Here is a 72,089-nt window from a genome sequence, read left to right as displayed (position 1 = left end):
TGGTATTCTTTCTGAGGAACTTACCCTGTAAATTCCTACAGATGATTTGAAGAATACGATCGAAGCTACGATAAATAGTTTTTTCTATGCTATGGAAGCTAATATCGATGGTATATAAGCATAATTGAAAGGAAACATGGAATATTTGAAGAAATAAAGGGAAGGTTTGAAGGAAGGTTGGATAAAGTTTCTACAAGAAAGGCTTCCTAATGACGAAAAGGTAGTATAGGAAACTCATGATGAGAACAAAAGAAATGTTAATCATGATATCATAGAATCTAACGTTGTATTGAAGACCCACCATATTCAAAAGTTACATATGAGGAAGTTTGATGGCAAGGATCCGATAACTTGGATACTATAGATGGAGCAATATTTTGATCTACATGATGTGCAGCCATCAAAAAAGGTACATATTGCATATTTATATCTAGAAGTGAATTAGTTTGTTTTGTTCTCATAAACCACTAGTCACTTGGTCAATTTTCACAAGAGGAAATGATAGCACATTATGAGGATACAAAGAGCAACACCTTCTCTAGCCAATTGATAAATCTCAAACAAAAGGGTTTAATGGCATAGCACATTGAGGACTTCCAAAATTGAATATAAGGATAAACAATATTCCAGAGAAGCATATGATTGAAGTCTTCATATGGACTTTAAAGGATAACATACAACATGAGGTTCTCCTTTGGGAACCTGATTCATTAGAGAAGGCATTCAGGTTGGCAAGAAAAATTGAAAGCAAAATTATGGAAACAAGAAAGCCGGCCACTCATAACTATAAATATGGAAGTGTTGTTACCCCTAGCCTCCCACAACCTACAAGGTTGACACCAAAAAAAATGGAATATAAAAGAGCAAAAGGTCTTTGTTACAGTTGTGATAGAAAATACACTAAAGGTCATAAGTGTGCTGAGAAGAAATTATTTTACATAGATTCTGAAGAGGAGGAAGAAAAGGATCAATAAACGTCAAAAGAAGAGGATATACACCAGGAAACAACACAGAGAAAGAATAAATGAATCTAACCATATCTTGTAATGCATTGACATGAATTACCACTCCTCAAACTCTCAAGATAGAAGGACATCAATAAGAAAAAGGTTCGAGCAGTGAAAGATCACATTGAGCATCAACAACAAATTCTCAAACTTTTAAAGGATAACCTCACTTTGGCACAGAATCGAATGAAAAAACAGGCATATTAACATCGTAGTGAAAGAAGTTTTGATGTAGGCAACTAGGTATTTGTATGGCTACAACCATAGAAACAAAGGTCCTCAAGCAAGCTAACAAGGATAATAAATTCTCACCAAAGTACCATGGTCCTTACAAGGTGTTGAAAAAGATTGGTACTATGGCATACAAATTGGAGCTTCCTGTATCTTCCCGAGTGTACCTAGTTTTCCATGTTTCATGCTTAAAGAAGGTTAGAGGTGACAAGCTCCCAGTTCAAATAATATTGCCGGAACTTGACGACGAAGGAAAAATCATATTGGAACCTGAAGTATTCACAAAAACAAGAACCCGACAGCTACGAAATCGATCAATTTTAGAATATCTCATCAAGTGGAAAAACTTACCTGTTGAAGATTTCACATGGGAGGATGAGAATTTTATACGAAAACATCTAAAACTACACAAGCGTTGAGGACAACACTTTTTGAAGGAGAGGGGCATGTTAGGTCTCTATACTACTAGTGTAGACCCTTATTTTTATTAGTGCAACCCCCTTATTGTATTGTTGTGCCCATGTAGTCCCCATATTGTTATTATTGTGCCCCATATAATCCCACCATTGTTATTGTTGTGCCCTTACATTATTATTGTTATGTCGTCTCTGATTATATTGTGACCCCTTAGACTCCTATATATAGAAAGGAGGTTTTGCCATTTCTATCATCCAAGAATTGTTCATTTATGTAATGTAAAGGAGGTTTCCCCCTCAAAGAGGCTAATTTTGAAGTCCTTGATTTATCTCTTCTTCTATTTTGTGAGTTGGTTGCATAACAGAGGTTAAGTGTCATAGTTCATTATTGCAATGTAGCATTGTAGTCCTAAATCAAAACCATATATCTTCAAGTATTAATCACGACTTACCTCTTCCATATGAATAAGATTTGTAAATTTTTTTAATGTATGTTAATCTTAGTTCAAAGATTCCTATTTTATTTTGATAAGGGAAGACTCCTTCGAGTTTCTTTGGACTTGGAATGGAACAACTCTAAAAATTTTGGATCGAGAATGAATATGTGGGAATTAAATAACTAAAATGAAAGGAGCAGAGGAAGACGAAGAGTATTATTTCCTTAAAAAAACATGTTTGCAAACAAAGTTTGGTTTTATAATGTATGATCTATTTATTCTTCCAACATGTTTTGGAGACCATGTAGAAGTTAACTGGAAGAGTGTGTGCATGTTTTGTGATAAGTTGTGGTTTTTGCGATAAAAGAAAATAATGTTTTCTAATGAGAGATCATGTGGACAAGGAAAAATTGTGTTGAAAAGGAAGATCAAGGTATGGATCGCATGAGATAAAGAATGAGAGAGAGAGAGAAGTGGTATGGTTAAGAAAATATCAAAGATCAAGTCAATAGTGCTGAAGGTATGGATCACATGAGATAAAGAATGAGAGAGAGAGAGAAGTGGTATGGTTAAGAAAATATCAAAGATCAAGTCAATAGGGCTAAATTTTAATGAAGGAGACAATTTGTGATTTGTGAAGACCCTAAGGGTTTTGGTCCAAGACATGTGTTCCCCTAGGAAGTTATAATACTTGAAATTCAGGTTGACATGTTGCACGGGACCACACATTGTTGTAAGGACTTAAGAGTTTTCTCAAGCATATATGTAGTGCAATGGTGCATGGAATCTTCAAGTTGTGGAATGGACAACTTGGAGAGGTACCAAGTGGCATACGTATCCTAGCTTAGGGGGGAATGTGAGATCTCAGGTGAGATAGTTAACGATTAGGACTAGGTCAATCTCTCGGAGTCAATTTTTAGGGGGGGGGGGGGGGGGGGGAATTTTTAGGGTGGATCAGGTAAACTTGACTTAGTCAATTTATCGGTGGTTTTCCAACTCGAGGTATATGACACCTATTGTTTTTTCCATGGTATTTATCTTTCATGTGGGCTATTTATAGGCCAAAAGACTCCATGATTATTCATTTTATTGGCTAGTGTAATCAAGCAACAATTTCTTTAGACACCACAACTTCTCTCAATGCTTTGTGATCCTAAAATATTTTGTTAAAAAATTATATCGAAATTTGGTATTTTTCTACTTTTATTTAGTTTTTCTTCATAACAATTTGAGATCCATTTAAATAATAAATAATATGCACCTTGTAGCAATATATTAAATATTATATAGATTGAAATATAACATTTGGATCTAAATGTTGATATCTAGATATATATCCAACAATATATGTTGTTTGTACAACAATGTCAATTTTGTGCACTTGGATATGATAGAGACTCCGACTCATCCACAACTCACACATAGGAAAAACAAGACTTCTAGAATAATACTTTGGAACTCACACAAATCTAGAACATTTATCCATTATTTCTAAGTCAGAGTTGGTGCATCAATGCACATTACCAAGGTATAAAATCATTTCTCATTATCTACCAAGAAGAAAGATCACCACTCTTGTTTCAGAGATCAATGACCTTTTCAGATTGTCTCCTTTGGCTTAATTGGCCCAAATTCTAGAGCTTCTGAAGGAACAAACTTAGGTGCTCATGGAGGGATTCAATCATATTATGAAGAAAAGAATTGAAGCCATGCCTTCTTCAAGCAGTTCTTTTGCAGACACCTCCCAACCTCTCGCTTCCACGAGATACTTCATCTACGAATCCCTTGTACTCTGACAAGAGAGAGATTTTTCAACATTCGAGAAGCTAATGATTTATCGAGAGCTCTCATGTGTTGGCATGGTTAGAAAGGGTGGATCTAATGTGAAGATTTATAGTGTCTTCTAGGAAGTATATCATTGCTTACCTCTCTACAACACTTAATAATGAATGTGCACTTGGTTGTGGAAACATTGTGGGCATGTTGATAAATTATCTCTCTTGAAAGGGTTGAGTTCTTGAAAAGTTGACATATCATAATTTGGTCAAACTTATTGTATTGCATATAATCTCTATAAAGATAATATAGAACATTTTTTTAGATTTAAAGTGGCCAAAATTTCAAGACTATATTAGGTGCAAGGTTAACTAGTAAGATAGACTCCAATTAAACTTTCAAAAGATATGTTAACTTAAAATTACATAAATTTTGATTGAAAGGTTTGATTTAGGTAATCAATGTTGGGTATGTGTTATATTCTTTGCACGACTAGCTCCATGCACAATACATTGCATTAGGGGGGTTAAAGGGGAGCAATAGCCCCCCTGCACGGGGTTTGGGGCAGTGCCCCAAAATGTTTTTGGGCAATTTTACCCATGGCTTTACACATGGTTTTATGCATGGTGGTTTTTCCCATGCTTTTGTAGATCCAATCAAAGGAGCTATAGTTATGTTTTGATCCAAGGTTAGTGGAATGGGGGTTTACAAATACTTCAACATGTATATAATGTATTGTAACATTCAAAGGAATAGATGAAAAATCAATATTGTTTTCCTGATTTTGGGTGTGTGTATATTTTATGTTCTCACCATTGTATATTTTCTGCTATTTTTAAGAATTAATTTGCATGTATTATATGTTTACGGTTAAAACCTACAATAAAAAGCTATGTGGAAGAGGGAAAGATAAAAGAATATGTTGGAAAAACATAGTGACTAATTCAAAATCTATTTCTAATATTTTGAGGTTAGAAGTTGAGTGTGTTTGTTAGATCTCAATCAAGAATAAATGACAATATCTACTTTAAGTGGTGATGAAGATAAATATGAAATCAATTTTGTTGAATGGTTGAGGATGGTGAATGAAATTGGTATGATTCTTTTTTGAGCATGTTTTTGTTTTTAGGATAAAGCTTCTAAGTAGAGGAAGATTTTTTATGAAGATAGCAAAAAATGAATATAACAAATTTTATTACTTCCCATGAAGTTTGAACTTAAGATTTGACAAACACTAAACCCCATAAAAGCTTACCACTCTACACTTCACGGCTAATAAATATATATATATATATATATGATCTAATTAATAGAAATTTTATGTTATTAATATTTAAAATAATTTTTTATTTTATTTATACATTAAACAAAATTAAATGATTTATTTTATTTATACAGTTAAATGTTTAAAATTTTCTAAAATCAATAAATATTTTAATATATATAATTAACATTAAAATGAATTTTGAATTTTTTTTATAATAACAAAAAGCTGGTAAAGTGTCATTTTTTTCATTACTACAATGTAGAATAGAGTGTTAAATCTAAACCATGTATCTTATGTGTTATTTTTAGTTTAAAGTTATGTATTTTATTTTGTTAGGGGAAGATTCATTCCCGGTCTCTTTGGATTTGGAATGGAACAACTTTAAATATTTTTGATTCACAATGAATATGTGGAAATTAAATAACTAAAATGAAAGGAGAGGTAGAGTATTATTTCTTTAAAAAAACATGTCCGTAGACAATGTTCGGTTTTGTAATGTATGATCAATTTATGCATCCAAATATGTTTTTGGAGATTATGGAGAAGTTATCTGGTAGAGCTTGTGCATGTTTGGAGATTATGGAGAAGTTATCTAGAAGAACTTGTGCATGTATTGTGAAAGGTTGTGGTTGTTGTAATAAAAGAAAATTATTCTTGTTAATTAAAGATTGTGTGGATCAAGAAAAAATGTCTTGAAAGGGAAAATAAAACTATACATGTGTGAAATTTTTTAAGAGTTTTGGTCAAGGCATGTATTTTTTTAGGAATTCGTAAAATCTGATGTTCAGGTACATATGTTGCACGAGAGTACACATTGTTGTAAGGCTTTAAGAGTTTACTTAGGCATATATGCAGTGTAGTGGTGTATGAAGTCTTCAAGTTGTGGGATGGACCACTTGGAGAGGTACCAAGTGACAGGTGTACTGGTATCCTAGCTTAGGGGGAATGTGAGATCTTAGGTGAGATGGTTAATGATTGGGACCCAGTCAATCTCCTGGAGTCAAGTTTAAGGGGGGGATTTTTTGGTTAGATCAGGGAAACTTGACTGTGTTAAGTTATCGATGGTTTTCCAGCTCGAGGTAGATGACACCCATGGTTTTGCCCATGGTATTTATCTTTGATGTAGGCTAATTATAGGCCAACAAATTCCATGATTATTTGTTTTGTTGGCTAGTGGGATCAAGCAACAATGTCTTTAGACACCATGACTCAGTGCTCTATGATACTAACATATTTTTGTTTCAAAATTTATATCAAAATTTTGTAATTTTCTACCTTTATTTAGTTTTTTTCCATAAAAAATTGAGATACATTTAAATAGCAAATAATATGCATCTTGTATCAATATATTAAATATTGTTTAGATTGAAATATCAACAGTTGGATCTAAATGTTGTATACCCAAATATATATCCAACAATGGATATGGCAACTTATAAAATATCTAATGCATTTTTGCAAAGGTGCATTGTCAATTTGATTTTTTTGAAATATGGTTTTTACAAAAATTCTAGTTTTTAGAACAATGTCAATTTTGTGCACTTGGATATGGTATTTGATCATAACAAAAAAATTGCAAAATTGCCTTGCAATGGACATGAATCCTTCTTTCTTATTCAATCTCAATTGTTTATTCAATTGGCACTAAGAATATGTGGGAGTGTGATCTTTGTGGCAAATTTTGACCACAAATTCCCATGCCATCTAGTTACTATATGAATATCAAAGTCAATGCATTGATATATCCCTTACAAAATTGATTTCCAAGATTAAAAAATAATTCTAGCACAAAATATAGTGCAATAAATCCCTATTCTAGTTCTCAAAGAGGCCTATACGAAGGATTCAATTATAAATCTTCATATTTGAAAATTTATATTTCCTGATAAGTAACAAGTGCATGTTGGACATTGGATAAACCAATGCTCCTGGTGCGTTTCGCGACATGGACTAACCGCCTCTCGTGGATACTTCTCTCCGACGATGCAATCATTGGCTAACACCTACAGGTTTTGGTCTAATGACAAGCGTGATTTCCAACAAGTGGCATCAGAGCATAGTTCATGAGATCGATACACACCCAACTCGCATTGGGGGAGAGATTGTTGGACATTGGATAAACCAATGCTCCCTATGTGTTTCGACATGGACTAACCACCTCTCGTGGATCCTTATCTCTTGCAATTCGATCGTTGACTAACACCTACGGGTTTTGGTATATAGACAATCGTGATTCCCAGCAGTGTATGTAGGTTCATTCTCCCTTTGTTAAGGCTTTTGATGAAGCAAGTGAAGAATGGGATATTTTTTTCACTAGTTCTAAGCATAATAGAATTGGTTTTTCTAAACATAATAATTCACTAGTTTAGCTTTATAACAAAACAAAACAAAAAAATTGCTAGGGCAAAAGTGATGCTGCTGGAATTCTATATTGTGGCAGCTAGGGTTCAAACCTAGTCAACTGCTTCCTTACCTCTCACAGTGTTTTGCAAAATTTTGATTTCTTGGATTCCATAGCGCTCAGATTCTATATATCTCCTACTTATACGTATTTTGCCTCCCTCCAAACCTTAATCTTGTGTTCCTTGGCAGCTAGAATCATGTACTCACTCTGAGTTATGGGGAAGAGCATGCCTTCACCATGGAAACATGCTTTTACTCGTCCCCCACTCCACAATCTACATAGGAGGCTTATATCATTCAACAATCTCTACAAAGGTTTCTCCTCTAGATCTTAGTAATGATGCCAAATTGCAAAAGTATATAAATTTTTTAGAGCTCAAGATTGATCCTCCTAAAAATCAAGGATTTTTAGCAGTAAATCAAGTGAAGATGGATAGTGGGTTGAAGGTTTCTGGCACCTTAGTGAAAGTTGATAATCAAAATGCTTCTTGAGAGAATTCTTTTGGAAAAAAGACTTCTGGGGCTGATCATGCAATACTGGACAAGGGCAGGAATTGTGCTTCCAAGTTTATAACCTCTGTGTGTGTTTCTCCAGAAAAAAAGTTCAGAAAAGCTCCCTCTTGGGTTGATCAGGTAGATGTGGAAGAGTATTCATTAGGTCAAAAGAATGAAACTGCCCGTAGAGATCAATAAAATAATGGTGACATGTTATATTCATCAGGAAAATTTGGTTGGATCTAAGTGGAAAAAATGATGAAAAACTCTCTAATGCTAACGAGAAGCCATTCAAAGTTAAAATGACATTAAGTAGAAAATGGGATGCAAATACATCTAGATTTTAATGTCCTTTTGGAAAAATTTCAGTTGGAATGGGAACAAATATTTTGTCTTGTGCAGTTCTCTTGTAAGGATCTAGGTTGAGCTTGCGTGTTGAATCCCAAATCTTCCGGGAATTTTGGAAGCTCTTGTTCTTAGAAGAATTGTTACATCGAATCCCATCTTTATTAATTTAATCTTCAATACTCATTTCTTGTAATAAATACAAAAACAATGAATTTTCCTTTTTGTAGTGAAACGTATGTCAATGGTGTTCAAATTGAGAATATCACTACTCTAATATTTCTCTATATTCATTTTTATGTTTACCAACATAGATCCATTTTAAATATGAATCTAACATGAGATGAGAGGGATCCAATTTCTTCATGTGCAATATTTTTTATGAACCGACATTATTTAAATGTTTTGTATAGTTATTTAAGTTTTTTATTTTAGATTTTTTTTTTTAATTTTTTTGGCCGAAATGAGCAAAATTTCAACCTTAATGACGGACGGACAGCATTACACATCATACTAGACTGTAAATGAGCCTCTCGACTCAACAAGTGAAGAATGGGACAATTTTTTTCACTAGTTCTAAGCATAATATAATTGGCTTTTCTAAACATAATAGTTCACTAGTTTAGCTTTATAACAACATTTTTTTTTAATTGCTAGGGTCAAAGTGATGTTGTTGGAATTCTATGTTGCCACAACTAGGGTTTGGACCTAATCAACTGCTTCCTTCCCTCTCACAGTGTTTTACAAATGGTGGATTTCCTAGATTCCATAGAACTCAAATTCTCAATCTCTCCTACGTCTATGTATTTTTCCTTGCTCCAAACCTTAGTCTTGTGTTCCTTGACGACTAGAATCATGTACTCACTCTGAGTTATGGGGAAGAGCATGCCTTTCACCATGGAAACATGCTTTTACTTGTCCCCCACTCTACAATCTACGTAGGAGGTTTATATCATTCTACAACCTCTAAGGAGGTTTCTCCTCTGTATCTTAGCAATGACGCCAAATTGCAAAAGGATATAAAAATTTTAGAGTTCAAGATTTATCCTCCTAAAAATCAAGGAATTTTAGTAGTAAATCAAGTGAAGATGGATAACAGTGTGGAGGTTTTTGACACATTAGTGAAAGTTGGTAATCCAAATGCTTCTTCAGAGAATTCTTTTGCAAAAAAGACTTTTGGAGCTACTAATTCAATATTGGACAAGGGCAAGAATTGTGCTTCAAAGTTTATAACCTTTGAATGTGTTTCTCCATAAAACAAGTTTGAAAAAGCTCCTTCGTGGGTTGATCAGGTAGATGTGGAAGAGTCTTCATTGGGTCAAAGTTTATAACCTTTGAGTGTGTTTCTCCATAAAACAAGTTTGAAAAAGCTCCTTCGTGGGCTGATCAGGTAGATGTGGAAGAGTCTTCATTGGGTCAAAAGAATGAAACTGCTAGTAGAGATCAATAAAAGAATGGTGACATGTTAAATTCATCAGGAAACTTGGGTTGGATCCAAGTGGAAAAAAATGAAAAACTCTTCAATGCTAACGAGAAGCCATTCAAAGTTAAAATGACATTAAGCTGAAAATGGGATGCAAACACATCTAGATTTTAAGGGCCTTTTGGAAAATTTTCATTGGGAATGGGAACAAATATTTTGTCTTGTGGAGTTCTCTTGTAAGGATTTAGGTTGAGCTTGCGTGCTCAATCCAAAATCTTTAAAGAATTTTGGAAGCTCTTGTTCTTAGAAGAATTGTAATGTTGGATCTTATTTTTATTAATATAATCTTCAATACCTATTTCTTGTAATAAATACAAAAAATTTAAATACGGATCTAACATGAGCTGAGAGAGATCCAATTTCTTCCTGTGAAAATTTTTTTATGAGCCGATATTATTTAAATGTTTTGTATAGTTATTTATTTTAGATTTTTAAAATTTTTATTTTGGCAAACATGAGCAAAATTTCAACTTTAATAACAGATAAACAATGTTACACATCATACTTGGCGCTGTAGAATAAATTTCTCGGCTCCATAAAAAATTCATTTCCAATAAATCTACTAAACCAAAATTCATTTCCAATAAATCTACTAAACCAAAAATAGTTATGCAAAATAAATAAATTGTCTAAATTAATTTCTATCAAAATCGCTCTTTGGAATATGACTGAACACTTAAATACTTCACTGTGGAATTTACGATTTCAAATATTTTTAATAAATCATTTGTGACGTTTCAAAATTTTCATCTCTGTCAAATAATTTAAAATGCAAAAAAAACACGTTATGTGAAGCTCAAATTCCAAGCCCCGTGTGGGGTCCACACGGTTAATGTTCTTAACGAATTTTTCTCTTTGCGTATGGGGTCCACACGATTGATGATGGCAAACAATAAATCCCATGCTATTGGGTATTGAATGCCTTCTAAGAGATAATATTTAATGCACTCTAAGAGATTGACGGGACAGCCCTGGTCGTTCTCCTGGATACATACATGGAAAATTCCTCCGCCTCCGCTTCCGCCTTGATGGCCACCGCCACCACCATTCCATAAGAACGCATGCGGAGGCATGCGTAACATAGGCCCATCCATTCTTCTTATATTGATGGCCATGAAATGTCTTCATACGAAACACAAGATGCGAGCTCCATTGATTATAAATATTGTATACGAAATGATGTATCAGGTGGAATCAGTATTGTACGCATTAATACCATTTATTTATATTCAAATTCAAATTCGAAATTTGAGCTTTGAACTTGTAAACCCGCCCCGCCCCGCCCAAATTCAAAATTTGAACTTATAAACCAGTAGCGACGACAAGCGTGGGTCAGAGGCATTCAGGCCTTTCTGGAACCTTCAATGAACCTTCAAGGCACCCCCCGGTTTCCTTTTCTATAAGGGGGAGGAGGAGGGGCAAAAGGCTCTGTAGCTTTATCTTTTACAGAAATGGGCGTTGCACAGGTTGTGATTCTCCTTCTGGTTGTGTTTTTGGGATGTTCCTTTTGCCACTGCATTCGGTCTCACTGTCCTCAAGATCCTCTCAACGTCAAAGCCTCTCAAGATGACTTCAATTGAGTCGATTTACAGCGGGTTTGCAATCTTTGTATTGCTTTTCTGTTTCAGTATTGGTTCTCTGTTATTGGGCAGGATCAAGAATGGTGAATAAGGTTTGAGCAGTCAGACTTTATGCAGAGGAATTGGCTGGGGCTGGTTTTATATTTTTCAATCGCTACCATTGTATTATTTTAGGTGGTTATTGTATTTTTAGTAGGCACATGTATATGGGATTTGAGCTTTGAATTTCTTTGCACATACCAAATTATTTTTATAGCCATGAGATTTGAACTCTTCTCGCACATAACGTATTATTTTTATAGCTATAGAGATTTGATCATATTTGAACTTTAAACTTTTAGCCTTGAATCTTGAATCTCCTCTTACATATCATATCATTTTTATAGCCATAATCAATTAAACTACCCAAAGACTATCGTGAAACTGCTATTGATTCAAGTACTGTAAATAATTTTAATGGCAGATTTGTGGGCTTGAAGCAAGCGGGAAGATTGCATGGATTCTTGCTCTGGAACAGCTGAGGTAGGGATTTGATTGCCTGGAGTCTTGCTATGGCACGGCTGAGGTAGGGATTTGATTGTATTGTTTTGAGAATATTGGAATGCTCGGCAGAGCTGCATGATGGGTTTTACAGACCGGCCTCGTTTTAGTATCTGCCCGCGATTTTTGCATGCGTTTTACTGTATGGATTGCAGAGCCGGTTCGATTTTTTGGTGAAGGGTTGGGATTGGGATATTTAGAAATGGATGGATCTCAGTTACTTTTTCTGGAAAGATAAATTGATTATGCCTTATTGGCTCTTGGTACCAAATTGTGTGAATGTCTGGTAATTTTCGTTTAAAGAAAATGTGTAGGTTTAAATAATTGGTTTTTTTCTGGATTTTTGAATAATTATTACTGAAATTTGGTATAATTATTGATCAAAGTGTAATTTTTTATACGAATAGCTGATCATTGAACTATTTTTCACATTTTGGAAATTTTTGGCATATTTTCGAAGCCATTGTATTTGAAATCTAAAAATATTTTTTGAATTACAATTTTGAGTGATAATTTTTTTATGATACAGGTGTTTTAAAAAAAATATTAAATCTATTTATGTAATGAAAAATATATTTTAAATAACAAAAAATCACAATCCACTCATAAAAATAAAATTTAAATTTAAATCACCCAAAAAAATAATTTAATTATATAATTTTAATAATTACTATTTACCATTTATTAATTCAAAAATAATATATATATATATATATATATATATATATATATATATATATTATTAAATATTTCCTATTAAAACTATCTTAATTTACATTACATTTTTGTATTCAAGTTTCTGTGATTTATAATGAATTAAGTAAAGTGTTTTGGTAGAAATTATATACCAGAAATTTTTGGTGCATTTTGAACTAATAACTGTGGTTTATCAATGATGAACCACACTTGTTAAATGATGAACCACCACACTTGTTAGTTGAAAACGCGTTAGCCAAAAATTTCTCTTATGTGATTTTTACTGAAAAACATTACTTAATTTATTACATTACATTCTTAAACAAAACAATTAAATCTTTATGAACTAGATTGCAAATTCAAACGGAAGGTGAGTTTGAAAATAAAGAAATAATAATTGGGTTCTTTTTATTAACCCCTAAAGTAAGAGAATATTGAATCTTTTAAGAAATTCCATATAAATTCTCATTATAAATACTAGATACCAATTGATCATTGGATTTCAAATATAATAATAACAATTATCGGATTTCAAATATAATAATAAAAATTTAACAATTTATGAGAGTTTCACATGGAAGAATTTTTTTTTGGAATACCCTTCATTTTGTCCTACTTATTTTGATTTCAAGAACAATACTTATCGTGAACAAAATACATAATCAAGGTAAAGTATATTGTTATCTTGATTTCAAAGACAATACTTATCTTGATTTCAAGAACAAAATACATAATCAAAGTAAAAATACATAATCAAGGTAAAGTATATTGTGTTAGTGTACACTGAAATAACAAAACCAAGATCTTTGCAACAATTCCATTTTTTGGTACACAATTATTAAGGAGTGCTATTTTTCAAGATTGTTTCAGGTGAGACATAGTTGCATATTTATTTTGTAAAAGAAATTTAATGGAATTAAGGATGATATAGATAGGAATTTGCAATCTAGTTCATAAAGATTTAATTGTTTTGTTTAAGAATGTAATGTAATAAATTAAGTAATGTTTTTCGGTAAAAATCACATAAGAGAAATTTTTGGCTAACGCGTTTTCAACTAACAAGTGTGGTGGTTCATCATTTAACAAGTGTGGTTCATCATTGATAAACCACAGTTATTAGTTCAAAATGCACCAAAAATTTCTGGTATATAATTTCTACCAAAACACTTTACTTAATTCATTATAAATCACAGAAACTTGAATACAAAAATGTAATGTAAATTTTGATATTTTTAATAGGAAATATTTAATAATATATATATATATATATTTATATATATATATATATATATATATATATATATATATATATATATATTATTTTTGAATTAATAAATGGTAAATAGTAATTATTAAAATTATATAATTAAATTATTTTTTGGGTGATTTAAATTTAAATTTTATTTTTATGAGTGGATTGTGATTTTTTGTTATTTAAAATATATTTTTCATTACATAAATAGATTTAATATTTTTTTTAAAACACCTGTATCATAAAAAAATTATCACTCAAAGTTGTAATTCAAAAAATATTTTTAGATTTCAAACACAATGGCTTCGAAAATATGCCAAAAATTTCCAAAATGTGAAAAATAATTCAATGATCAGCTATTCGTATAAAAAATTACACTTTGATCAATAATTATACCAAATTTCAGTAATAATTATTCAAAAATCCAGAAAAAAACCAATTATTTAAACCTACACATTTTCTTTAAACGAAAATTACCCGACATTCACACAATTTGGTACCAAGAGCCAATAAGGAATAATCAATTTATCTTTCCAGAAAAAGTAACTGAGATCCATCCATTTCTAAATATCCCAATCTGAACCCTTCACCAAAAAATCGAACCGGCTCTGCAATCCATACAGTAAAACGCATGCAAAAATCGCGGGGCAGATACTAAAACGAGGCCGGTCTGTAAAACCCATCATGCAGCTCTGCCGAGCATTCCAATATTCTCAAAACAATACAATCAAATCCCTACCTCAGCCGTGCCATAGCAAGACTCCAGGCAATCAAATCCCTACCTCAGCCGTTCCAGAGCAAGAATCCATGCAATCTTCCCGCTTGCTTCAAACCCACAAATCCGCCATTAAAATTATTTACAGTACTTGAATCAATAGCAGTTTCACGATAGTCTTTGGGTAGTTTAATTGATTATGGCTATAAAAATGATATGATATGTAAGAGGAGATTCAAGATTCAAGGCTAAAAGTTTAAAGTTCAAATCTGATCAAATCTCTATAGCTATAAAAATAATACGTTATGTGCGAGAAGAGTTCAAATCTCATGGCTATAAAAATAATTTGGTATGTGCAAAGAAATTCAAAGCTCAAATCCCATATACATGTGCCTACTAAAAATACAATAACCACCTAAAATAATACAATGGTAGCGATTGAAAAATATAAAACCAGCCCCAGCCAATTCCTCTGCATAAAGTCTGACTGCTCAAACCTTATTCACCATTCTTGATCCTACCCAATAACAGAGAACCAATACTGAAACAGAAAAGCAATACAAAGATTGCAAACCCGCTGTAAATCGACTCAATTGAAGTCATCTTGAGAGGCTTTGACGTTGAGAGGATCTTGAGGACAGTGAGACCGAATGCAGTGGCAAAAGGAACATCCCAAAAACACAACCAGAAGGAGAATCACAACCTGTGCAACGCCCATTTCTGTAAAAGATAAAGCTACAGAGCCTTTCGCCCCTCCTCCTCCCCCTTATAGAAAAGGAAACCGGGGGGTGCCTTGAAGGTTCATTGAAGGTTCCAGAAAGGCCTGAATGCCTCTGACCCACGCTTGTCGTCGCTACTGGTTTATAAGTTCAAATTTTGAATTTGGGCGGGGCGGGGCGGGTTTACAAGTTCAAAGCTCAAATTTCGGATTTGAATTTGAATATAAATAAATGGTATTAATGCGTACAATACTGATTCCACCTGATACATCATTTCGTATACAGTATTTATAATCAATGGAGCTCGCGTCTTGTGTTTCGTATGAAGACATTTCATGGCCATCAATATAAGAAGAATGGATGGGCCTATGTTACGCATGCCTCCGCATGCATTCTTATGGAATGGTGGTGGCGGTGGCCATCAAGGCGGAAGTGGAGGCGGAGGAATTGTCCATGTATGTATCCGGGAGAACGACCAGGGCTGTCCCGTCAATCTCTTAGAGTGCATTAAATATTGTCTCTTAGAGGGCATTCAATACCCAATAGCATGGGATTTATTGTTTGCCATTGATGATCCCCATCAAAATTTTCTCTTTGCGTGTGGGGTCCTCGATGGTTTAAAATTCAGGCTTTTTTTCCAGGAATTTTTCTCTTTGCGTGTGGGGTCCCCTATGGTTTAATTTTCCTGCTTTTTTTTCCAGGAATTTTTCTCTTTGCGTGTGGGGTCCTCGATGGTTTAACTTTCAAGCTTTTGTTTTCCAGGAATTAGCCTTCACCATAGACTCATCACGCGGGGTTTAAGTTTCATGTTTTTTTCCCAGAATTAGCTTTCACTATACTCTCGTTTCCGAGGGTCCACAAGGGTTTAACTTTTATGCTTTATCCCGAGAATTAAAGTGTGGGGTTCAAAATGATTTAATTTTGTTGTACTCTAATGAGATTGTATAGAAATTTGGATTATATTTTGAAAAAAATTGATACGGATTTTTGTAAGGAGTAGTCTACCTAGGCGGAGGAATGGCTTGGTTTCCGTCGGCGCCCGGAAAAACCTATGGCTCCGGCCATTGGCAATTCCTCCGCCCAGCTCTGCCACCCTCCACGAGCTACGCCCAGCGCCGCCGCGAGCTCCGCCCAGCTCGATTCCGTGAACTTCCAAGGACTATTAGACATGGATCCGTGGCGCAACGGTGGTGCGTCTGACTCTAGATCAGAAAGTTACGTGCTCGATTCATGTAGGGTTCAATGTTGCGAGTTCGTTTATTTTTCGCCCAGATGTTCTTTGGAAAATAATTACCAGGCTGTTCCAGACAGGTGGCAACGAAACAATGCTAGCTACAAGGATTGCAGACAGGACAACCAGAGCCGATTTCTTGCAAAAATCCATCAACTGGTAACTGCTAATCACCCATGGTAAAAAAGCCCATCCTCTGGCCTTGCTGCTGTGAGTTCGTTTATTTTTCGCCCAGATGTTCTTTGGAAAATAATTACCAGGTTGTTCTAGACAGGCGGCAATGAAACAATGCTAGCTACAAGGATTGCAGACAGGACAACCAGAGCCAATTTCTTGCAAAAATCCATCAACTGGTAACTACTAATCACCCATGGTCAAAAAGCCCATCCTCTGGCCTTGCTGCTGTGGTGGTTACTATGGCCTTCTTCTTTGCAGGCCATGAACACTGGGGCACCAGATGGTGAAATTGAGAATCTCTGCATTCCCAACATACCCATCCCCAATTGATCTTGCAAATGGCTTTTTACTGACCAGACTGGCTATTAATTCAGAGTACTTGTCAGTGTAGGGTTGGTGTTTTCTCCATCGAATTGACGTGTCTGTCAGAGATTTTTTTGGGGTAAAATGGTTCGGCACGACCGAGAAAAATGGCATGAACCAAAAACAGATTAATCTTGACATGGTGACGAAGGGACATGTCAGCTTCGTTCTTACGGTTCAAAATCGAAATCAATGCCGCGCGCAGAGTTACATGTGCACCTCAGTTATTCGATTCAGAATGTACAGTGTTTTTCAATTCAGAGATCTTTCAGTGGAAAGGCGGAGTGCCAAAAGGACTTTCGGGCTGCGTCAGCTTCGTTCTTACGGTTCAAAATCGAAATCAATCTTGTGCGCAGAGTTACATGTGCGCCTCAGTTATTCGATTCAGCAGTTGTCTATAATGAGACTTTTTGGAAGCTTTTCTGGTGGGTTTTTCCGGTCAAAATCCGATAGCAATTTATTGGAATCGCAAGTTTGATAGCTAGTTCTGCACAATCAAAGCGTCCCGGGGGTTTTTCAGGGTGCTGAATCCAAATATGCAGTTAAAAAACCATTTTAACTACAACAAATCAAGATTTAACCTCAATTTCTTCTGCCGGATTCCCTCACCGGAATCTCCAAAAAGTCGCATTATAGACAACTCCTTCGATTTAGAATGTACAGTGTTTCTCGATTCGTAGATCTTTCAGTGGAAAGGCGAAGTGCCAAAAGGACTTCCGGGCTGCGTCAGCTTCGTTCTTAAGGTTCAAAATCGAAATCAATGCCGCGCGCAGAGTTTCATGTGCGCTTCAGTTATTCGATTCAGAATGTACAGTGTTTTTCGATTCAGAGATCTTTCAGTGGAAAGGCGAAGTGCCAAAAGGATTTCCGGACTGGGACGCAGCCGACAAAGAAACTTGCAACATTTAACCCAATGTGAATCAAACACGTAACCTTCTGATCTGGAGTCAGACGCGCTAGCATTGCACCACGGATCCCTGTTTATTAGTCTTTGGAAGTTCACGGAATCGAGTTGGGCGGAGCTCGTGGCGGCGCTGGGCAGAGCTCGCGGAGGGTGGCAGCGCTGGGCGGAGGAATTACTGGCTGCCGGAGGTTTTTTCGGACGGTGACGAAACCGGACCTTTCCTCCGCCTAGGCAGACTACTCCTTTTTGTAAATCTAAGTAAAAGTTGTCAAATTTCATAAGTGCTTTAGTAGTTTTTGATGGTGCTGAATTCATTTCCACCATCAAAAACATGATTCAAACATTGTCTCTACAAGATTTTTTGAATTTTTTGTTACCAGAATTCCGGCCACTTGTAGCTGTCGGCCTTCAAGACACAGTCCTTTAATTTCATGCAGGCTTGGAATTTAGAATTTAATGTTCCACGAAAAAAATTTAAAGGTATTTTACGGTCAATGAAAATTTTGAAACCTCCATCGGACAGGTGAAATTTGAAGACGTACTTTAATTTATAAATGAAATAATTTTCTCATTGGAATTCACTAAAATATGGCAATATAACTTCAAGATTTTTTGTTGTTTAAAATATATTTTTGAAAATATAAATGTATTTAACAATCTGAAAAAAACATTGGGACACTAATATTATGTATATTAAACAATTTAAACTCTTTTTGAAAATTAAGATTTTGATTAAAATTAACCAAATAATGATCAAGGAAAAAATCATTTTATCTATAAATTTTAACACTCACATATTTAAATAATTAATTATAACTATGTAAATTGATTTACAATCATCTTTAGACTTAACCAACAAAAAAGCGTTGTTTTCTTTGTGACAAGGAGTGATCCGTGATGATAACTTATTAACTTCTCACTGACTTTTGTGTTAAGGAATGGCCATTAATTGCGGCTTAATTGTCATAAAAAAAAAACTGAGAAGTTTTTTTAAATATTAATAGCAAAACTCTTTTGTTTAATGAATTATATATTTAATTTATTTGTTTCATTAAAATCAAAATTATGGTAAATTCATAAGAAAATAAGCGTCTTTCATTTAAATTGCAATTATGTTTGGTTAAATATGAGATGTTGTTATTACAGTCGTATAAACTTAAAATGATGTAACAATCATTAAATTTTGACTTGACCGTCTGAACCAATTTGAAATCCCAAGGCTCCTTGAAATTAAGGTTGCTTTCATGTGTTTTTCCAAGAGTGAATTTTTAGGCCGATAGGCCTTCCTTTGAAAGGGGCTTTCGTCGTCCCTTTGTTCCTCATGCTGACACGTGGCGTGGGAATAGAGCGGCACAACCGGGAGTTCTGCAATCTCGTGCTGACAGGCGTCCACACATTCAGCGGGAAATCCTGCAATTTCTGTTCATTGTTATGATATTGTTATGTTTGTTAATTCATGAACCTGACATCTGTCCCATTCAGTTCTGACATTTCGGTCTTCCTGTTACGCTGGTCTTATGCTTGCCAGGGTCGATCCCTGCACCTTTCAAGCAGATCCCTGTACCTCTCCCCAACTCCGAAACACGCCTTTCATTTCTCCCTTGGCCGTTGGCGCTCTGCAACCTCGCTCTTCTGGTGCTCGAGGTGAAACCTACACTAGCACACCACAGGTATCTTTTTCCTCCTCGAACTTAGAAGCCGTTGCAAACCCTCCTTTAGTGTTACAAATCCTCTCTCTTGAGGTTTTCACCAGGAATTTTGTTTATCTGTCTTGGATAAATCTTTCCCAATTTCACTTGGATCTTAGGTTCATTCAACAAAAGCGTAAGGTCTTCCAGGAAATTTTTTCAACGTTATCGCACACTACACACCAACCCTCGCAGGTAAGGCTCTTGTTGAATATATGATGTTTCTGTTATCATAGGTCCTTTGTTTTGCATGCTCATCATCGTATACAACTTCCTTTTCCCCTTCTTTGCAGGGAAAAGCTACAGGTCTATATTGTCGATGGCTTCCATAGTGCAACCGTGGCGGCAACAATTTCTCCTCACCCCGGAAGTGAACCAGGTCATTCTTGTGGCTATGTTTCCTCTAAGCTTACTTATTATTAAATTATGTTATGGTTGTTCGAGAAGAGCGACTTTTCTCTGTCGGACTTGAGGGTTTTTAAATCATTATGGATGTTGAGTGTTTTAGCTCTGGCCGGAACCAAACTCAGTTGTTTTGTTTTACATTTCGCTCTTCCTTTTCATGTACTGTTGGTTTAACAGGTTACTTGTAGTATACATATATGCATTTTGGTATTTTATGGCTAAACACTTGGTTTGAAACAGTTCTGCAATCAAATCTTGCATGTTGGGCATGCCATTCCTCTTGTTTATATGGTAGTAAGTTCACTGTTTATTGTAGTTCCGACTCAAGGCGGCGAAAACTATATTGCTTATATTCTATTTATCTTAAGATAGATAATTGTTATTTAATATTTCCAGAGTAGTGATTACAGTACAATATGCTTGCCTCTTTGTAAAACCCCTCCTAATTTCCTTTATATACTCCGAAGTTTCTTTTTTGAATAAGTTTGAGGTCAATGGACAGTATCTGCTCTGTTCAATTTGTCAACGAACTTGCTCTCATTTAACGTCTAAGTCAAGTATTTGCGGCTGTGTTGATTTCTATTTGACAGTCTGTATTGCCTTCACCGTTACTTTTTGAAACCTTAATAGTGCGGTTTGCTTTATTTATATAAACAAGTCCTGTACAGGGTCATTACAGGTATTCCTTCCATTTCTTTAGAGAATAAACATTTCTACGTATATGGCCTATACAATTTCTTCCACTCCTCCTCCCCATTCTCCAAACAAAATGTCGTCTTTCTCTAGTGATTAAATGTTTTTTTACAAAGTGATAGGGGCTGACATACATCCTTTGCTGTATTCTGAAGAATGGAATGCATCGCCACCTTGTACACTTGATTTGAGTTCCCATTACCCCATCTCCCAGTAGACTGTTTCATAAATCTAGCCATTCTTCTACTGCACCTAGCTATTCATGCTATCTTGGAAAAACATCTCTATCTTTCTCGCAACCTTTGATACAAATCCAAGTCAAGAATACCTGGAATTGGAGATTACAGGCCTCAGTCACTTTGGAACAGGATTTTCAGTGGTTTGACTTGCATTTGTAGTTATTTATTTTCTACAGATTTGCATGTCAAATTCTAGATTCAACTGAAGTAATTCTAGGAATCTGTTTTCTTAGAAGGAACATCTTCAATGAAGCTTTGTAATAGTTCAAATACTCCTGTGAGAAAGAACTCCATAAGGTTTCTGTAATATCTTGAATTCTGTGAGACCCTGTTTTATGTTGAACTCTCTGGGACTCTATTTTTGGTTGTTTGACTTACAGTTGTATCTATTTATTTTCTATAAATTTTCTTGTCAAAATCTTGATTCAACTGAAGTAATTCTAGCTTCTTTTTTCCCGGCAGAAACATCTTCATTGAAGCTTTGGAACAGTTCAGAATTCCTCTGAGCAAGAACTCCATAAGATTCCTGTAATAGGTGGACTGAACTGTTTGTTCTTATTGCAGTTTCCTGTGAGACGGATCCACCGTCTGTTAAAGTCTGGAGTATCTGCAAATGGAAGGGTGGGAGCAACTACAGCTGTTTATTCTGTAGCCATTCTGGAGTATCTCACTGCAGAGGTTTTAGAACTTGCAGGAAATGCCAGAAAAGATCTCAAGGTTAAACGTATCACCCCAAGGCATTTGCAACTCGCTGTTAGAGGAGACGAAGAACTTGATACTTTGATCAAAGGTACCATAGCAGGTGGAGGTGTCATCTCTCACATCCACAAGTCACTTATTAACAAATCCACAAAAAAAGATTAGTTCTTTGTGTGGGGATTAGTTCTTTGGTTCAAATTTCTTTGGAGATTTGATCAGTTAGGGTTTCTTCTTCTGTAGCGATAAAATTTACAAAGCTTTGCTATAATCCTTTTTAATCTGTGCCGTGTTTTGCAGGTATTGAGCTCACCTTATCTCAAAGGCATTCCCTCCAGCCAGAAGGTAATTCAAATCTTTTTCCCGTCTTGCTTTCTGCAGTAGCTACAATTTTGGTCTTCTAATACTCGTTTTATGAAGCCTTCCTGTAGTTGGGAGTGCCATTTACAGAATAAAGCACAGGTAAGGGGAACCCTGGTATCTAGGTAGTACCCTGCTAACCTCTACAGAGGCCTTGTATCCGTCTTTAGACATGCTTGGTAAAAGGTGCCTCCATAAAAAAAGTGTTCAACGTCTTTTGGATTGATGCAATAGCTACAATTTCAGTCTTTCAACACTGGTTTTATGAATCCTTCCTTAGATGGGAGTGCCATTTACAGAATAAAGCAAGTACGGGGAACCCTGGTATATAGGTAGTACCCTGCTGAAAGTGACATCTACGTTTTTGATCATTGAGGTTGCATCTTCTATTAAACTTTGTTCGAGTAGAAAGTTTATGGATCATTTTCTTTTTGAAGTTTCTTGTCTTGTATGTTGCAATAGGCATTTGTTTTTTATGATCAAAATTGCTGCATTATTCGGCCAAATATTTGACTATTTTTGAAAGTTCTTTCAAAGGATTATTCTGTAATTGATGCTACCCCAATTTTTTTTCCCATATAGCTCATGGGATTTTCATTTCTCTTGCAGGGGAACTTCGATCTTGTTGGAAATAATTTTCCTGTATTCTTTGTTCGCGATGGTATGAAGTTTCCAGACATGGTTCATGCATTGAAACCAAATCCCAAAAGTCACATTCAAGAAGACTGGAGGATTCGAGATTTCTTCTCTCACCACCCACAGAGTTTGCATATGTTCACCTTTCTCTTTGATGATCTTGGAATCCCTTTAAACTACAGGCATATGGATGGGTCTGGTGTCCACACCTTTACCCTTGTTAATAAGGCTGGGAGGCAAACCTATGTGAAGTTTCATTGGAGGCCTACTTGTGGAGTTAAGTGTCTATTGGATGATGAAGCAGTTGTAGTAGGTGGGACAAACCACAGTCATGCAACCAGGGATCTCTATGATTCTATAGCAGCAGGAAACTATCTTGAATGGAAACTTTTTATCCAGACAATGGATCCTCGGGATGAGGATAAATATGACTTTGATCCTTTAGATGTTACGAAAACTTGGCCCGAGGATATCTTTCCTCTTCAAACTGTAGGATGCATGGTCTTGAACAAGAATATTGACAATTTCTTTGTTGAAAACGAGCAGCTTGCATTTGCTCCTGCTCTTGTTGTTCCTGGTGTCTATTACACTGAAGATAAGCTACTCCAAACAAGGATATTCTCATACTCAGATACACAAAGGCATCGACTTGGACCCAACTATTTGATGTTGCCAGCCAATGCACCCAAGTGTGCACATCACAATAATCATCATGAGGGATTCATGAACTTCATGCACAGGGATGAAGAGGTTGGTAAATAATTTTAATCTTTTTCTTTTTCAATACCTCTCGTATTACTTGGACATCGAGTCAATGTTCATGGAGAGTTTGATTTTTACAAAACAATTGCTGGAATTATAGGTCAACTACTTTCCATCAAGGTTCGATCCAGTTTGTCATGCTGAGAGATTTCCCATTCCTTCCCATACCCATACTGGCAAGCGGGAGAAGGTAAGATCTCACCACTTCTCCAGAATTTGGTGATAGATCTGTGATTTTTACAATATTATGATACAATGACAGTTCGTTATTGTAGTATGTATGTGGCGTAGTGGCGTTTTTCTTGATAATTTTTATTTTTGAAAAAGATGTTTGTACTATTTTAGTTTGAAACTCAAAATAGTCTGTTTTTGGAGACTATTAATTGCATGCTTTTTGTTTTATTCGATAGTTTTTCTCTTTGTGATTATGATGAAAATGACTTATATTATTGTTGCTTTTTCTTGGATTTGGATATATCGTCACAGTTGATGATCTAACATTTTTCAGTTTATCATAAATTTATTTCTGTTTGTTGGTTCAGTCCACTTTGTGTCTTAGCTATTCGATGCATCTTCCCTTAATTTATAAGTTGATTTCATTTAAGTGTTAGGAAGGGCTTTGCCTTGTCATCAGTCAAATTCATCGTTTACAAATTGGGGAAGTAAAGATTGCCAAAAGAGAAATGTGCAAGTCTAAGAAATATTGGATATTTTTTGGTATTTGCAGTGCATGATAGAGAAGGAGAATAATTTCAAACAACCTGGAGAGCGATATCGTTCATTTGCACCAGAACGGTAGGTTGGCTTGATTTCTAGTAGTCAATTCATTGTTTTTGTTATATGGATAGAAATTACAGTGATGATTTTAAATTGCAGGCAAGAGCGTTTTGTGAAGCGATGGGTGGCAGCTTTGTCAGATCCTAGGGTCACCCATGAAATTTGCGGTATTTGGATATCTTACTGGTCACAGGTTTGCCATTCAGACTCTCTATATTTCGTTTGAGCTACTATGTTTGTGATCCTTTTTATACATCCGTTGGAATAACCTATTATTGATATTAATTATTAATCACATGGATTGGTGCAGTGTGACAAATCATTGGGTCAGAAGATAGCAGCTCGCCTTAACATGAAAGCAAATATGTAAGAAGTTCGAACTGCAGCATGCAATGTGGGATACGACATTTTATAATAGGATGTTGCTGCTTGTTAATCTTTCTACATATATGAAGGGCAGGAGAAAGAGGAATTCTCTCTGTGAAGATAAAATTGCTTTTACTTTAGTACATAGTGCTAGTGGTTCATGAAATTGAAATTACAGCTGATGATTTATCAGTGATTGGACATCTGTTAGGTCCAGGGGATAGATACCTACTTATGAACTTTGACAGGTCTATTGTCATGATGTATTGGTATCATATATGGTCAAATTGAATAAATTCTGTTGAGAAATGTTTATGAAAGAATATCGGTTGTCAGCCTCGATAATAGGTAAAGAAATAACCTTGGATCATAGCTCCGGAAAAAAGATATTCTTTGACCAGAGTTCTTGCGAAAATACAGGTGATATTGTTGTAGACATACCTTTTATTGTCATTTGGTTTTATGCCTTATCTCGAGTGTACCTTTTATTGTTTTTATGCCTTATCTCGATTCTCAAAGGTACTGTAGTCGAAACGAATGGGTGGGTGAGCGTTAGGGAAGTCGAGCGTCAAAATAAAGACTGATAATATTACCTATTGCTGGAGGAAACATTCTCGGCCTCGTTTGTCTTGTTTTTCCCTCTGCATGGTGCAGATACAGTGATAGTCAACCTTACTGACACCTATTTTCTCTATTTATTTTTCCCTTGGCATAGTGACAGTTAGGTTCCTTTCTTTGAGTGATTTTTCCTCATTTTCATTTTTCCCATTGCACGGTGACATTTTGGGGAAGTTTCTACCCTAACTCAATTGTGTTTGATTGCAAGGTAGTTGAGGAGTGTAATTGTGTTTGATTGCAAGGTAGTTGAGGAGTGTGTGATATACCTGGGCAAGAAAATATAATGTCAAAAAAATTCTAAAACAAAAGAAAACAATGGTCCACACCACGAGAGATTAATTTTGAAAGCCCTTGATTCGAAAAAAATAACAATTTCAAAGATATTGATTGAAAAATAGCAGTTTTCAAAGCCAGATAAAATTTTTAAGTATCCCGTAGCAATCTTAATCTATCGAGACTGGTATTAGATTACAATCCTAATTCCATACTCTGGATTGGATTATAGAAAGAGGCACACAAATGGTCTAAAAACATAGCACAAAATCCCCAGGACAGGGAGCTGTCGCCTCCTAACCAACATTTTTTCAGTATCACAAAGGCTTCATGTGATACTTCTCATGAACAGATTTCTGTTTTAATATTTATGCCCCAAGAGGCTTCCATTGACAGGTGGTCTGCTTCTCCTATACTGATACTTGCAGTTCTGTGAATTTGTTATTTTATATCAGGCATCCAACTTCCACTATAGTATCTGTTCACTGTGCATGATTTGTGTTATTTTCATGGCCTTCTCATGGGGTTGGAATAACAATCAGTTGATCTTCATGAATTCATTTATGTTTTCTCATAATGATAAAACTGGATTTAAACTCTCATTTTTTTGCGGTGTTTTATGAATATGAACAATCTCTTTACAAATCATTAGACTTCCTCTAAAGCTTGGGTTAAAATCTTTAGTTCATTTGCCTGCATTGTTTCATGAATATGAACAATTTCTCTTTACAAATCCTAAAAATTCCTGTTGAAATGGATCCACTTTTCGTACGTCTGTCCAGATTGAGCTCTGACACGACGTCTTCTGCATTTTGATGGGGGTTGGGAGGATAACCAATGCTTTTTCTCTGTTAACTTGTCAAACTAGAACTTTGGGTTGTATGGTTTCACTTGCACCATCAGCATATTTCTTTCATGCCATTCTTCTTGACTGGAAAGATTCACTAATGCGTTTTTATGGCAGTTGATCATGAAACTATATTGTTGCATCTTTAGAACATGGAAAGCTTCAGTGATGTCTTGATGTCTTTTCATGGCAACTGATCATGAAAGGACATTGTTGGAACATCTTAGACCATTCATGCAACATTTGTTTCTAGTCGATATTACTATGAAGTAAGAACATACATTGGTCCACTTAATTGCCAATCCTCAACTTTATCTGGTGGGGAAATAGTGAGATGGATGTGTACTAAATGAGATTCGTATCTTAATGCGTATTTTCAGTTTGTTGTGATCTACCAGCTGTTGAATCTTCAAGAGAAGCCAAACATCATTTAGTGTCATTTCTGCCGGAGGAGCCACAAGAAGATAAAGGGCTCAATATTTGTAGGGTATGTTTCCGTTTCCCTGATGGCCAGAGAGTGCAGAGGACGTTTCTGCACACCGATCCAATGCAATTACTTTGGTCTTTCTGTTGCTCTCAAATTCAAGAAGCAATTATTTTGGTCTTTCTGTTGCTCTCAAGTTCAAGAAGCTGCAGAGGGCCGGCCGTTTAGATTGGTATATATAGTTCCTGGTTCATCTCAAACATTAAATTATTATCATAAGAGCCTAAGCTTCGGAGATGCTGGATTTTCCAATTTGCTCATATCCATGATCTGGGAATGAGATGTGATTAATGCATCTGTAAGTAAATTGGGAAGATTTCAGCTTTCAATCAATAAGCATTTATCAGTGTTAATTGCTTTGTTCAGATAACAAGTATTTAGCAGGGTTGATTGCTTTCTTCAGTTTTGTTACAAGTTCTGATTCCTTATCTTTATTGAGAAAGAGAAAATTGAAGTGTAAATTTCTGGATAAGTTCTGATTCCTCATCTTTATTGAGAAAAAGAAAACTGAAGTGTAAATTTCTGCGTGATGAATCTACTTTGATTGAGTATAACCCCCTTTATATAAACGGTTATAGTTATTGAATTAGTTAAATATCTTGAACACAATAGATTGAAGTAATCTTTTACCTTATTGAGGTAATCTTTTACCTATGTGAACTGATTTGTATTCTTCAAATGTATTTATGTTTATTGAGATGCTATTTCTGGCGGCAAGCGGACTGGCTTGCCTTGATGTGCTTAATTTTGAATGATTGATTGGATTTTATTATATAAATAATTGAGAGAATGATTGGATTTTATTATATAAATAATTGAAAGAAACGAAGAATAATAATTTGTATAATTTTGATTAAGGATTTATTTTATTTTGGGCAATTTATTGAGGTTTAATTTGGATGATTGAATTATTATAATATTTTTTATTTTGAACCAAAATTGATTTCTTTCAATTTAACATTTCTATCGGCCTCTCTTTGCACCTTCCTTTTGGGGCAATTGCTAGTCATATTACTTTCTTGCATGTAATGAAACTTTGACACTTATCTTCCACTCAAAAGGTATGCTTGACACCACCATTCAAATTTCCAAAGGGGTGTGGCGTGAACGAGACTAGATGCAAACACCGACAACATGTTGCGCATAGTGAAACGTTGCACCTCATCAAATGCTTAACTATAAAGGAGGCATGGAATTGACGTTCCATTAATTCACATCATTTTCTCCACATTTAACAATTTCTGGTTGTTCGTCCATTTGGGATGAAATGTCATGCTTATTTTTAATTTGGTGTCTATTGTTTTTTACAAACTCATCTAAAACTCTCCGAGAAAGTGAGAGTCATGATTAATCACGATGGATGTGGGCAACCCAAAGTGGACTCGTACAAATTGGAAGAAGAGATGAGCAATCTGCTCTGCAGTGACCTGCTTTTTACAAGGCATTGAGACAGAAATTTTGGTCAATCAATCCACAACGACATACAAGTAGCCATGACCTCTCTTAGACAAAAGAAAACCGCCTACAAAATCCATTCACACACTTTCCCATGGACGACTTGGAACAAGGATTGGTGTGTAGAGCCCCAATTTTATATTAGTGGGTTTGCTGACTGAACACAACACACATCCCTTTGCATATTGAGTCACAATATTTTTCATGTGAGGCCAATAACACAACCTCTGCAAATGACACAAAGTTTTTCCTATGCCCAAATGACCTGACACAAGATAGGTATATGCCTCTCTGATTACATGTATTCTTTCATTGGTGGGGATACAAAGTTTGCTAAAGTGGTATAACAACTTTCCCTATAAATGGTAATTATCCACCTACGATCCATGAGTTAGCTTTGCATAAATCTCCTTAAAATCATCATCAACATAACTTTCAAAAGATAAAGAGGTATTTTGCAAAACGATAGATGTAGAAATAAGGGGGTGAGAAAGCATATCTGCCACTTTGTTGCTGGAGCCCTTCTTGTATTTAATTACCAAGTGAAACTACTGGAGGAATCCCATCCATCAGAAATGATGTGCTTGTTGAATCTTGGTTTGTGATTGGAGGTACTGCAAGGGCTAGTGATCTGTTTGAATGATGGTCTCCTTACTGATCAAATAGTGCTTCCACTTCTTCATGCTTTGAACTAAGGCATACAACTCCTTGTCGTATGTGGGATAGTTCACAACAACTTGGAAGAATGTCTCCAAATGGTAACATACGGGTTTCCTTTGCTGCATCAACACTACTCTCATGGTGTATCCACTGGCATCTGTCTCGATCTCAAAAGGTTGTTGGAGGTCAGGTAACGAAAAAACTGGTGTGGTATTGATCTTCTCTTTCAGTGTATCGAAGGTTGTCTGCTACTTTCCTCCCCACTGAAATATTTTCTTCACACTCGTCAATGCATGTAAGGGGGATGCATTGATGAAGAAGTTGGCAATGAACCTTCTCTAGTATTGTACTGGACCCAAAAAACTATGAACCTTCGTAACATTGGTGGGTTTACGTCACTTTACAATCACATCAATTTTAGAAGGATCTATTTTCAATTGTCCACCACCGATAGTGTGACCCAAGTAAACCAAAGAGGTCTTACCAAATTCACACTTAGACATTTTGACATACAATTTTTCTTTTTGCAAAACATCAAACACCTTTTTCACATGACTCACATGATCAGCCCGTGTCCTATTGAAAACAAGAATTTCATCAAGATACACAAGTACAAAATCATCAAGAAAAGGTCTGAAAATATCATTCATCACCCTCATGAATGTGGTCACATTATTGCATAGTCTGAATGGAATCCCCAGCCATACAAGCAACCCCTGTTTTGTCTTGAATGTAGTCTTCCATACATCCTATTCTGCAATCTTGACCTGATGATAGCCACTGCGCAAGTCCAGTTTGTGAAATAGACAACATTTTTCAATTGATGTAACAAAACATCAATGCAAGGGAGAGGGTATTGATTCTTCACCGTTATTTTGTTGAGTTCCCTATAATCCTTCTTTGGCATGAACATGATAGGTGAACCGCATGGAGAAGAACTCGTGCTTATGACCCCATGGTTCAGTGATTCCTATACCTTCTTCTTTATCTCCTCCATCTCAATGGTCAACAACCTCTACATACCAATGTTGGGTAAAGGAGCATCCTGCTGCAAGTGAATCTTGTGTTGGATCTCACGCTTTTGAGGCAACCCACGTAGTTCCTGAAAAATCTCATCATAGTTAGAAACAATTTCATATAGTACCTTTTTATGAGTTGGATCACAACTTTCGAAAGATTCAGATGTCTCAACGTATTTTTCTCTCACAACCATGAGCATGCACCCTTTGTTGGAATTAATCAATCTCTTCATCTAACCCGCACTTACAAGACTGGCACCGATTTTGGCATGGTGAGCTCTAACAATGTATTCCATCTCATCTTTCATGAGATGATACTTGTTTTCATGGCGAAAGAAAACTGCTTTCCTGTCATACAAAAATGGACTCCCCAATACAATACCACAGATATCCAAGGGTTCAACATCAAGATCAACCTCATCTACTATTTTGGATTCAATCACAAATCTAGTTCTACACTGCTTGGTTACATGTCATTTTTCTTTATCACACACCCAACCAAGAGGGTAGGGTTTTGGTTGAGGCTTGGTCTCTAATTCTAACTTCTTAACCAAGGATTCTAAAATCAAATTTGCTTGTGAGCCCGGATCAAACAAGGTTTCCACTTTAATATGTTTCATTATGACTCTAATGTGGAACAATTCAATCTTCTTTCGTTCACTAACAAGAGACTCATTTGAAGAAATTGTACTTGCATGCAATTCATAATTTTCCTTACCATGAAGAGAAAGAGTACATTGTGTGTCTACAACCGTGATCAGTGTCTCATCACCGGAATCAGATCCAAGGTCTTGTTGTACGGTTTCCACCATCTTTTGCTTGTTCTTCCCACCAAATCTCTTTGGTTTCAACTCTGGATGCAACTTCCAACAATGTTCATCATCATGGCCTTCCTTCTTGCAATGTGTGCAATATGGATTTGCTCCTTCCTCCTTCTTGGTCGTAGCCCTCTTTTTGTCCTTTCCCTTGCCTTTTCCTTTGAACTTGCCATTATGAGGTTTGAAAGATGATTTCTTTGGTTTCTCTTATTTATCATTCTTTCCCCTGCTTTCAAGGTGAATGACCTTCACATTGGCTGCATCAATAGTAGTAGGCTCAAATAACAACAAAGAATGCCTGATGTAACTATGTTAAGCACCAATATACTTTGTTACAGTTTTGCTTAATCAAGTGAAATGCCGAAATTCAATGCTTATTTTCTAAACTCTTCTGTGAAGCCTTGTACGTTTTTCCCCTTTCATTGTCTTACATATTGCCATTCCATTAAAGCCTTTTATCGATAACCCAAAGGATAAAAATGATATTTTAATGCAGAAACAAAATTGGAAAAAGAAGAAAGGAGATTACCCAAGTTTTTGCTGCTTTTCTACAACTTTCTCTCCCACCATACGAGAGCAGTGCCATTCAGCCGAAGAGATGCTAATTGGATCTTGGACTCATCTTCCTCGATCTGCTGAATCTGACAACAAACCTCGATCTATCTAATCCAATTGTTTAGTTTTTATGCATTACATTCTCCATTATATGTGGGCAAATCAAACTTTACATCTAGCTTTAAAAATGGCCTCTTAGATGTATTCATATGATGTCGGTTAGAGTGATGAGAAGAAGAAGAAGAAGAATTGTCACTAGAGGATGGAAAGGGCGGTTCAAGAGGCTCTCCTCTTCCAACTTCATGATTTACCGATGCATGGTCATCTGGTTCTTTCTTCTCAGGCTTGATTTTCTTCTCATATTCTGGAAACAACTTGTCAACTTTCTCTACCATTGTGAAGACAATTTTGTGATAATTTCTCTCTTCCTCCATTCGAGCTTCCTCATCTGCCATGTTCCATCTTCGTGGTGTATGCCCTGCTTCGTGATCAAAGGATTTAAGTTTTCCTTCTCCTCTTTGGAGCTTGTTCTTGGTTAGCATTCACTCATACAACTCGCATCAAGAAGACCTTCTCTTATACCAAACTTGATCCATATCTTTTAACTTCAAAGATATATACACAATTTCATAAAAAAGAGCATGTAACCAAGTAACTTAAACACATGAAAAAGAAGCGGGAATCATAAAACAACCACAAGATTAAAGGCACACAAAAAATTTGATTACAGAGTTCACCCGATGTGGGCTATATCTCCAGGCCCTGCTCAAAGTGGGGATGCCTTCTTTCATTCAATGGCAGCAAAGAAATGAATTACAATCAACTTTACATAAATGATCCTTATACCTCCAATCTCAGTCATGGACAAAAAATGCAAAGCTCAGATGCAAAAAATGGACATCACCATTAGATTCATGGTGCGGAAACGTGTAAAAATTATAATAAATTTGTCCCATTCTGAAACTGGCACTTCTGGACCACAAAAGAATCTTCTCAACATCAACAAAGATACCCTGTTCAGATTTCTACCTTCTATACTTGCTCATGGTTCCGCGCCCAAATCCCTCTCTGCTCCTTCGCCCCCGGATGAATGAGTTTCTGGGGTTTAAATGAAAAAGGTAGGTGGAAATACCAATGTCGGGTCATTGTCCTGTTGTTGGTGGTATCTGAGTTAAGGTTTTTGGTTGGGGTGGACCGGCTTCAAAACCCGACGCACCCCCAAATGTTTTGGTCATAGTTCAAATATGGTGCCATATTGTTGGCAGTTCTGGATGGTTATGCTGTGGTCACATTTTTGGTTGGTGGTTTATTATTTGGAGTCGTTGTTAGAGGGGCGACCCACATCGACCGGGTGGGTTCGACCCCCGCCGACCCCCTCTAAGTGTGTAACCATTAGCACTTGGTTGTTGGCGGGGTCCGGATCACCCACGGCCCCAACCCACTACATTTTGATTATATATATATAGCATGTCGTTGGGGGGTGGCGGGGTCGGTGGCCTGCCACCCCAAAATTTTTATTTATTTTTTTACATTTTTAATATATATAGGACCAAAATTTTCTGTTGAGTTTTAAGGGTCACTAGGAAAATTAACGAGGTGACAAATTCACCCATTCCGGTGACCAGATTCCATGCTCCGAGAGTTTTCCAAATTGTTGCCTTGTTAGTGGCTGGCACTTGGCTTAGTTTGCCCAGAACTTTGACTAGCTATATCTTGAGCACATGAACTCGGATTTGAATGTCGTTCATACTGTTGGAATCAAGGTGATGATCACTACAATCTAGTCCTAGTTTCAATTCCATTTGATGAATTTGATTTTTGAGTTATTTCAAGGTCACTTCTATTTCTGGAGCCACCCGGATCATATACTAACATATTTTTGTTTCAAAATTTATATCAAAATTTTGTAATTTTCTACTTTTATTTAGTTTTTTTCCATAACAATTTGAGATACATTTAAATAGTAAATAATATGCATCTTGTAGCAATATATTAAATATTATTTAGATTGAAATATAAAAAGTTGGATCTAAATGTTGTACACCCAGATATATATCCAACAATGCATATGCCAACTTATAAAATATCTAATGCATGTTTGCAAAGGTGCATTGTGAATTAGATTTTTTTTAAATATGGTGTTTACAACAATGCTAGTTTTTTGAACAATGCTAATTTTGTGCACTTGGATATGATATTTGATCATAACAAAAAAATCGCAAAATTGCTTTCAATGGACATGAATCCTTCTTTCATATTCAATCCCAATTGTTTATTCAATTGGCATTAAGAATATGTGGGAGTGTGATCTTTGTGACAAATTTTGACCACAAATTTCCATGTCACTGCATCTAGTTGCTAGATGAATATCAAAGTCAGTGCATTGATATATCCCTTACAAAATTGATTTCCAAGATTACAAAATAATTCTAACACAAAATATAATACAATAAAGCTCTATTCTAGTTATCAACGAGGCTTATAAGAAGGATTCAATTATAAATCTTCATATTTGAAAATATATATTTCCCGATAAGTGCAACAAGTGCATGTAGGTTCATTCTCCCTTCGTTAAGGCTTTTGATGAAGCAAGTGAAGAATGGGATAATTTTGTTCACTAGTTCTAAGCATAATAAAATTGGATTTTCTAAACATAATAGTTCACTAGTTTAGTTTTATAATAACATTTTTTTTAATTGCTAGGGTAAAAGTGATGCTACTGGAATACTATGTTGCGGCATCTAGGGTTTGACCTTAGTCAACTGCTTCCTTCCCTCTCACAGTGTTTTGCAAATGGTGGATTTCCTGGATTCCATGACACTCCAATTCTCGATCTCTCCAACCCCTACGTCTTTTGACTCATTCCAAACCTTAGTCTTGTATTCCTCGACGACTAGAATCATGTACTCACTCTCAGTTATGGGGAAGAGCATGCCTTTCACCATGGCAACAAGCTTTTTCTTGTCCTCCACTATATAATCTATAGAGGAGGTTTATATCATTCTACAATCTCTAAGGATGTTTCTCTTCTAGATTTTAGTAATGAGGCCAAATTTCAAAAGGATATAAAACTTTTAAAGCTCAAGATTGATCCTCCTAAAAATCAAGGAATTTTAGCAGTAAAAAGTGAAGATGGATAGTGGTGTGGAGGTTTCTAACACCTTAGTGAAAGTTGGTAATCCAAATGCTTCTTTAGAGAATTCTTTTGGAAAAAAGGCTTTTGGAGCTAATAATTCAATATTGGACAAGGGCAAGAATTGTACTTCAAAGTTTATAACCTCTAAGTGTGTTTCTCCAGAAAACAAGTTCGAAAAAGCTCCTTCTTGGGCTGATCAGGTAGATGTGGAAGAGTGTTCATTGGGTCAAAAGAATGAAACTGCCAGTAGAGACCGATAAAAGAATGGTGACATGTTAAATTCATCGGGAAACTTGGGTTGGATCCAAGTGGGAAAAAAATGAAAAACTCTCCAATGCTAACGAGAAGCCATTCAAAGTTAAAATGACATTAAGTTGAAAATGGGATGCAAATACATCTAGATTTTAGGGGTCTTTTGGAAAATTTTCAGTTGGAATGGGAACACATTTTTTGTATTGTGGAGTTCTCTTGTAAGGATTTGGGTTGATCTTGTGTGCTCAATCCCAAATCTTCAAAACAAAATTGTAACTCTTGTTTTTAGAAAAATTGTAACCCGAATTCCATCTTTATTAATATAATCTTCAATACTTTTATTTAATAAAAAATAAAAATAAAAAAAAAATAAAAAAATCTCTTTAAATAAAACACTTATTTCTCTAATGTTCCATTAGAAAATATCACTGCTCTAATCTATCTCTACACTCATTTTTAGGTTTTTAAAAATTTCATTTCCAATAAATCTTCTAAACCAGAAATAGAAATAGTTGTTGAAACTAAATAAATTTTCTAAATTAATTTCTATCTAAATCACTCCTTAGCATTTAGATTAGTCATTAAAATTTATGACGGACAATTTAAATACTTACCTGTGGAATTTACGATTTCAAATATTTTTAATAAATCCTTTGTGACGTTTCAAAATTTTCATCGCTGTCAAATAATTTAAAATGTGTTGAAGGTCAAATTCCAACATTTGTACAAACTTTATGATACAAATGTATTAAACCACATTCAACTTAACTTATTTCTATTCAAACCCCACTATCAAGCAATTAATAATCATAATTTCATTATTTTACATTTTAAGTGCAATTTTGCAATGGATGTAAGTTATTTTGTAGTGGATGCAATTTATTTTTGCCCTACATTTAAAAAGAAATGAAGTTTTTTGGGCCATCTTTATTGCTTTAAAAAAGAACTGAATTATAGTAGTTTTATTTGAATTCAATTTATGTGAAATGCTTAATAATTATTAAAGGAGAATGAGGGCTCTCACGTTCTCTCTATTTCCTATTTGAGAATAAATGTTGTAGAGAAGAATGACGGCTTTAATGTTTTCACTTTAAATGAGTTTAAAGTTTCCTTATGTGAGAGTGTCCTCTTTCAACGTACACCGTTTGGGTTTAATTGTTTTAAAGTTTCTTAGAAATTTTTATATATTAAAGTTTTGTAAAATATTTTATATATTAAAATTAAAAAAAAAAGTGAGTACATAATATATATTTTTTTGGGTAAATATGTGAAATGAGTTACATAATAATTTTATATAGAGATATGTATAGTCTAATTAATAGATTATTTGTTTGTTTTGTTTTTTTTTTTAAGGAGAAATTTTTAAAAATCATAAGTTTAAGTTATTTAATTTGCAGAGATAGAGTGTGTTTAGGGCTAGTTTTTTAAGGTGCTGAATTCATGTATGCACTTAAAAGTGCATTTAAAACCATAAAAAATCACAATCTTACTAAAAAGTATATTGTGGATTTCGAGTAAGCTAACGGGTCAACGAAACAGCCTTCAAGTTTCGTGCCCACTCTCCATCGTCGAGGCCCTTCTGGCGACCCAGTCCCTCCTCGTGAACGTTAACAGCGAACAACTTCGTCTTGTCCGTTAACATTACCAACTCTGTCTCCTCGCCGCCCATCCGGATACTTCGTTTGCGGAGCTCCTGTTTGCAGGCCAACTCGCAAGACAATACGACCTATCACCTAACTCACGCAACCACCACACACCACGACTCCATTCATGCATTTGTATGTCTGAATTCCATTTGATCCAGGATCATTTTGAATTCCCCTACACCCTCAGACCAAGCTGACGAACAAACCGCCTGCAAATATCCGTCCAATACTCAACGCGAGCAACATGACAGAAATTGGCAGGATTGCAGATTTATGGTCTGGGTAATATTTCAGGAATTGCAAACGGGAGTCCAATATAGATAAACTCCCTGTGTTGATCACATTCGCGTTTAAATTGCCTATGTTCATCGGATTGCAAATATCGGTCCAATGTTCAATGCGAATGGATCTTAAACAACACGATAAACGTTTATACCAAGATGTTGCTCATATTGTAAGTTCAAAATAGGAAATATCAAAACATAAGCAGATTCCAGGTTTGATTGTTTGTTTTTCTGTCGTTTTTTATGGTGTTGGTCAAAACTCAATTTGTAAAACCCAGAGTCCTCCACATTACTAAAACCCAATTTATTCAAACTATTATATAAAGGAAATGTTGTTTTGGGTTGCACACTGTTGGTTCTGACCGAAAATTGCTTGTTCAACCGTTGTAGCAACTCGCTAGTCAACCATTGTGGCAACTCCCCTGTTAACGTTGGTTAACCATTGCAGCAACTCGGTGTTTCACCCTTGCGGAAACTTGCTTGTTTCACCGTTAACCATTGTCGTTGTCTCACCGTCGTAGCAACTCATTGAGTCAGGAAATGGTAAAGAAAGTCAATTGGGAAACAATAATTGCCCTTCCAATGCAAGACCATAAAGAAAATATCATATTTTCTATTGAGTACATGGAAAACACAAGGAGATTGATTGGATTGCAAAAATCCCTTCAACTAGAGTTGGAGACTTTATTATAGGAGAGGAAATGAACCGAGATGCTCCATGTTCTTTCACCTGGGTACAAAGTAAATGCCTAGGCTCAAGGCCTACTCCTTCCTTGCTATATTAATTGTAAGTTTTTTAGAGATGCATTGTTTAGATGTTGGTATTAGTAGTGCTTGATCAATTTTCATGGATTCATATTTATTGAATTTTCAAACATTTTTATGCAGCTATGCTTGTACATATGACCCCGAGGACAGAAGAGGACAAGATGAAATGAAGCGTAGATACTCATTTGTGAAAAGAGGGGTTGCCAATGCAATTTCATTGTAAAATTATGGTTCAAATCCCGAAGATAGCGATAATAACATATAACATGTATGGGCATGTAGATAGCCAAGGATTGCCTTGTCATGGCCAACATGACATTTCAGGTCATGCTAGGTCCCTACATCAACCAAAGTTATCAAGGGCCATGATTTCCTATGTAGAGAGTTGTTTCTTCTTCGAAATGCCAGTTAACTCGGTTTGCAAAATGCATGTTAAAAAATATGTTGACATGGATGCTGCAACTCAAGATAGGGATTTCTTTTTGTGTAGGAAAGATGTTGTTAACATCTATAATCATCTAATGAAAGAAAATTATTAGTTTCATAAAAATGATGAAATGAGTGTGAACCTTTGGTATAGAAAACACCCAAATGATTTTTTCTTTTATCAAAAGCCCAATGGTGGAGAGACCCTTTTATAGTTGGAATTCAGACAAAGTGGATGTTGGATACCATGGTGAAGCTATCAAATAATAGCCTAATAGCCATGGATTCAACATTCAACACGAATAAATATGGGGTGAGTGTATTAAGAATGATTGATCTAGTACAATAATTTGATTAGTAATGATTGATAATGATTAATGAGTTGAAGTTGACTTCAAATGTTTTTTAAATGTGATAGTATCAATTGTACACACTCGTGGTGTTTGATGAGCAACAAAGTGGGGTGCCAGTTGCATGGGTGGTGGCATCACGTAATACATCACATGACATTTCACTATGGTTGGAGCACCTCATGCATAAGTGTCACCAAGTTGATCATAGTTGGAAAGTTAATGCCTTCATGGTTGATGATGCATTGGATGAAATCAGTTCTTTAAGGTAACTTCAATCTTCTTATTTTACAGTACAACTTGTATTTATTACAAAAATAACATGCTTGAAATGAATTGAATGTGGCAGGAGAATCACAAGTTGCAATGTTGTATTGTGTGTTTGGCAGTACATCGAGTATGGATAAAAAATGTGAATTGATTGGCAAGTAGTCTAGAAATAGAAAAAGAGATGTTTAGTGGTTTGGATTTAATTATGAATTATTATTCTAGTGTTGAAGTGAGAAATTCAATTAATGTTTTCTTCAACAAATTTGCTAATGAGGAGAAGTTCCTAGAATATTTCCACAAGAATTGGGTTACTGGTGACAAGATTTGTAATTTGAAAAACTCTTTCTTACTTTTCTCTTTTTGGTTTTATACGGATGAAATATCTTCATCAACCCAACATTTATGAAATTAGGATGTGGGTAAAAGGTTGTTGGGATTTTCTCCATGCAAATCAGGAGATAAACAATGTTGTGGAGTCATATCACTGTTACCTAAAGAAGAACTTTTTATTTGATAGAAAAGATAAATGTTCTCGTAGGATGGATTGGTTGATATATGTTCTTCTAACAAATGTTGAACCCTGTTACCCGTTTAAGGAAATTTTAAAAAATGAAGGTTTTTTGAATAATTTCAAGAAAGAGAAACAATTTGAATCATCAATGGAAAAAGCAAAAATAATTCTAGATAGTGATTGCAGCCCTCATGAGCAAATGTCTCATGATTTTTAGGTGAGGAGTCAATCCAAACCTAATAAGAAATATCTTGTCACTTATCATCGCAACAATTTCTTAACTTGTGATTGCCCATGGTCTATTCGTGGCAACATCTGAAAGCATGCCATAAAGGTAGGTTGGTTATCTTCCCGTTCAATGGCTTCAAACCAATTACTAAATCATCAAAGCACAACTGATTCATACAATGACCCTCCTAACCAATTACTAAATCATCAAAGCACAACTGATTCATACAATGACCCTCCTGAGATAAATATAGAGGCAATATCGAATCTTGGTGAAAATGCAAACACATTTGTCATGGATAGTCACAATGTTGATATAAATATTGACGAAATTGAGTTGGCCAAAGAGGAGTTATTTGGCTACATAGACCTGGTTCGAAAAATTCTTCGTGCTACTTTGACCAAGATTGAAAAGTTTATTGCTTTGTTTAAAAAAATGTTGGATGATACCAACAATATTCATATTATGGATTATGAATTCACGTGTGGGTTGGGTGCTTTTGAGAGATCTTTGAAGAGGAAGAAGAGTTTCCTGAGCCCCAAAAAGAGAAGAAAAACAAGAAAACAAGATGTAAGAATGGAAATTGACTTAAATATTGTTGCAGATGAAGATGAACCATTTGAGTTTGATCAACTAAACAAGCGAGGTCACCCTCGCTCCAACAATGCATGGATTTCCAGGTTTGTTGTGATGCATTTGTTTTCAATTTGATTTTAATATTTATTAGTTTATTACATGTATTTGATGTATTATAATTTTGTTGAATATGTTCATTTATGTTTGATAGGTGGTCAAGATAGCTTTGCTAATTTCTCTAATTTGTCTGAATTTTCATTTAAGGTCAGTAAATAACTCCATGCATTTACACTCAGTCTTTCAATACATTGATTATTTTGTATGTTATGGAAGATAGCTTTCACAAGGTTTTCCATACTTGCATTATGCTTTCATACATTGGTGTCTAAACATGAATATGATATATAAATTGGAATAAAAACAACGGAAATGTAACAAAAATTGTAGAGGAAATGCAATGAAATTGTAACTAAACACGCAAAACACAATTTTACCAGTTTTTATATAACTGCTCAATGCTAATGGTGATATATTATTGGATAATCATATATATTACATCAAAGATTATATATATTACAAGATCAGCAATAGTGAGGGAGTGAATATCAATAAGAACACAGAGGTCAATCTGAATCTGAGAATGAAGGGGGATTTTCATAAATATTGTTGATACGATAATCATTGTTGATATGATAATCATTGTGTCCTGCTTCATTGGGACGAAGACACCCTCCTGTTTCAATATCAATAAGAACACAGAGGTCAATCTGAATCTGAGAATGAAGGGGGATTTTCATAAATATTGTTGATACGATAATCATTGTTGATATGATAATCATTGTGTCCTGCTTCATCGGGACGAAGATACCCTCATGTTTCCATAATTTTATTCCAGCGTTCAATTTTTTTATTATTATTATTATTTAATTTAATTATATATATATATATATATATATATATATATATATTATTAATTATCTCAGGGTATATGAATTTTTATATATCCTTGTTGGCAACCAAATCATTGGATAACGAAATCTAAGACTAATCTAATTATCCCCACATTGTTCCATGGAAATAATATACTGAGCAACCCTTGTTAAGGTTATCTTTAAGTTTAGGTAGTTAAATGGATATTTATTTCAGGTTTGTTTTCCCGAGGCATCCCACCTTGCTTTACATCCTTCTTGTGTAGCAGTGTACAATATTTGAATATGGGTTGGCAATATGCAATCGTCTGCTACCTATTCCTAGTGATATACTCTGCTACCTTTGTCGAACTGGCCAACTATTGTTGTTCATTTATCACCTCTACAAGTATTTCATATTCTCCTCTAACCCACAGAATGCTCTCGGAATTATGTTTAAAAATTTTAAGGTCTTCCACCCAACTGGCCTGATTTCCTAAATACGATAGAAAATCTCTCAATTGGACATCCCCTACATGAGGGTTGGGATTCCAGTAAGAGATACTACTCAATTGGACATCCCCTACATGAGGGTTGGGATTCCATTTTTTGGTAAGAGATACTAGAAAATTATGTTGGTACAATTCACAGAGAAAGTCTTTTTCTAGATTCGTGCAAACCCTATATGCTTCTATGAAAGCATATTTGTATTCAACTTGCAAAAGGCTTATTGTTGATAATATCATTCTTTTTAAACATCAACAATCTTTCTATCAAGTACACGTTGTAATTGGTTGAAGGAGCCCTACAACTAAGCACACCATCCATTATCTATTCGAGTTGTTTCTTATCATTCTCCATCTTGTTCACCTTGCTTTGCAGCTTAGCCGTTGTGTTTTTATGTTTTCCTTTAATTTTTTTTTTTATATATATATTGTTCGCATTTCTTGCAAAGGTCACGAATTCAGTTTTCGTGCAAATGGAAAGGTATTAGTTTTCCCTTATAAGAGGGTATACATAGGATTAAATTATCCTTTTCTTCCTCATCCTCTGTTTGCATTGTTATCACTTTGTAATTTCCCAAGGCTGTGAGAGAAACCCAGAGGTAACCACAAAACCACTTGTAAGCTTAGAAGCTAGCCCTTCCAACTTCAACGAGGGATCTCTTTATTGGATTTAGATTTGTTGTTTTGAGATATTAGGCTAGTTATTGAGTTATGAGTTTGATTTCTTCAAATAATTTAATTTAATCACCACATGCTGAAAAATCACCTCTGATTTTAATTTAATTTTGAATATGCTATAAATTAATTAGAAGTAAAAATAAAAATAAAAATATGACAGTACCATGTTTAAAGGTTACACTTTTCAAAAAATATTTCCATAGGCAACCAGTGTGATATCAACTTCATATATATTTATATATAGAAAAGAATTTGTTAAAATAAAATATTTTAATGGTGTATATAAACAAATATTTAAACAATGAAAAAATACACATTGTATTTTGCACTCTAAATAAATTTGTGCTCAGAAATTTGATCCTTCTCGGCTCATGTTAGATCCGTATTTAAGATGGATCTATGATGGTATAAATATTTTGACCCAAACAAATTACATAAAAATAAAAATGAAAATAAAAATAAAATTAATAATTAAACCATATTCTAGATCCATTTTAACTCCAAATGAAGATCTATCAACCTCTAAACACTTGATAAAAATTAAAATTGATCTCGAATAATATTATACAATATTAAATTAACATTTATATTTAATAATATAATAGAAAAAAAATATAAAAAATAAAATATATATACACATCACATATTAAACTAATATTTTTAAAAAATAATTTTTATTATATTAAATATTTAAAAATAAATAATTAATTAAATTTAAAATGATGATGATAGTTATCTCCGGTGAAAAAATGAAAAAAAATATATATTATTAAAAACTACTTATCTCATTTAAAAAGAGTTAAAGTTCATTACACCAAAATTCATTATACAACCAAAAAATATCTTCTTTTTTCAGAAAGTAATTATCTCATTTAAAAAGAGATAAAGTTCATTACACCAAAATTCTTTATACAAAAGAGACAGGTTGTTTTGTAGAAATTCCCATTTTTCTACGATATTTCTAACCTCTGCGACACTCATTGACACTTCTTTCACAGATGTATTTAGTTTCTTGGTTTTTTCTAAATTTTCTAGTACCAATGGACAGCCCCACAGTCTTAGTTTTTGGAAATTTTTAATGTTCAAATAATTTTCCGGCAATATTTTTAAAGCTTCACAGCACACAATGGTGAATATTTTAAGTGAAGGCATTCCACCTTCTTCTATCATGGGCAACTCCTCTAACTCCTTTAAATCAACTAATGAAAATATCTCCAGCACAGGAAATGCGCCTTTCTCACCAAATTTGTCGGAAAACCTTTTCAACTTATAACAAGATATGATTTCTAATTTCCTCAAACTCTCCATCTTTTGTAACCCTGGAAGTTCTTCGAGCATTTCACATCCGAGCAGCGTAAGTGTGCTCAAACTTTGAAATGCATAAAACTCAGTCTCCATTTTAACCACGCGAGGGCACTGTAACCGAACTTTTCTCAACTTGGACATTTTGATGATATCAGCGGGTAGACTTTCCATCATTGAGCATGTCAAGCCGAGTGTCTCCATTTGCTCCATGCTCCCCAATGTCCCCTCACTAATCATCTCTCCGTTGCTACCCAGGTATAACCTTTTTAGCTGCGTCAGTGTGTGCAGATCATTAACAAGAGCCACCTTTTTACGACTTTTCTTCTGCCCGCCATTTGTCCACAGCCGACTGCACCTGTTCATCACTAAGTACTGCAGAGAGGTAAAGCGTGACAGACTCCGCGGGAGACATTCTAAATCTTGACAGTTCTGAAGCCCTAAAGACCTCAGGGATCTCAGCCTGTGAATGTCGGAGGGTAATTCTGTTATTTTAGAGCTACCAACTTCGAGAACTTCTAGGCATGCAAGGTCTGTAACTGATGCAGGAAGCCTTTTTATAGGCACGCCTATTAACACTAGGGATACCAACTGCTTCAAACAACCCACACTGTCCGGCAATGACTGGAGGGACGTCTCACTCAAGTTCAAAACCTTCAGGGAGACCAAACTCCCAATCACTTTTCTTGGAATCTCTCTGAGATTTGTATTTTGCCCCATTAACAGTGAGGAGATTTCTGGAGGCCGGAATGACTCTGGAAGCGAACTCAAGCCGTTACAATTCAGCAAAAACCGAGTGCGCCCTGAACATTCATTTTCAGGCAACGCTGCCAAACCCTTACCTGTCCGGCAGTAAAAGTTTTCCTCCCGCTCTGCGATTTGTATTGCCAAATCACGCAGAACGTCGTGCACCCTGAAATACAGCACGGACCCATCCACGTCTCGCAATGTCGGTTCTATCAAGCAACGATCGGCAAGAAAGTTGATGTAAATTCTTCCGACCACAAATGGGTCGTGGCTGCGCTCATCTTGCCCATTCTTTCTTGCAAGTAGCCCTTCGCCATTAAACAAGCGAATCACCCATTCGACCCAGATGACCTGGTCTTCTCGGAAGGCAGATAAGTATAAAAAACACAATTGCAGGTTGACGTCGTACCTGGCCAGTGCGTCGTAACTCCACCTGAGGGGATCATAGAGAGCTTGTCGAAGATCTTGGCTGTTGGTGCTTGGCAGCCTACTCACCGCTAACTCCCACTCTCTTGGATCAGTAATGCCTGCCATTGCCCTGCCAACTGCTTTGATGGCCAGGGGAAGCCCTTTGCAGTGGGCACACACAAGCCTGGCCGTTCTCTCCTCGATGCTTGTTGGCCGCCTTCCGTTATTGTATGGGAAAGCATGATGACCAAATAACCTCCAACTATCATCTTTGATCAGATCCTCCATAATTATTGTTGACCTCTCTGCATTAATCCCCATCTCTCGCAATGCTCTGTGATCCCTTGAACTGACAACAATTTTGGAGTGGGAGGGGTCGGTTAACGAGGGTACACCCAATTCTTCCAGCAGTTTTGCACCCTCTCCCCATAAATCATCTAAGAACAGGGCAAATTTCTTTGCCTGCAGAGTCTGATTCATCCAGATTTTTAGACCTTCCGGGTTCATACTATTTACCAGTTCCTGTGCATTTGTTTGGATGGCTATCTGTTGACAGAGTTCTTCTCTAAGATTTTTAAAAGACGGGAACTGTGAAACAGTAAGCCAAAGCATTAAGCCATCGCTAAAGACATTCCGCACCTTTTCACTATTGAAGACTGCCTTGAGAAGCAGAGTCTTCCCGGATCCACCTTTTCCTACCACGCCAACGCGCGAGAGCTCTGGATCGATCATTAGCTTCTCCAGTGCTGCAAAAGTTCTCTCCTGTCCGACGATAAGGGTTTCGGGGATGAAGAATCCTGTTGAAGCAAGAGATTGGGAGGTGGTTGCAGAAGAACTGCTGGAAGAAGCCACGGCTTCAACGCTTTCCTTCATAATCTGCCCCAATCCCTCCATGAGCACCTGAGTTTGTTCCTCTAGGAGCTCTGGAATTTGGGCCAACTCGACCAAAGGAGACAATCTTAAAAGGCCATCGATTTCTGAAACAAGACTGCTGATCTTTCTTCTTGGTAGGTAACGAGAAATGAATTGATACCTTGGTAATGTGCACTGATGCACCAATTCTGATGCTTGTCGGAGAAGCAAGTCCAACTTATTGAGCCATATACTGACGGCTGAAGCTCTCTGATAGCACTGAGAATTCGGAATTCCATTCTTCCTGTTCAATTCTGGGCGGTATCGCTGGATCTGCTGGATGATAGGCGGGATGTCAGTGACCAGACGCTGAAGAGAGCCCAATTCTTGCTTGTAGCGAACAGCAGTCCCTATGAGGTGCAGAATCTGGCTGACCACCTTGTCGATGCCCACACCAACAAATCCAGAAATGATAACAGCTTCTGCCATGATATGATTTTCTCCAACACAAACACAACAACAACAAAAAATCTCAGAATGACCGTAGGCTCGATTCTCCTCACAAAAACTTCCAAAGCAATGCTACCAGTACTAAAGAGTGAGGAATGCAATCCTAAATTAACGAGACATGCAGCTTAAATCCAAGATGATAATGGATACTAATGACGAATTTCTCACACCTCTGTCACTTGAAATGAACTGACCATTGCAGATATATAGGCCACATGAAAATGGAGGACAATAAGTTATGAATAATGGAGTAGGTGAGGTTTCCACACGATAGAAGAATATCTTAAAAAGCAATAAGTTAGAATAATGGAGTAGGTAAGGTTTCCACACGATAGAAGAATATCTTAAAAAGCAAAGCAGGATTTGGGATCTGATTTGATTTGTTTTATTGGAGTATTATTAAATCTCTTCTTTTCATGTTAATATGTGCTTTTCCTTGAATATTGATCCCCATAAATTCATTTTTCCTTCACATGTAGACAAGCATTACTTAGCATGGTAACTTTGATTTACTGTTTGGAACAATGACGGGAACAATTTTCTCTGTCCCCACACACCATTTTTTTTTTTTTTTTCCTTTTCCTTTAATTTTTGCTTTTATGTTTTAGAATATTAAATTTCATTATCTAGAATGTAATTATTTATTTTCGTTTCTTTATTTTGTTTTTATATTTTAGAGTATTGAATTTTGTTATTCAGAATGTAACTAGCATTTGCACTAAGATGTGCAAAGCAACGTTAATAGGAGATGCAGAGCATGAGTTCATCCATGTTTGAGTTAGAAAGACAGCTTATCAGGTATCAAAGGTTTTGATATCAAAGGTTTTAACATGACAGGCATTCTAAATATGTGATATTAGGCAGAGTTGTTGAGAATGGGCCGCTAGTGTTAATGTGTCATCATCGCCGATAAGAAATTAACAAAGGATTTGTGTTAAACGAAAGAAGCAGGGGCATTTTCTTTCTCCTCCCGAAGAGACTTGTGGTAGGAAAAGACTAGATCTGATAAGAGACACGTGACAATGGCATGCAAAAACGATTGATACATGGCAGCGAGATTCGGCAATTTCAAGGCTCACAGTAGCCCAAAAAGGGGTAACACGTGGAATTACTCACATGACAATAGGTGGCAAATACGTTGTGGTGATGACGTCACGTATGGGAGATCAGAGATCGGAGTTTGAGGTGTATTGTGCATCGAAGTGAAACCTCTGATTGATAACCTCTGATTGAAGGGTTTTGATATAGGGGCTAGACTGCAGTCACGTGAAGAGCTACAGAACCAAGGACCAAACGTAGAAGGTGATCGGCAATCGGAAAATTGACATGTAGTCCATGAAGGTTACATATCCAAATGGAAATGCCCAATAGAGAGGGCTCCGATTTGGGGGCTAGCACGACTGTCACAAAGAGTTGAAAGGAGGCAAAAGCTATCGGTATATCACAATCGGAGATCGACAGATGCAAGTGAAGGTTTCATTCCAAAAGTTTCGATGAAGGGCAGATGAAATATTATATTAAAGATGTTTTGATCAAATAAACAGAGTCCGGAGATAGACAAGATAACAAGTTTTGCCAGGACAACCATCTTATTTTTCTGATTAAAATCTCTCGTAACGCTGATGCATACAGTAAGACATATCGCAATCGGAGATCGGCGGATCTGAACAAAGGTTTCATTCGAAAAGTTGCGATGAAGGGCAGATGTGATTCTATATTAAAGATGTTCACATAAAAGTAATCGACTCTAGAGACAGAGGAGATCGCAAGTTTTGGTAGGACAATGATGTGATTTCTCCGATAAAAATAGTCTTTAAAGCTGACGTGTGCCGAATGCCACATGGATGCACATTCTGTCAATTAATGGCAAAATGAAGTGAATTTATGGTTTCCAATATTGTAAATGCTTTCATTAATACTAAGGATCCCCGAAGATTTTGCTCATAAAAGTATTGGATTCATGCATAATTGGTCATTTTTTCTAAGTGCAGGTGCTGGTCATTCTTGTGTTTTTTCCTCGCAGGCTACTCCCGATAAGCAGAATTCATGAGAAATGTCTCGACTGGCTAAACCCGGAAGGAAAATTCTCATTCAACAACAGCTAGTTAGTCCTTCTCCTGAGGTCATAGAAATCCCTGGGCTATTTTCTGACATGACATGCACCCTTGATGTTGGGGTCTCTAGTTGGGAGGCCATGTATAAGCTTTTTGAAGATGAAGGGCTAAAATTCACAGAAAGAACAGTTCCAACAGAGGATAGGGTTCCTGTTTCGGAAATTACATACAGTGATGTGGCCAATTCGTTTCTTCATAGAATTGGCGCTCGTCCAAGAATCTTGCCTTATATGGATATGATCAGGTGGGTCATTGATCATATGAACATCGTAGATAGGAACTTCATGACCCGGAGACAGATGGTCAATGGCTCTTTCACTGCAAAAGAATTGTCTGCAATGTACCACCTCCCAGCAGCTCAGAGGAAATATGATAAACAGTTCATTGAGAAGTTCATGCAGGAAAATGAACACCACTCTGAGGTTATTTGAGGATGGAGAAGAGACGCTAGCAAGCATAAGCAGGAGGACAAGGGTATATATGTTCTAGCCTCTATTAATGCACCCTATTGTTTTGCTATTGCAATGATGTGTAGATTGTTTGACTATGAGATATCCAGAATTTTTTAGACAAATGGGCGCCCCTGATTGAAGTTGCCTCTAATGGTTATGTAATGGACTGGGGAACTATTATGTTCAACAACCTAAGCAATGTAATCCTAGAATATAGGAAAAATCGTAAGTTTATTGAAATTTTTCCTATCCCATTCTACATGAGTGCCTACATTATGGATTGTATTTGTTTCACTTCAGATTTTCCATCCATGGGATGGAAACAGACTATTGAAAACCCTTTGTCTATTCACATTTACCATGATATTCTATGGGAGTCAAAATACCGACCCCATTTTTACAAGATTAGCCATGGTGTCGTCCTTCCTATTTACCAGTTTGTTTTCAATGAGAAGTGCCCTAGAATCTCCGCTAAAGCCAATATTGACCTGTTATCAGTTGGAAGATGGTTTGGGGAGGAATAATTTACCTATGTTCGAGTTTTTGGCAGTCGTGCATAGCCTCATGTGTTTCCCTTGTATGTCCCCGACAAGCTCCTAGCCTAGAAAATAACCTACCAGACTGTGGGAGATGGCCTGTCTAAGGTCATGAAAGAAAGAAAAAAGACAATGTGGAATGTTTTTCGTATCGATGTGGATTATATTCTTTACAGAATTTCAAACATGCTACTAAGGAGATGGAGGAAATCCAAATGATGAACTTTCCAACCATTCCAAATTGACAGTACGATCCAGTAGATACTGAGAAAAATGTTACAACACAAGCAAAGATCAAGCAGTTTACAAACGAGCCTGATAAATTTAATTGTTTCTTTCAATCAGTGTTAAATTATTCATAGGTTGAAAGAGAAGCAAGAGGATGGCTCAGCCCTAAGGAATTAGTGCAGTTTCATCAATACAGGGCTAAAAGGATTTCTCGTTTGCCCAATGAAATTTTGAATCTAAATCACCAGAATACGGAACAAGACACACGAGCGAGCACATCTCAGAGTCAAGATGTAGTTCATGTAACTAAAACATCGGCAACTAGCAAATCAAAGGCAGAGAAGGTAGCGACAGAAGAAAGTCTGGATGGGATTTGGGAACAGTTTATTAAAGAGATTGACCCTAAAAAACAATAAATTTCATCACAGATATAGATTGCTCATACTTTTGTCATCACTGAGAAGAGCTTGTTCACTGTTGAGCCTTCTAAGGAAATTGTCAACAGTGATGATCTGGAAATCATCCCATTTTTTATGACCTCTGAGGTCATTCTCAATATTGAGGAGATTCCTCCTCTGGATGTATTTTATAGTCTGAAACACAGAGCAGTAGTTAGCAGGTAGAGAAAGAGGAGAAGGATTGAACAAAGGCAGGATTTGGTCCCTGCAAATACCTCTTTTGAAGTATTGTGGAAAGATGCCCAAGTGACCCCTTGTTGAAGATATTGGGAGACTATGACAATATGTAGGAGCCTATGTTAGTGCAACAATTTACAAAGCCAAAAAAGTGCAACAACTCCTAAGGGAGAAAGATTATAGAATAAGGCACCTTAAACAAAAATTTAGAAAACGAAAAGCAATGAATCGTCCAACAATGTCAAGCTCAATTGTCACAATTGCAAACCAGTTTCGATGGGATGAATATTCAATATGAATCTCACATGAAGAGTTGGGATGTCCACATACAGGAGCTAGAGCGTAGAATTGAGCAATTGAAGGCTAATCTGGAGACAGCAGAATTCATGAAAGAAGCAGGGGAGCTAAATAACCTTATTGCTCATTACCAGGTTCTATTTTTCCAAAACTTGGGCATTATCGAAGAGATGTGCCAATCAGCTAATGCGCTTGTGAATCAATTGGCCGATCTGAGGACATATGGAAAGGAAGTTGAAGAGAAAATCTCTGATTTCATTGACTGGCAGAACAACTCTAAGGATCGATTAGAAAATCTTCCCAAGATAGATGAATCTTAGAAAGAGATTGTCTTCCAAGAATGGGAGATAAGGCTTAAAAATGTAGAGATGGAAATCTATAGTGTGAGGGACATATCTAGCAACATGATTCAATCAATCAGCCACAACCTCTTGGAGGCAAATTTAATCTCAGAGTTCCTAGAAGATACGTTTCCCAATGTTAAAATATTGGCAAGAATCATCAAAGAAGAAGGTTGAGCAGCTAAAAGCTCTATCAAAGATTGACTTGGAATGCCATTGGCATTTCCTAGTCAAACCACATGGGCAATGGTTGATGTTGACGTGTCTTCTAAATACAATTAGTCAGGTGCTGCCAGCTCTCAGTGTTGTGTTATTCACTGCACGGATGCACATTAGGCCTGAACATCCGCCTGAATTGAAGGTGATGATAGATATATTGGAACTTCAACAGCGATTTCCAAAGAAGTCTTCATTCAAGTCTTGATCAATTTGTTGTAACAGGATTGTACTATTAGTTTGTATTTTTATTTTTTGTACTATTAGTTTGTATTTTTATTTTAAGTGTGGTTTGTTTGGACCATCGCAACATTTTATGGACTTTTCTATATTTGGGTTTCGACTTTAAACTTTAAATCCCCTTCATTGTTATGAAGAAAGGGGCTTATGAAATTTTGCGAGAAGTATTTTGGTTTTTACTACTATAGTTGTAAACAAGTCTTAATAGAAAGAAGAACCACAACGATTTTACTTATGAGCAGAGTGAATGTGTATCGGGTACTATTATCTTTATGTTGATGCTATGTTTTTGGGTTGAAGTATTGTTTTAATTCAAGTTTGTCATATATGTTATTCTATGTGATTAGATCAGTATCACCATTGATGTGTTTAAATCGAAATGTTCTAAGTATAAATATGAACAATGATATCATATATGCACAATTGATGATTCGGTATTTTTGTTATATGATATCACTTGAAACCCCCCGATGTCTGACTTGCAATAGAGAACTTCCTCTGAGATCCATATCTCACCGATATTCTTGAAGGCGTGTGCTGCGATATGCGATAATCTCTGACCTTGGATTTTCTCCAATCTCCAATATGCAGAGCCGATATGGTGTATTAATTCACTTGTGGACCCAGTATAATTACAAAATTGTATTTAATCTAAGATCGCATCCATTTATCGAAACTTTCGTTATGTGACATCATCTAAAATAGTCGACAAGATGGACGAATATTGATATTAAAACAAATTTAATTATAATTTGGCATCCACCATATCGGAGCTTTATTATAGCGCAAGTTTGCAAACTGTGGAATGTTGCAATTATCTATGATATTATGGACCCGATACAGTTATTAAAATGAGTTAATTATTTTATCGCATCTATTCCAGATCAAAGGTACCCATATCGCAAATGTTTTATGTTGTGTCATTTTGAATGTTTCGATGAGTAAACCTTTGATTCCACTACTGGTTCTAGATTGAAGGACTGCATTATGTTGATTATGTTTTCATATGTGGTACATCCCTGTGGAGATGACTTTTGTATATATATATATATATATATATATATATATATATATGTATGCATGTGTGTAAAATCTAAAGGCAAAGATGTGTGTAATGACTGCCAAAGGTAAACATAGAATGTTTGATGCTTAAGAGGCATAACAAATCGCATGCTATAACAAACCACATGATAACAAAGATTAGGCAGCATAAGAAACTGCATGCTATAACAAACCGCATGACAGCAAAGAGTAATAAATTATTAAGGAAGAGACATAACTCATTACATGTCATGGTCGCCCCACGAGAGGTTCAATCAAACTTGAAAGATAGTGGGTTCTGAGACCCTTTTATTAATATGAAGATTACATGGCAGACCCGCTGGATAGTAGGGTCTTTATCCGCCTGCATGCCTTTTGTTTTCCAAGTTACAAATTGTTGTGTTGCATGGGAAGCATTGGATTAATGTCAAGGTGAGTTTCCCCTTGAGATCATACGAGGCGACAACTTTTCCTAAATGGCCTGCAACCTGGCCTTCTCAGCAGGCTAGACACCTATTATTCCCGTCTTAGGATGGTTGTCTAGGGACCGGAAGGTTTCATCAAGCACCATGGAGTTGTTTGCAGGCTCGACTTAGGGTCTGGCACTGTCGACGTGTAGCAGGAAAGTTAGGAAGCTCTTAGGATTCCATACCAAAAATGTGGTAGGTAAGCAACACATGAGCACCTATGCCGCCTTTGGTAGGATTCCTTCCCAGTGGGAAGGGAAGACTTGTCGACCACGAATCCATTGGAGAATATATCACCCAAGCTCAGGAGGGATAACATCGTAGATCGTCCTAAGTAACCAAAGGTATCATCATCAAACCGTGAAGCATGTCTGGGAGTGTACGAGATTTATGAGATAGAGACATAGTCGGCAAGACTGGGTCGAGGAAGCCTTTACAATAACAAAGCTTATAACCGGGGAGGTTCTAGATCTCTTCAGCTAAGACACTAAGCGATGCAAAGGCGAGGTCCGTTGGCCGAGTCATGACAAGAATCAAAGAGAAGGCTTTGTTGTGGTGCATAGGAGTGAGGCTATGAACTTAAAGGAAATTTTGGGATAACCTTATCCTTTTGATGGTAAAAACCCTAGTCAAGGGAGGCTTCTGATTGGTGGAACCAGATTTCCCCTCACATGATTGGTCAGAATGATGTGGTAGGAAAGCCATAGAGTGGTTGTAGTCTATTGGTGGGAGGAACCTTTTGATAATAGAGTTATATCAGAGGTATGACATTGGAGGAATTATTTTAGAAATCTTTGATAGTAAAACTCTAATACATATAACATTGGTTCTTTATAATAATAAGAAAATATCTAAACTCTGAAACACATAAGTGATAGCGCTTTTAAAAATTTTCGGCGTATTATAATAAGCACTATCAGAGGAGGCCACATGGCATATTAGACTCCGCTTTAGCAAATCGGAGATTCCCTATCAGTATTTTTTGTTATGTGACACGATTCAAAATCCCCGCTCTCTGATATGTGATAAAGGGTTGGATTTCGATATTGCAATATGATAATCTCACAGGTTGTCCGATATCGGAGGTTGGAGGCACTAGCATATCGGAACAGGTGCTTTAAGGATGAAAAGAGATTTGTGAGTAAGTGAGAGCAGTTTTTTTTCTTTTTTTTCGTTGTCAAATGTTTTGAAAGTATTTGATTTGAATTAGAGTTGTAAAACCATGTTCATATCAATCACCGAAATGCGACCTTGTAAAATTTGTCGAATTTTTTTTTTCTATTTTAAAACTAAATCAAAAGTATTATTATTGAAATCAAATCGAAAGGGATTAGTTCAATATAAAAGGGCTAAAGTCGCATGGAAATACAAGTGTTGGACTCGGGGGTTATTTGTTTCATTTATTTTAATTAATGAATAGTAAAAAAGAAGTTGTAAAAAAAAGATTAAGTCAAATTGAAAAATAAAACAGAATGACATGATAAGAAAAAGTGGAAGAACAAATTATCCAAAAGGCAGTTACAAATACATAGGGGTCCCCATTACCAATATGATAACAATAAAGTCAAGTTTGGATTGTTGTCTTTTTTACCACAACAGTTTGGAAAGTTTGTTCATTTTGAGTCCTTTTGTTGTTTGGAAAAAACGCTTTGAACTTCTGTGGTAAGTCACTCCTTGGAGAGTTGAAAAGAGATTTAACAACAAGTGAGAAGAGATATTTAGTTTCTATTTCACTGTCAAGCATTTTTTAAAGTAATTGATTTGAAGCGAAGTTGTAAAAGTATGCTCATATTAATCAGTGAAATGTGAACTTGTAAAGTTTGTCTTTTTTTTCTTTCAAAAGATGAATGCACACAGTATGCTATTTTGTAGAAAGGGAAAAATGTATGGAATTTTAACTGCATTTCACAACAACTACCTGTAAAAGAAAGAAACTATTGTGAAATCGATTGCAAAGTATGCTTACTGAAAGCGAATCAAAAGGGGCTAAATGTAACAATCAGACTGGAGGTGGTTGTAAAGACTTTGATGCTAGTACTGATTCCTCTTGTTGCCTACGCTTGATGTAAGCATTTCCTTGCATGTGGGAGTAGCAGCTGAAGGAAAATGGTGGAGAGATGAGAAGATCAGACAACATTCGAACTCTAGAGATAGTAGTGAATGTTAAGCCTTGTCGATCTATGTTGCCAATGTCCACTGTCACCTTTCGTAATGTCATTCCTTGTGATTTATGTATTTTCAAACCCCATGTCATTCGAAGGGGAATTTGCTTGCGAGACCCTCGCGTTATTGGGGCAAGTGGAACATAAGATGGGTTGAAGGAATCCCATGGTGAACCTTTGTATTGGAAGAAGTCAACAACAGCAAATGATGGTAACTAAGGGGGTTTTGATCTAGCTACATAGAAAATGGAAATTACTTTTGCAAGTGCTATGTTTATAAGACCTACTTCAAACAACAAGTTACATGTGAGGAAAACCTGTTGTTCATTGCAAATAAGAACTTTTGCATCCAATTGTTCAACTTCCTCGTCTACACCAGTAGGATGGTGGTTCCTTTTCTCTGTGTAGCAGCGTGCAATTGGCATATTCAATTTTTTGAGACTTTTTTTTATGCAATTCGATAGTTAGGTTGGTTGGATATAGGTGGATTGCATTGTCAAATTCCTGCTACTCATCTTTTGACAAAAACATATTTTTCCTTGACATGAGAATGTTCTAGTGTTCGACTATTGGTGTTGCATTTCTGAGATTCGTGAGCAATTATCAAATTGCAATTTGAAGAGGCTTCGTCCCTTCTTGACGAAAGATGGTAGATAGTGTGACGACTGTGTCAAAGTTGCGCCACAGGGCATTATCGTGTGATGTGATGATATACATGGGGATGTCCTTCACAAGAGGTAGTTTTCCAAGATCACCAACAAGTATGATAGACCGATTGCTGAAATGCACATTATGATATGAAGGAAATACCTCCCTTAAGTGATCGTCTATCTGTAAAAGAAGTTAGGGCCAATAAAGCTCAAGAGGATGCATTGACACTAAAGGAATACGAAGGACATAATGAATTGTAAGTGCCTTTATGTTAAACGCTGCAACACCTGTTAGAGCGAATAGGAGCAATGGACTTGAATTGGGAAGAGATTCAACAAGAAATGTATCTTTTATGCAATCAATTAAATGAGACTTCCTCGTGCCAGCGGTGCCTTGGATGAGAATTCTAAGTGGAGGAATGGAAGAAATGGTCCTAAAGTGGGTGAGGACACTGGTGAAAGCAACTTGATGGGTGGGTGATAGTGAGGTGAGTGAGCGGGGAACTGGAGACGGGGTAGAATGGATTTGGGTGGATGGGTGACTAAAGTCTATGAAACGTATGGTTGTCTCTTGCAAAGGGAGAGGGATCGTAGTATGGGACCAATTGTGGTTATAGTAAAAGTCGTGATGTCCAAGCATGTGAATGTCATCTATTTCCATGTTGTTTCTAGGGTGTAGCTAAGAAAGGAATTTACATTCATCGATGTCTACGGATTCAGGGGGGTTCGACATATCATTAATGGATATGTCATCAGAGCAAGGGGAAAGGGGGGTTTCAAGGGCTCGATGAACATGCCATGGAACATATACATATATTTTTCGTTCCCAATGCGAAATGATTACTTCATCAGTGGATCCTATGTCTGATGGGAGTGTGCGGAAAGGGAAGTATAGAAGTAGTTCACTCCAGCAAAAGGGATTGAGGAATAGGAAGGGATGACATGAACAATATTGCTAGGATTTATTTGTTTCCATTGGTAATGTTTTCGGTGAGCAGAAAAGGACCAGGAACGTGCAGCGTCAAGAAGAGTTAGTGTTTCAAGAGAAGCAGGTCTATTCATTTATGCTACAATGAAGGGTGGTGTTGGGAAGGGGGAACCTAGACCATGAGAAACACGTCAAAAATAGTTCAAGTAACATTGAGGGAAACAAATGAGAGGCTACAAAGTGAAAGGGGCAATTTTTGTAGCATGTGGCATGTTTCCTGTGCGTCGATGTCCCTATCGACAATTTTTTTTGTTAAAATTTTTCAGACAACACTAACAACAGGTGTTTCAGGGTGGAAAGCCTACGAGACATGTGATAGCATTTGTCGATAACTTTCAGATTTTGTTTCTGGTTTCGATGCATATTTCGCAATATAGCACATAACAACATGCCGAGACAAATTCGGCTGGCAATCAATGTTTTCTCTCCAGACATATAGCATGTCAGAGTTGTGTACATTCAACATGTCATCATTGCGAGTGAGGATATATTTCTTTCATCCACTGTCATCAATGATAAAAGAGGAGGTGGGATTCAAATCCCATGGAACTCCATAGCGGAAAACAAGAGTAGGACCTTTTTTGCAAAGAAATGAAGAGGGGTTGCATTTTGTATGTCATTGAAAGCAATTAAGAAGATTCTCATAGTCCTGAAGGCGAGAGGATGAAAATATCAATGGCAATGGGAGGGTGCATGGTTCATTCTTTGAAGATATGTGTACATAATGTCCATGTTGTTAAGGAGTGCGAGGATTACAAGCAGAAATGTGTTCATCTATCCATCGCGACTTGGTCATCCCAATCAAGGTTGTCCATATCAGGTGCGTTTTCGAGCCAAAGGAAACCATTTATGTGTGCGGAGCCCCTATGTTTCCACTCATACCTGCAAAGATGAAAAATGAAATTTTATGAGGTGCCTACACATCTAGACAAAGAAACAAAAAGGAGAAGGATGGTCAGGGAAATACCTGAACCAGAAGTCCTTTGCATGTAAACCTTTTTCCAAGACCTCTTCGAGGAAGATTGTGAACCGAGAATGAATGTATTGCACTGCAAGATGTGGATTGTTGATTATATTCTTGAATTTCCATCATAGCTCGAATGAATCCGGAGGGGGTCTATCAGGCATGACCATGTGCATGTCATGCCATTTGGTGTTAGTTGCACTTAGGGTGAAGAAGAAAGTATGGATACCTATTTCTATGATCATATTAGTGGCGTTTGTTCTAGAATGAGCATGTCCCTCTAAGGCCTGATCCGAAGCACATAATTTGGTTAGGAAGCATGGAATCAGGCATGTCATGGAAGTGTGCACAAAGGTCTGGAACGGTCATTGGAAATTTGTCTTCAATGTTTCTCTTCATGAAAACAACAGAAATTGCTTGACTATGATGTCTCAACATCAGATTGTAAAAGTAATACCGGAATCTTGGATGCTGGGAAAAATGGTTATCATAGTAGCATATGAGGTGAACAATATATTCCTGTATTTCAACTTTTCTAAGACGTAGTTGACCAAGCATAGCAACTCCTGTGGGAAAGAGTGTGGGAAACACCATAGCAAGGAGGCCTTATGTGGTATATTAATTGATAGAAGAGGGGGAAACAGAGGGCCAGGAAAGTGAAGTAGTGGAATTAGGATGGGGATACTGCAGGTAGTTGTGTATTTCTTCAAGCTCAGTATGGGAATTAGGGAGTGCTGATACAAAAGAGGATGGTTGGAGGTTTGTTGGAGTGGGGTGTGCAGGAATGTTATCATCGAAAGTAGGGAAGTCAAGTTGTGGTTCAGGAGAGGAGGGGGAGATGCAAAGGATGAGAAAAGACATATTGGTAGGGTGAGTTGGCAAGGCAGATATTGTAGCTTGGTCCAGTTGGACATCCTTGTAGTAGGGATCATGGGCTAGTTTGTACTTTAAAGCCGCAAGAACACGTGTCTCGTTAACAATGAAATCATATGTATTTTGGTCACATCCATGCCTAGTAACAATGATGATGTCCAATTCGGAAACCAAACATGGTAAAATGTTGGCGATGGCAGTGATGCCTTGTGGGAAACAAATAGTAAGACTAATGTATTTGTATTGTCCACCTCGTGCATGGGGACTTGCAAGATTGGGATGACACGTGATATGAGCATTTCTTTTATTTGTGTTACAGCAACAAGTACAAAGGTTGGTAGCCAGGGTCCATGTTGTTCACAAGGGACAAGAGGTGGGTGGATTTTGTATTTGCACACCAGGAGCAACAAATATTACCATGTAAGAATTTTGTTTTCATATTTGGGTGTGATTCTTTGAATATGGAGCAGATACACAAGGGAGAGAGGTCATCTATCCTTTCACGGAATCGTTGGTGTGCATGGTTAAGGCCAGGGTTGACCAAAATATGGGGATGGGAGGGTGAAGGAGGATGAGTCGATGGTGGGGTGTGCGATGTACATGGGCAAGAAGTGGCAGTGAATGGAGGAAGTTGAAGGGTAGGTACAGTCGGAGCAGGGAATGTTGAAGGAGATGGGTTTTCAAGTGAAGCTTCAGGATGTTAGGGAAGAGAAACATTAGACGGGGGTATAACTGGAAAGATTTGGGTGTTTAAATCAGCTTTATATTTGAGGCGTCTTTGTTTGTTGGACTCGTCTTTATTATGTGCATAAAGGATTTTCTTCCAAGCATTTCTTGAGGGTTTGCAGAATACGTTGGAATGTCCATCCTGATAAAAAACATGGGGAGACAAGTTGAAGTGGTTATAGGAGACTAGAAAGAGTTGTCTTAAGCACAAAGATAGAGTACATAGCCCAAAAAAGAAAGAACTTCATTATTGGGTATATTTTTGAAGTAGTGCCTTCTAGCTTATAAAGTAGATGTGTCTTTTGACAAAGTAGCTGAAGTTTAGTGGCCGAAGAGGCCTTTTTTATAATAGATTTTATGTTTCTTTGATATTATGTACTAATGTCGTGCGATTCAAATTTTGTTATTGGAACTTTGTCAAAGTTATCTTTGCAATGTAGAACAAGATTAGAATCAAACTTATTTCAGCGAAGTATTTTTGTGGTGATGGATAACTATCTATCATTCATATACCAAGTAGATTTAGGAAACCAAACGACAACCCTTTGTAAGAATCCAGTGTTTTTATTTTTGAAATGTGGCAACAAGAATATTCCAATTTAATTTGTCCTTGAATTAAATTGTGAATTAAAATCGAATTTAGTCTTAACAACTACTTGGAAATAATTAATTAATTTATTTTGACTTAATTAGTTGGAGAATTTTAGGAGGGTGGAAAGCATTATATGCTCTTCAAAACATATGTAGAAAGGCAGAGTTATGGGATTGGAAAATGATTAAAATGCTTTTTGGACTCCTATTTTGTCCATTTATGTTATATGGGTTTGAATTGTGGGCTAGTAGCACCCCACTCTCAAAATGGAAACAATTTGAGAAAATCCAAAAATGCTTGATCAGGAGCAAATTCAAAATAAAAAGTTTGGTGGTTATGAGATAATGTTGAGTGAAACAGGAGCATCTCCCATCGAAGCATTTTATATAGTGAATCTCATAATATATCTAAAAATAATTGAGCAAATGAGAGTAGGTAGATGGCCTAAAGTTCTCTTCAATGAAGGCATGAGTGAAAGAAAGAAAACATGGATGCGAGAAAACAACAAATGGATGTAAAAATGGAATATCCACCTCAATGCCTATCCCACAAATAGCAAGGAGCTAAAGAATTTTGTTATGGAGAAGTTTTGTAATTGTATATGGGGAAAAGAGTTGAGTAGAAAGAAGAAGTACTATGTTGAGCAATTAAACCCCACTTGTGATCTCCAACAAAAAGAGTACATTAGAGCCAGCATCCTGTGGAGGGAAAAGATTCATATTTCTCAAACAAGAACTAATTTGCACCAAAATATGTGTGAAACAGGATAGTGGAAGAGACCTAAAGAAGCTTGGGAAGAACAAATGTGTACATTTTTCATGTCTAGGGAAGTGGAATCAGAAAACCATTTCATTTTGGAATGTGATGCTTTCAGAGACATCAGGGACAATTATGGCAATATGTTAGCATCGATCCCTTGTCATTGTCTTTTCATCGAGGGGACTATTAGAAGGTTGGGTCTACTCATCATCAAATTGAATAAGAAAAGGATTGAATTGCAAAAGGAAAAAAGCAGGGAGGTTAGTGATCCCATAGACTATTTTTAGTCTCGTGGACATTAAAATATCATTCTTCATTCTATCTATTGTGTTTAAAATTATATAACTAAGTTTAGGTAGATCAAAGATTTTGAATGTATCCTAGCTTAGGGTGGGATGTGAGATCTCAGGTGAGATAGTTAATGATTAGGACTAGGTCAATCTCTCGGAGTCAATTTTAAGGGGGGGGGAGGAGGGGGGAAGATTGTTAGGGTGGATCAGGTAAACTTGACTCGATCAATTTATTGGTGGTTTTCCGGCTCGAGGTATATGACACCTATTGTTTTTTCCATGGTATTTATCTTTGATGTGGGCTATTTATAGGCCAAAAAACTCCATGATTATTCATTTTATTGGCTAGTGGGATCAAGCAACAATTTCTTTAGACACCGCGACTTCTCTCAGTGCTATGTGATCCTAAAATATTTTGTTAAAAAATTATATCGAAATTTTTTGTTTTTCTACTTTTATTTAGTTTTTTTCATAACAATTTGAGATCCATTTAAATAATAAATAATATGCACCTTGTAGCAATATATTAAATATTATATAGATTGAAATATAAACATTTGGATCTAAATGTTGTATATCTAGATATATATCCAACAATATATGTTGTTTGTACAACAGTGTCATTTTTTAGAACAATGTCAATTTTGTGCACTTGGATATGATAGAGACTCTGACTCATCCACAACTCACACATAGGAAAAACAAGACTTCTAGAATAATACTTTGGAACTCACACAAATCTAGAACATTTATCCATTATTTCTAAGTCAGAGTTGGTGCATCAGTGCACATTACCAAGGTATAAAATCATTTCTCATTATCTACCAAGAAGAATGATCACCAGTATTGTTTTAGAGATCAATGACATTTTCAGATTGTCTCCTTTGGCTTAATTGGCCCAAATTCTAGAGCTTTTGAAGGAACAAACTTAGGTGCTCATGGAGGGATTCAACCATATTATGAAGAAAAGCATTGAAGCCATGCCTTTTTCAAGTAGTTCTTTTGCAAACACCTCCCAACCTCTCGCTTCAACGAGATACTTCATCTAGGAATCCCTTGTAGTTTGACAAGAGAGAGATTTTACAACATTCGAGAAGCTAGTGATTTATCCAGAGCTCTCATGTGTTGGTGTGGTTAGAAAGGGTGGATCCAATGTGAAGATTTATAGTGTCTTCCAAGAAGTATATCATTGCCTACCTCTCTACAACACTTAATAATGAATGTGCACTTGGTTGTGGAAACATTGTGGGCATGTTGATAAATTCTCTCTCTTGAAAGGGTTGAGTTCTTGAAAAGTTGACATATCATAATTTGGTCAAACTTATTGTATTGCATATAATCTCTATAAAGATAATATAGAACATTTTTTTAGATTTAGAGTGGCCAAAATTTCAAGACTATATTAGGTGCAAGGTTAACTAGCAAGATAGACTCCAATTAAACTTTCAAAAGATATGTTAAATTAAAATTAACATAAATTTTGATTGAAAGGTTTGATTTAGGTAATCAATGTTGGGTATGTGTTATATTATTTGCACGACTAGCTCCATGCACAATACATTGCAATGGGGGGGTTAAAGGGGAGTAATAGCCCCCCTGCACAGGGTTTGGGGCATCGCCCCAAAATGTTTTTGGCCAATTTTACGCATGGCTTTACACATGGTTTTATGCATGGTGGTTTTTCCCATGCTTTTGTAGATCCAGTCAAAGGAGCTATAGTTATGTTTTGATCCAAGGTTAGTGGAATGGGGGTTTACGAATACTTCAACATGTATATAATGTATTGTAACATTCAAAGGAATATAATGAAAAATCAATATCGTTTTCCTGGTTTTGGGTGTGTGTATATTTTATGTTATCACCATTGTATATTTTCTGTTATTTTTAAGAATTCGTTTGCATGTATTATATGTTTATGGTTAAAACCTAAAATAAAAAGCTATGTGGAAGAGGGAAAGATAGAAGAATATGTTGGAAAAGCATAGTGACTAATTCAAAATTTATTTATAATATTTGAGGTTAGAAGTTGAGTGTTTTTGTTAGATCTCAATCAAGAATGAATGACAATATCTACTTTAAGTAGTGATGAAGATAAATATGAAATCAATTTTGTTGAATGGTTGAGGATGGTGAATGAAATTGGTATGATTCTTTTTTGAGCATGTTTTTGTTTTTAGGATGAAGCTTCTAAATAGAGGAAGATTTTTGATGAAGATAGCAAAACATGAATATAACAAATTTTATTACTTCCCATGAGGTTTGAACCTAAGATTTGACAAACACTAAACTCCATAAAAAACTTACCACTCTACACTTCATGGCTAATAAATGAATATATATATATATATATGTGTGTGTGTGTGTGTGTGTGTGTGTGTGTGTGTAATCTAACTAATAGAAATTTTATGTTATTAATATTTAAAATAATTTTTTATTTTATTTATACGTTAAACAAAATTAAATAGTTTATTTTATTTATACAGTTAAATGTTTAAAATTTTCTAAAATCAATAAATATTTTAATATATATAATCAACATTAAAATGAATTTTGAAATTTTTTTATAATAATAAAAAGTTGGTAAAGTGTCATTTTTTTCATTACTACAATGTAGAATAGTAGTGTTAAATCTAAACCATGTATCTTATGTGTTATTTTTAGTTTAAAGTTTTGTATTTTATTTTGTTAGGGGAAGATTCATTCGCGGTCTCTTTGGATTTGGAATGGAACAACTTTAAATATTTTGGATTCACAATGAATATGTGGAAATTAAATAACTAAAATGAAAGGAGAGGTAGAGTGTTATTTCTTTAAAAAAACATGTCCGTAGACAATGTTCGGTTTTGTAATGTATGATCAATTTATGCATCCAAACATGTTTTTGGAGATTACGGAGAAGTTATTTGGAAGAACTTGTGTATGTATTGTGAAAGGTTGCGGTTGTTGTGATAAAAGAAAATTATTCCGGTTAATTAAAGATTGAGTGGATCAAGAAAAAATGTCTTGAAAGGGAAGATAAAAGTACAGATGTGTGATGTGTGAAAACTCTAAGGGTTTTTGTCCAAGACATGTATTTTTCTAGGAAGTTGTAAAATCTAATGTTCAGGTAGATATGTTGTATGAGAGCATACATTGTTGTAAGGCCTTAAGAGTTTACTTAGGCATATATACAGTGTAGTGGTGTATGAAGTCTTCAAGTTGTGGGATGGACCACTTGGAGAGGTACCAAGTGGCAGGTGTATTGGTATCCTAGTTTAGGGAGAATGTAAGATTTCAGGTGAGATGGTTAATGATTGGGACCCGGTCAATCTCCTGGAGTCAAGTTTAAGGGGGGGATTTTTAGGTTGGATCAGGGAAACTTGACTGTGTTAAGTTATCGATGGTTTTCCGGCTCGAGGTATATGACACCCATGGTTTTGCCCATGGTATTTATCTTTGATGTAGGCTAATTATAGGCCAACAAATTCCATGATTATTTGTTTTGTTGGCTAGTGGGATCAAGCAACAATGTATTTAGACACCATGACTCAGTGCTCTATGATACTAACATATTTTTGTTTCAAAATTTATATCAAAATTTTGTAGTTTTCTACCTTTATTTAGTTTTTTCCCATAAAAAATTGAGATACATCTAAATAGCAAATAATATGCATCTTTTATCAATATATTAAATATTGTTTAGATTGAAATATCAACAGTTGGATCTAAATGTTGTATACCCAGATATATATCCAACAATGGATATGGCAACTTATAAAATATCTAATGCATTTTTGCAAAGGTGCATTGTCAATTTGATTTTTTTAAATATGGTTTTTACAATAATTCCAGTTTTTAGAACAATGCCAATTTTATGCACTTGGATATGGTATTTGATCATAGCAAAAAAATTGCAAAATTGCCTTGCAATGGACATGAATCCTTCTTTCTTATTCAATCTCAATTGTTTATTCAATTGGCACTAAGAATATGTGGGAGTGTGATCTTTGTGGCAAATTTTGACCACAAATTTCCATGTCATCTAGTTACTATATGAATATCAAAGTCAATGCATTGATATATCCCTTACAAAATTGATTTCCAAGATTAAAAAATAATTCTAGCACAAAATATAGTGCAATAAATCCCTATTCTAGTTATCAAAGAGGCCTATACAAGGATTCAATTATAAATCTTCATATTTGAAAATTTATATTTCCTGATAAGTAACAAGTGCATGTTGGACATTGGATAAACCAACGCTCCCGATGTGTTTCGCGACATGGAATAACCACCTCTCGTGGATACTTCTCTCTGGCGATGCAATCATTGGCTAACACCTACAGGTTTTGGTCTAACGACAATCGTGATTCCCAACAAGTGGTATCAGAGCGTAGGTCATGAGTTCGATACACACCTAACTCGCGTTGGGGGAGAGATTGTTGGACATTGGATAAACCAACGCTCCCTGTGTGTTTCGCGACATGGACTAACCACCTCTCGTGGATCCTTATCTCTTGTAATGCGATCATTGACTAACACCTGCGGGTTCTGGTCTATAGACAATCGTGATTCCCAACAGTGTATGTAGGTTTATTCTCCCTTTGTTAAGGTTTTTGATGAAGTAAGTGAAGAATGGGAAAATTTTGTTCACTAGTTCTAAGCATAATAGAATTGGTTTTTCTAAACATAATAATTCACTAGTTTAGCTTTATAACAAAACAAAACAAAAAAAATTGCTAGGGTAAAAGTGATGCTGCTGGAATTCTATGTTGTGGTAGCTAGCGTTCAGACCTAGTTAACTGCTTCCTTCCCTCTCACAGTGTTTTGCAAATTTTGATTTCTTGGATTCCATAGCACTCAGATTCTCGATATCTCCTACATCTACGTATTTTACCTCTCTCCAAACCTTAGTCTTGTGTTCCTTGACGGCCAGAAACATGCCTTCACCATGGAAACATGCTTTTACTCGTCCCCCACTCTACAATCTACATAGGAGGCTTATATCATTCAACAATCTCTACGGAGGTTTCTCCTCTAGATCTTAGTAATGAGGCCAAATTGCAAAAGTATATAAATTTTTCAGAGCTCAAGATTGATCCTCCTAAAAATCAAGGATTTTTAGCAGTAAATCAAGTGAAGATGGATAGTGAGTTGAAGGTTTATGGCACCTTAGTGAAAGTTAATAATCCAAATGCTTCTTGAGAGGATTCTTTTGGGAAAAATACTTCTAGGGCTAATCATTCAATACTGGACAAGGGCAGGAATTATGCTTCAAATTTTATAACCTCTACGTGTGTTTCTCTAGAAAACAAGTTTAGAAAAGCTCCTTCTTGTGTTGATTAGGGAGATGTGGAAGAGTATTCATTAGGTCAAAAGAATGAAACTTCCCGTAGAGATCAATAAAAGAATGGTGACATGTTATATTCATCGGGAAACTTTGGTTGGATCTAAGTGGAAAAAAAGATGACAAACTCTCTAATGCTAATGAGAAGCCATTCAAAGTTAAAATGACATTAAGTTGAAAATGGGATGCAAATACATCTAGCTTTTAAGGTCCTTTTGGAAAATTTTCAGTTGGACTGGGAACAAATATTTTGTCTTGTGCAGTTCTCTTGTAAGGATCTAGGTTGAGCTTGCGTGCTCAATCCCAAATCTTCCGGGAATTTTGGAAGCACTTGTTCTTAGAAGAATTGTTACATCGGATCCCATCTTTATTAATATAATCTTCAATACTCGTTTATTGTAATAAATACAAAAACAATGAATTTTTTTTTGTAGTGAAACGTATGTCAATGGTGTTCAAATTGAAAATATCACTACTCTAATATTTCTCTATATCCATTTTATGTTTACCAACATAGATCCATTTTAAATATAAATCTAACATGAGATGAGAGGGATCCAATTTCTTCACGTGCAATATTTTTTATGAGCCGACATTATTTAAATGTTTTGTATAGTTATTTAATTTTTTAATTTTAGATTTTAAAAAAAGAATATTTTGGCCAACATGAACAAAATTTCAACCTTGATGACGGACAGACAACGTTACACATCATACTAGACTGTAAATGAGCCTCTCGGCTCAACAAGTGAAGAATGCGACAATTTTTTTCACTAGTTCTAAGCATAATAGAATTGGCTTTTCTAAACATAATAGTTCACTAGTTTAGCTTTATAACAACATTTTTTTTTAAATTGCTAGGGTAAAAGTGATGTTGTTGGAATTCTATGTTGCGACAACTAGGGTTCAGACCTAATCAACTGCTTCCTTTCCTCTCACAGTGTTTTGCAAATGGTGGATTTCTTGGATTCCATAGAACTCAAATTCTCAATCTCTCCTACGTCTATGTATTTTTCCTCGCTCCAAACCTTAGCCTTGTGTTCCTTGAAGACTAGAATCTTGTACTCACTCTGAGTTATGGGGAAGAGCATGCCTTTCACCATGGAAACATGCTTTTACTCCTCTCCCACTCTACAATCTACATAGGAGGTTTATATCATTCTACAATCTCTAAGGAGGTTTCTCCTCTAGATCTTAGTAATGACGCCAAATTGCAAAAGGTTATAAAAAATTTAGAGTTCAAGATTGATCCTCCTAAAAATCAAGGAATTTTAGTAGTAAATCAAGTGAAGATGGATAGCAATGTGGAGGTTTTTGACACCTTAGTGAAAGTTGGTAATCCAAATGCTTCTTCAGAGAATTCTTTTGCAAAAAAGACTTCTGGATCTAATAATTCAATATTGGACAAGGGAAGGAATTGTGCTTCAAAGTTTATAACCTCTGAGTGTGTTTCTCCAGAAAACAAGTTCGAAAAAGCTCCTTCGTGGGTTGATCAGGTAGATGTGGAAGAGTCTCCATTGGGTCAAAAGAATGAAACTGCTAGTAGAGATCAATAAAAGAATGGTGATATGTTAAATTCATCGGGAAACTTGGGTTGGATCCAAGTGGAAAAAAATGAAAAACTCTTGAATGCTAACGAGAAGCCATTCAAAGTTAAAATGACATTACGCTGAAAATGGGATGCAAATACATCTAGATTTGAAGGGCCTTCTGGAACATGTTCAGTGGGAATAGGAACAAATATTTTGTCTTGTGGAGTTCTCTTGTAAGGATTTAGGTTGAGCTTGTGTGCTCAATCCAAAATCTTCAAAGAATTTTGGAAGCTCTTGTTCTTAGAAGAATTGTAACGTTGGATCTCATTTTTATTAATATAATCCTCATTTTTATTAATATAATCTTCAATACCTATTTCTTGTAATAAATAAAAAAAATTTAAATACAGATCTAACATGAGCGGAGAGAGATCCAATTTCTTCACGTGCAATTTTTTTATGAGCCGACATTATTTAAATGTTTTGTATAGTTTAGTTTGCAAATTACTGCGGTGTGATTTTTGAATGGAGTTCGGATTTTCCACAGTGTTCATGTTTTGTATAGTTATTTATTTATTTTTATTTTAGATTTTTAAATTTTTATTTTAGCTAACATGAGCAAAATTTCAACTTTGATAACAAATGGACAATGTTACACACCATACTTGGCACTGTAGAATAAGTTTCTCGGCTCAATAAAAAATTTATTTCCAATAAGTCTACTAAACCAAAATTCATTTCCAATAAATCTATTAAACCAAAATTCATTTCCAATAAATCTACTAAACCAAAAATAGTTACTGAAACTAAATAAATGGTCTAAATTAATTTCTATCAAAATCGCTCCTTAGAATTTAAATTACTCATTAAAATTTATGACTGAACACTTAAATACTTCCCTGTGGAATTTACGATTTCAAATATTTTTAATAAATCATTTGTGACGTTTCAAAATTTTCATGTGTGTCAAATAATTTAAAATGCAAAAAAAAGGTATGTGAAGGTCAAATTCCAAGCCCCGTGTGGGGTCCACGGTTAATGTTCTATAACGAATTTTTCTCTTTGCGTATGGGGTCCACACGATTGATGATCTCCATCGAAATTTTCTCTTTGTGTGTGGGGTCCTCTTTAGGTTTAACTTTCATGCCTTTTTTTTCCAGGAATTTTTCTCTTTGCGTGTGGGGTCCTCGATGGTTTAACTTTCCAGTTTTTTTTTTTTTTTTTTCAGGAATTAGCCTTCACTACAGTCTCATCACAGTGGGTTTAAGTCTCATCACAGTGGGTTTAAGTTTCATGTTTTTTTTCCCATAATTAGCTTTCACTGTACTCTCGTTTCCGAGGGTCCACAAGGGTTTAACTTTTATGCTTTATCCTGAGAAGTAATTTTTGACTTTGATCTCTTTGCGTGTGGGGTTCACAATGATTTAATTTCATTGTAATCTAATGAAATTGTATGGAAATTTAGATTATATTTTGAAAAAAAATTACGGGGATTTTTGTAAATTCAAGTAAAAGTTGTCAAACTTCGTAATTTTAGGTGTTTTAGTAGTTTTTGATGGTGCTGAATTCATTTCCAACACCAAAAACATAATTCAAACATTGTCTCTACAAGATTTTGTAAAAGTTGTCAAACTTCATAATTTTAGGTGCTTTAGTAGTTTTTGATGGTGCTGAATTCATTTCCACCACCAAAAACATGATTCAAACATTGTCTCTACAAGATTTTTTGAACCGGCCACTTTTAGCCGTCGGCGATTCCTTCAAGACACGACTCCTTTAATTTCATGCAGGGTTGGAATTTAGAATTTGATGTTCCACAAAAAAAATTTAAAGGTATTTTACTGTCAATGAAAAATTTGAAACCTCCATCCGATAGGTAAAATTTAAAGACGTACTTTAATTTATAAATGAAATAATTTTCTCATTGGAATTCACTAAAATATGGCAATATAATTTTAAGATTTTTTGTTGTTTAAAATATATTTTTGAAAATATAAATGCATTTAACATTCTGAAAAAACCTTGGGACACTAGAATTATGTATATTAAACAATTTAAATTCAAGTTTTAAACAATAAGATTTTAATTAAAATTAACCAAGAAAAAAAATCATAAAAAAAACATTTCTTCTATAAATTCTAATACTTATATATTTAAATAACTAATTATGAATATGTAAATTGATTTACTATCATCTTGAAACTTAACCAACAAAAAAAGTGTTGTTTTCTTTGTGACAAGGAGTGATCCGTGATGATAACTTATTAACTTCTCACTGACCTTTGTGTTAAGGAATGGCAATTAATTGCGGCCTAATTGTCATAAAAAAAAACTTCTCAGTTTTTCTTAAATATTAATAGCAAAACTCTTCTGTTTATTGAATTATATATTTAATTTATTCGTTTCATTAAAATCAAAATTATGGTAAATTCATAAGAAAATAAGCGTCTTTCATTTAAATTGCAATTATGTTTGGTTAAATACGAGATGTTGTTATTATAGTCGTATAAACTTAAAATGATGTAACAATCATTAAAATTTGAGGTTAGAAGTTGAGTGTTTTTGTTAGATCTCAATCAAGAATGAATGACAATATCTACTTTGAGTGGTGATGAAGATAAATATGAAATCAATTTTGTTGAATGGTTGAGGATGGTGATTGAAATTGGTATGATTCTTTTTTGAGCATGTTTTTGTTTTTAGGATGAAGCTTCTAAGTAGAGGAAGATTTTTGATGAAGATAGCAAAACATGAATATAAGAAATTTTATTACTTCCCATGAGGTTTGAACCTAAGATTTGACAAACACTAAACCCCATAAAAAACTTACCATTCTACACTTCATAGCTAATAAATGTATATATATATATATATGAGATCTAACTCATAGAAATTTTATATTATTAATATTTAAAATAATTTTTTATTTTATTTATACATTAAACAAAATTAAATGATTTATTTTATTTATACAATTTAATGTTTAAAATTTTCTAAAATCAATAAATATTTTAATATATATAATCAACATTAAAATGAATTGGGAGAGTTGAGAGCTCTGATGGAGACGAGTCGAGTTATCGTGCGCACAGGGTTAGGTTAGGGTTTCTGTAACCCTGCAGTTGCAACTGGCCGCTCTCCGTTTCTCCTCACCGCGTTCGCATCCTCCGTCCTCTTTTCCGCCGTTTACTGTCACCATCCGGTAGTCATGCGACCTAAGGGGATGCGTTTTACCTGAAGCTGCGACTTCGAGCTCTCCTGAGGCGGTTTCTTACACCCTACAACGGACTTTTAACCGCTACATGTCCTATTCTCCGGGATTCCCTGCTCCACACAGCTACACCGTTCCGAGGCGCAGCTAGCCATGGATGATCTGGAGGCCGTTGATTATTCCGCCGACCCACTGGAGGGGGTCTCCATCTGGCGTACCCCGATTTCCAGCTCAGAAGGTATGTATTACGATGACTTCTCCGGGAATTACTCTCAGTTTTCGCTTGGTGAACCGTCTCGATCTCTGTCGGTAGTCCTCCCGGATGAACCTCCCACTTGGCCGGCCCTCTCAACGCCTCCTCACTCTCCGGCGACCCTAGGGTTCGTTACTGGATGCCTTAACCCTAACCCGGGTTTTGACCCTCAGGCAGCTGGCTCTTCCTCCAGATTAACGCAAAACCCTACCCTGGTTCCATCCTCATCCGGCCCTTTGGGTTACCTTGGACCTTCCTCAGGTTGTTTTACCTCCGTACCCCCGCTTTCGGGTCCCCCTTCCGGTGTTGGTCACGATTTCCCTGCCGGTATCCCCGCCTCCCTTCAGACCTCGACGCCATTTCAAACCTCTGCTCCGGCTCCAGGACAACCGCAGAACCCTCCCCATCCTGGCGGCCCCAGAAGGAAATCTAAGTGCTTTAGATCACGAGAGGACGATTATTTCCTCAGACTGGAAGAGGACATACAGTGGGGAGAAGCGATGGACTTTGCAGATCGGGTCTTGGTCGGTCGCATCAGGGGTCGCAACTATTCGGCGGCACGATTGAGGGCATGGGCTACCGAGATTTGGGGTCATCACTTGGTGGATATTCCATTTGTGCAGACTTTTGTGAGGGGATGGTTCGCACTGAGATTCGCGCGTGCAGACCATACCAACTGGGTTCTGTCTTCACACTGGCATTTTGAGCATGCACCTGTGCTTCTAAAGCAATGGACACCTTTGTTTGATCCTGAGACAGAGCAGATAGGGATTGGACCTATTTGGATTCGGCTCCCCGGTCTCCCCCTACAATACTGGTCCGAAGAAATCTTCAAGCGCATCGGTAATGCTCTCGGCACATATATGGGCTACGACAAATCTTATCTCCAGACAGGCATGATGGCTTATGCCAGGATCCTTATATACATGGACACCAGGGGCGGACTTTATGAGCACATTACCATCCAGTGGAGAGACACGGCTCGTCGGCAGATAATTGATTATGAGGGTATCCCATACCGCTGTCGCAGGTGCCACAAAGTTGGGCATCTTTATAAGGATTGCCCTCTCCTCAGAAAATCGAAGAGGAACGATAAGGAAGAGAACACTGTACCTTCTCGGACGGCCCCCCCTGAACATCAACCGGTACAGCCACCTGAGAATCATACGCGCAGTCAAGGTGATGGTGCCCCCCAGGAAGAGCCAAGGAACACAGATGCTGTCATCGATGCAACTACCTCTGCACCGTCCTCAACTACTGAAGCTCCTGTACCATCTATGCCCCCTCCGATGGACCAAGCGGTTACGGGTATGTCAATATCTCCTATTACTTTGACATCTCATGCATCTTGCATTTCATCAGACACATCATACCCTTTACCATCAGTTGTTTCACAAGTTTCACTCACTCACACACATACATCCCTCTCATGCTCGCTCCCTCCCCCTC

General features: G+C 36.0%; 2 protein-coding genes across 2 annotated transcripts; one reads left to right on the top strand and one right to left on the bottom strand.

Annotated features, from left to right (window-relative positions):
- Positions 1–22,697: 22,697 nt before the first annotated feature.
- On the top strand, positions 22,698–24,982 carry LOC149199260 (catalase isozyme 2-like). Its single transcript, XM_089402360.1, has 5 exons — positions 22,698–23,504; positions 23,617–23,706; positions 24,244–24,311; positions 24,393–24,486; positions 24,604–24,982. The coding sequence occupies exons 1-5, from the start codon at positions 22,704–22,706 to the stop codon at positions 24,661–24,663; spliced, it is 1,113 nt and encodes a 370-aa protein (XP_089258486.1). The 5' UTR covers positions 22,698–22,703; the 3' UTR covers positions 24,664–24,982.
- Positions 24,983–36,295: 11,313 nt separating this feature from the next.
- LOC149199259 (putative disease resistance protein At1g61300) lies at positions 36,296–45,726 on the bottom strand. Its single transcript, XM_089400514.1, has 2 exons — positions 42,895–45,726; positions 36,296–36,469 (listed from the first exon to the last, which is right to left on the bottom strand). The coding sequence occupies exons 1-2, from the start codon at positions 45,724–45,726 to the stop codon at positions 36,296–36,298; spliced, it is 3,006 nt and encodes a 1,001-aa protein (XP_089256640.1).
- Positions 45,727–72,089: the final 26,363 nt, after the last annotated feature.

The sequence above is a fragment of the Pinus tabuliformis genome, chromosome 2_1 (assembly GCF_031772625.1).
Source record: "Pinus tabuliformis cultivar Carrire ecotype Pingquan chromosome 2_1, CPIR1, whole genome shotgun sequence".
Lineage (NCBI taxonomy): Eukaryota > Viridiplantae > Streptophyta > Pinopsida > Pinales > Pinaceae > Pinus > Pinus tabuliformis.
Note: the sequence above shows the minus strand (reverse complement) of the source record. Positions and strands in the feature narration are given on the sequence as shown.

Excerpts from the sequence above, each read along its gene's own strand:
- LOC149199260 (XM_089402360.1), top strand. The coding sequence starts at position 22,704 with ATGGGATTTTCATTTCTCTTGCAGGGGAACTTCGATCTTGTTGGAAAT. Across the intron at positions 23,707-24,243 it reads ATACTGGCAAGCGGGAGAAG|TGCATGATAGAGAAGGAGAA; the intron begins GTAAGATCTCAC and ends TGGTATTTGCAG. Across the intron at positions 24,312-24,392 it reads CGTTCATTTGCACCAGAACG|GCAAGAGCGTTTTGTGAAGC; the intron begins GTAGGTTGGCTT and ends TTTAAATTGCAG.
- LOC149199259 (XM_089400514.1), bottom strand. The coding sequence starts at position 45,726 with ATGGCAGAAGCTGTTATCATTTCTGGATTTGTTGGTGTGGGCATCGAC. Across the intron at positions 36,470-42,894 it reads TGTCAATGAGTGTCGCAGAG|GAGCTCCGCAAACGAAGTAT; the intron begins GTTAGAAATATC and ends GCCTGCAAACAG.